The sequence below is a fragment of the Triticum aestivum genome, chromosome 6D (genome assembly GCF_018294505.1).
Source record: "Triticum aestivum cultivar Chinese Spring chromosome 6D, IWGSC CS RefSeq v2.1, whole genome shotgun sequence".
NCBI classification, from domain to species: domain Eukaryota; kingdom Viridiplantae; phylum Streptophyta; class Magnoliopsida; order Poales; family Poaceae; genus Triticum; species Triticum aestivum.
The window spans coordinates 28,246,586-28,318,674 of NC_057811.1; the positions used below are offsets into that span (position 1 = coordinate 28,246,586).

Here is a 72,089-nt window from a genome sequence, read left to right on the forward strand (position 1 = left end):
GATTCAAGCAACTCGATTCTCAAGCGAAGAATATCATATGTGGCCATCAGAGCAAAGGACAGTATGGAAGAGTGAGTGCTTTGGAAACTGCTAAGCTTACCTGGGATAGGTTGTCCAAAGTAAATGAAGGAGTCTCAAATCAACGTGACTCTTGAGTTGATGTTCTTCGCAATCTCTTCAACTGCTTCAAAAGACTCGACAATGAAAATGTTCAACAAACCTTCGCTCGCCTCACTGACATCTCAAATGAGCTTCAAGCGCTTGGTGCCGCTGACATCACCGACCATGAGGTGGTGAAGAAATTGTTGAGATCGCTTGATTCCTCATTTGATACGCTGGCATTGATGATACAAGAACGTGCTGATTACAAGTCACTTGATCCCGCTGATATCCTCGAGAGGTTAAATACTCATGAGTTCCAGCTTGCTGAAAAGAGAGATCTCTATGGTTCGAGCTATGGCAGATCACGTGCACTAAAGGCCAAGGCAGTATCTGAGTCTGAAGAAGAAGACTCTGACAGCAGCCTTGGTGATCCTAAAGAACTGAGCCATGATCTAGCACTGCTCGTGAAGAAATTCCAGAAGTTCTCAAGACGTGGTCGCTTTGGAAGACCCTCAAGGAGCAATGATTCCTCATCCAGTGACTACAAGAAGAGGCTTTGTCACAAATGCAAGAAACCCGGACACTACATTAGAGATTGTCCTCAGTGGGAAAAGGAATCAAAGAAGAAGAAATACAAGGATTACAGTTCTGATGATGTGAAGAAAAAGAAGAAATCCTCAAAATCTTCATCATCAAAATCCTCAAAGTCTTCATCTCACAAGAAGAGCAGCTCCAAGAAGGCTCGGGCATTCATTGGCAAGGAAATGGACTCTGAGGCTGAATCTGAAGAAAATGAGGAAAAGGAGGCATCTGAAGATTCCGAATCTGGTGTGGCGAGCCTAGCCCTCGCTACTGCATTCGTCAGCAAGTCTATCTTCAACACTGAAGAAAATGACCTCACCAACAAGGCTGATGAAGGCAATGATGACTACACTCCCACCTATTGCTTCATGGCAAAGGGTGCCAAGGTACTCAAATATACCTCCTCTGAATCAAGTGAGAATGAATCTGATGAAAACCTCAAGCCCGACTACTCTAAACTTGCTAAGATTGCTGTGAAACAACAAAAGGCTCTTGAAAAGGTTCAAAACATGCTAGACAAAAGTGATGATATGTTGGGTGAAGAAATGGATCGCACTAAAACCTTGACTGAAAATCTTCAGAGACTTCAGACTAGGTTTGACAACCTTCAAGGTCATCATAACACTCTCTTATCTGATCATGAGAAGCTTTCTTATGAATTTCTTCAAAGAAAGCAAGATCTTGAAAAGCTAAGAGTGAGTTATGAAGATCTTCAGAAGGAGCGCGATTCATTACTTGCTCAACAAATCAGCGCTGCTCAGGAAGAATTTGTTCCTCCATGTTTGAAATGCATTGAATGTGAATCTGCTAATTCTTCACCTGAATGTTCAAATGCTTCTAATGCTACAAATTCTTCAACTGTCTCTGCTATCACTAATTCCTCATCTGAGGCCATTGCTAGTATCACTGACGATGCAGGGCTGAAGGAATTGTACATGACAGGCATGTACGAAAGCCTCAGAGGGCATCGGACTCTTTGTGATGTGCTTAAAAAGCAGATCCTCAACAGGAACCCTACGAAAGAGGGTATTGCCTTTGAGAGGAAACTCAATGCTGATGGTACATATTGGAAGCCTGAGCAGTACCCCAAAATCTCATGGGTTGCTGCAAAGGGACCTCCAGTTGATCCATATAATCTATCTGGCTTTACATGTGAATCTTCTCATTCTTCTGATGAGTCATTTGACTCCAACTATAAACTGTTTAAAAATTAGAATGGTGAAGTATTTGCTAGATATGTTGGCACTAACTGTAGGAACGGTTCTCCTATGAAGAAAATCTGGGTTCCCAAAAGGTGCCTTGAAAGTCTTCAGGTGAATGTCCTCATGACACCACCTGTGAAGAATAGGAACCCCAGATCAAATTCTTCATATGGATCCAAGTCCTCATACGGACCAAATTCCTCACATGGATCAAATTCCTCAAAAGGATCAAAGTCCTCATATGAACATCATCGTGCTAACAACTCTGTTTCGTAGGGAAGAGCTAAGGGCTATGAATATGAGCATTATTCTTCTAATCATTATGTTCATAAGTCCTCGAAGAATTTCTCTGCTTATTCAAATGCTTACCCTAACTTCTCTTATGTGAAACGAAATGGATTGGCTTCTATGCCACCTTTTCCGTATCGAGCTCGTAGAGTGATGAACTCTTTGCCACCCCTTCAGATGTGGGTGGTGAAGAAAAAGAACTAATCTTTTATGCAGGGTCAGGTCTCCAGACGTACTTAAATGTCTGAAGAATTTGCTGGAGACCTGAAAAGTGCCTGAAAGGACACAGGCTAATCATGAAGAAATGAACTTTCATTTCTCACGTCCTCATACTGTTTTAACTGTTGCATCGCTTGATGAAATTGGTCTGATGAATTGTGATGTCATATTCTTCACTGATGAATTATATGAAGTTCGTAAGCTGCACTAATTCATCTGCAGGATGATCAACCCAAAGCCACTGAGTGGGTCCTCGATAGTGGATGTACAAATCACATGACTGGTGACAAGAATCTATTGATAGACGCTCCCTTATCACCATCGCATCTGAAGCATATCATCTTTGCTGACAAAGGAAAAAGTCAGGTATTGGATCTAGGTAAGGTTGCGATCACCAAGGATCGACACATGGACAAAGTCATGCTTGTCGAGTCCTTAGGATACAACCTCATGTCTGTCTCAATGCTTTGTGGTCTTGATATGGTAGTTGTCTTTGGCAAGTATCGTTGTGTTGTGGTTATGGAAGCTGACAATTCCAAAGTCTTCGAAGGCTTTAGGAGAGGAGACCTGTATATTGTTGATTTCTCTACAGGACCACAACCAGCCGTGTGCCTACTTGCAAAAGCTTCAGAAGGGTGGCTATGGCATCGACGACTTGGTCATGCAGGCATGAGGAATTTGCACACGCTTGCGAAGAAGAAGCATGTCATTGGCATTGAGAATGTCAAATTCCTCAAGGATCACTTGTGTGGAGCTTGTGAAGCTGGAAAGATGATCAAGGCTAAGCATCCAGCGAAGACTATCATGACCACTACTCGACCATTCGAATTGCTTCACATGGACCTCTTTGGTCCTAATCATTACTCAGCTGTCACAAATGATGCATCTCTCTATGGCCTTTGTTATTGTTGATGATTACTCTCGATACACATGGGTACACATTGTTACTTACAAACATGAAGTGCAGGAAGTCTTCAAACGATTTTCCTCTAGGGCTTCAACCAACTTTGGTGTGAAGATCAAGCACATCAGAAGTGACAATGGAACTGAGTTCAAGAATTCTGGTCTTGATGACTATCTTGATGAACTTGGTATTACTCATGAGTTATCTGCTCCTTATACTCCTTAGCAGAATGGCATCGTGGAGCGCAAGAACAGAACTCTTGTTGAGATGGCTCGCACTATGCTTGATGAGTACAAGACACCTCGTCACTTCTGGATTGAGGCAATTTATACTGCGTGCCACGTCATCAACAGGGTATATCTTCACAAATTCTTCAAGAAGACTGCCTATGAACTCCTCACTGACAAGAAACCCAATGTGAGTTATTTCAAAGTCTTCGGTGCTAAATGTTGGATTAGAGATCCTCATCACAATGCTAAATTTGCACCGAAAGCACATGAAGGCTTTATGCTTGGTTACGGAAAGGACTCGCACACCTAGAGAGTCTACAACAACGTTCTTCACAAGGTTGTTGAAACTGTAGATGTGCGTTTCGATTAAACTAATGGCTCGCAAAGACAGCACCTACCCTCTGTGATAGATGAACCAGCACCCAAGGAAACTATCAAGTTCAAGGCTACTGAGGATGTCATTCCTACCGAAGAATCTGCTGAAGAATTCATTCCAGAACGTGAAGAACGTCGAGCTAATGCACCTGAAGAAAATGCTGATCAAATTCCTCGACGACAACCTACTCATCCTCGCGTTGCAAAAGAAGTGCAAGTTGAAAAGATCATCGATGACATTGAAGCACCAGGTCCTCTCACACGCTCAAAAGCTTCACATTTATCTAACTTTTGTGGGCACTATGCTTTTGTCTCTATCACAGAGCCCACTAAGGTAGATGAAGCATTTCTGGAGCCTGAGTGGATTCAGGCCATGCAAGAAGAATTACATCAATTCGAACTCAACAACGTCTGGGAACTGGTTAAACGTCCAGATCCTCGCAAGCACAATATCATTGGCACAAAGTGGATCTACCGCAACAAGCAAGATGAAAATGGCCTTGTGGTGAGGAATAAGGCACGGCTTGTAGCTCAAGGCCACACACAGGTTGAAGGAATTGATTTCGATGAAAATTTTGCACCTGCTGCTAGACTTGAAGCTATTCGCATATTACTTGCTTATGCTAACCATCATGATATCACTTTATATCAAATGGATGTGAAAAGTGCATTCCTCAATGGTAAGCTTGAGGAAGAAGTATATGTTGCTCAACCCCAAGGTTTTGAAGATCCTAAGCATCCTGACAAAGTCTTCAGACTCAATAAGGCCCTCTATGGCCTCAAGCAGGCCCCTCGGGCGTGGTATGATACTTTGAAGGAATTCCTCATGAAGAAAGGCTTCAAACCCGGTTCACTCGACCCTACTCTTTTCACTAAATCATATGATGATGAATTTTTTGTGTGCCAAATATATGTTGATGATATCATCTTTGGCTGTACTGACCAACGTTATAGTGATGAATTTGCCTATATGATGAGTGAAGAATATCAAACTATGATGGGAGAGTTGAAATTCTTCTTAGGTCTTCAAATTCATCAACATCGCAATGGCATATTCATATCTCAGGAGAAATACCTCAAGGATGTACTGAGGAAATTCGGCATGCAAGATTGCAAAGGCGTCAAAATTCCTATGCCCACAAATGGCCATCTGTGCACTGATGAAAATGGTATTGACTTCGATCAAAAGGTATACCGCTCCATGATTGGTTCTTTATTGTATTTATGTGCCTCTAGGCCAGATATTATGCTTAGTTTTGCATGTGTGCCCGATTTCAAGCTACACCGAAGGAATCACACCATAAGGCAGTGAAACATATTCTTCGATATCTAGCTCACACACCAACACTAGGATTATGGTACCCCAAGGGCTCGGCTTTTGATCTCATTGGATATTCTGACTCTGACTATGCTGGTGATCGTGTGGACCGCAAGTCAACATCTGGTACATGTCATTTCCAAGGACGATCTTTGGTCTGTTGGTCCTCAAAGAAACAGAACTATGTATCACTGTCTACTGCTGAAGCTGAGTACATTGCTGCTGGTTGTTGTGCTCAATTGCTGTGGATGAAGCAAACTCTCAAGGACTACGGTGTCAACGTGAAGAATGTGCCTCTCTTCTGTGACAATGAGAGTGCCATCAAGATTGCTCACAACCCAGTTCAGCACTCGAAGACAAAGCACATTCAGATTCGTCATCATTTTCTTCGCGATCATGTGTTGAAGGGCGACATTTCTATTGAGCATGTGAAGACTGAAGAACAGCTAGCCGATATCTTCACAAAGCCCTTGGATGAGAAGAGATTTAGTAAGTTGCGGTGTGAGCTAAATATCCTAGAATCTTCGAATATTCTTTGAAAAGGACACTCATCCTAACACTTATCCTGGTAGATGTTGATGATGTCTCCCCGGCAACGGCGCCAGAAATTCCTTTTGATGCGGCTTGAACTACGTCGATATTTCCCCAAAGAGGAATGGATGATGTAGCACAGATACGGTAGGTATTTCCCTCAGTGATGAGACCAAGGTTATTGAACCACTAGGAGAAACACGCAACACTACGTGAATGGTACCTGCACACAAAGAACAAATACTTGCAACCCGACGTAAAGAGGGGTTGTCAATCCCTCCCGGGTAAAAGATAGGTAAAATTTGTAGTAGATTGGATAAATAGATCTCGCGGAAACGCGAGATAAAATAAATAAATAAAAATTGCAGCAAGGTATTTTTGTGTTTTTGGATTAGTAGATCTGAAAGTAAAAGCAAATAAAAATACATTGCGAAGGCAAATATGAGAGAAGAGACCTGAGGGCCGTAGATTTCACTGGTGGCTTCTCTTGAGAAAAATAGCATACGGCGCGTAAAGAAATTACTGTTGGGCAATTGATAGAACTTCAAATAATCATTACGATATCCATGCAATGATCATTATATAGGCATCACGTCCAAGATTAGTAGACCGACTCCTACCTGCATCTACTACTATATATTACTCCACACATCGACCGCTATCCAGCATGCATCTAGTGTATTAAGTTCATGGAGAAACGGAGTAATGCAATAAGAACTATGACATGATGTAGACAAGATCTATTTATGTAGAAATAGACCCCCTCTTGTTATCCTTAATAGCAATGTTACATACATGTCGGTTTCCCTCTTACACTGGGATCAAGCATCGTAAGATCGAACCCATCACAAAGCACCTCTTCCCATGGCAAGAAAAATCGATCTAGTTGGCCTAACTAAACCAAAGATTTGAAGAAGAAATACGAGGCTATAAGTAATCATGCATATAAGAGATCGAAAGAAATTCAAATAGCTTTCATGGATAAAAACATAGATCTGATCATAAACTCAAAGTTCATCGGATCCCAACAAACACACCACAAAACGAGTTACATCAAATAGATCTCCAAGATACCATTGTATTGAGAATCATAAGAGAGAGAGGAAGCCATCTAGCTACTAACTACGGACCCGTAGGTCTACAATGAACTACTCACGCATCATCAGAGAGGCACCAATGAGGATGATGAACCCCTCCGTGATGGTGTCTAGATTAGATCTGGTGGTTCTGGAACTTGTGGCGGCTGGAATTGATTTTCTTCGCCTCCCCTAGGGTTTCTGGAATATTTGGGTATTTATAGAGCGAAGAGGCGGTGCGAAAGGCGGCCGAGGTGGGCACAACCCACCTGGGCGCGCCTGGACCCACAGGCGCACCCTGGTGGGTTGTGCTCCCCTCGGAGCCACCTCTGGTACTTCTTTGGCCCAATAGGTGTCTTCTAGTACAGAAAAAATCTCCAAAAAGTTTCACTGCGTTTGGACAGCGTTTGGTATTGATTTTCTGCAAAGTGAAAAACAAGTAAAAAAACAGCAACTGGCACTGAGCACTATGTCAATAGGTTAGTCCCAAAAAATGATACTCCCTCTGTTCACTTTTATAAGACCTTGAAGACATTTCAGACAATGTACAAAATAGCCCATTTTGAGTTGTCTGAAATGACTTACAAAAGTGAACGGAGGGAGTATAAAGTTGCTATAAAATGATTGTAAAACATCCAAGAATAATAATATAACAACATGGAACAATCAAAAATTATAGATACGTTGGAGACGTATCACTTATATACCCCCAACCTTTAGTCCCGGTTGGTGGCTCCAACCAGGACCAAAGGTCCCCCTTTCGTCCCGGTTGGAGCCGCCAACCGGGACTAAAGGTCAATTTCAGCAGCCCAAAGGGCGGGAAGTGGAGACCTTTAGTCCCGGTTGCTGGATCAAACCGGGACGAAAGGGGGGCATTGGTCCTGGTTGGTGGCTCAAACCGGGACCAAAGGCACCCTTTCGTCCCGGTTCGAGCCACCAACCGGGACCAATAGCCTGGCACAGCAGTGTGGTGGGAGTTTAATCCCACCTCGCTAATTGAGAGAGGGCAGCACTGGTTTATAAGGCGCGCTGCGCTGAGCTTTCGAGCTCCTCTCTAATGCAGGCAGTACTTGCCTAACCTTTGTCACTGCCATGTTGGGCATGTTGGGCCCGCGGGCCTACATCCTGGCCCATGTATAGATGGGTTTCTAGTCGTACGCACGCCGTGGTGGCCCAGTAGGCGGCATTTTTTTTATGTCATTTTAGTTTCCTATTAAAGTTTTTAACATAAAATACTTTATGAAAATTCTTTTTGCTATTAAAGTTTTTAACAAAAAATACTTCTATAATTTCAGTTGCATAAATTTTATATAATTTTAAGTTAATATTATTTTGATAATAACTAGAGGTTTATAAAAGCTTTTTAGTTTATTCTTTTTGCTATTGAAGAATATTATAGTTTCGTTTTAGTTGATCATAACAAAATATTTTAGTGGATTCTTTTTAGTTCATTCTTTTGGCGATTAGAGTTTATAGAAGCTTTTTAGTTCATTCTTTTTGCTACTAGAGTTTTATAAAAGCTTTTTAGTTCATTCTTTTGAAAAGCACTACAAATGAACTCTGAAAAGGTTGAAAGTTGGCATGGTATCATCATTTCACCCACATAGCATGTGATAAAAAGTTGAGAGGGTTACGGCAAAAATTGGATGCACTTTGTGTACAAAATGGATAATCTCTTTCAAAGTATCACGGTTTCGGACGAAAAATCATCTGTTACAAAGGGATTTCATTTTTTCGAACTTATTTCAACTCCAGACTTTTTGTGCATTCAACATGCACCATTCAAAGCCGCATCATCAATTTTCAACCCTTTCTGACTTCATTTGGTATTTTCATGTATTTACTGATTTTTTTTAGCTAGAAAAGCACGACAAATGAACTCTGAAAAGGTTGAAAGTTGGCATGGTATCATCATTTCACCCACATAGCATGTGCTAAAAAGTTGAGAGGGTTACGGCAAAAGCTGGATGCACTTCGTGTACAAAATGGACAATCTCTTTCGAAGTATCAAGGTTTCGAACGAAAACTCATCTGTTACAAAAGGCATTTCATTTTTTTTCTTCACGTAATCAGGGCCATCATCAGAGCCATCATCGTATCCTCCTTCACTTTTTCTTCGCGTGTGCCCCTTGCTTATTTCGTCGTAACCATGGATAATCTTCATCGTTTAACAGGGTGCTTGGGTCAGCCTTCACTTTGAAGGGAGGAATTTCATGAAACTTTTCATAATCTTCAGACATGTCTGTCTTGCCCTCCACTCCCATGATGTCTCTTTTCCCTGAAAGAACTATGTGGCGCCTGGCTCATCGTATGATGTATTCACTTCCTTATCTTTTCTTTTTCTCGGTTTGGTAGACATGTCCCTCACACAGAAAATCTGCGCCACATCATTGGCTAGGACGAATGGTCCGTCTGTGTACCCAAGATTGTTCAGATCCATTTTGTCATTCCGTACTATGGGTCTACATGTACCCCGCCTCCTGAAAGATTGACCCATTTGCACCGAAACAAATGGACCTTAAAATCATGTCCATAGTCAAGTTCCCATATGTCCACTATGTAACCATAATGTGTGTCATTTACCCTCTTGGTTGCTGCATCAAAGCGGACAACACTGTTTTGGTTGGTGCTCTTTCGATCTTGGGCGATCGTGTAAAATGTATTCCCATTTATCTCGTACCCTTTGTAAGTCAATACAGTCGTAGATGGTCCCCTGGCCAATGAGTACAGCTCATCTCCAACAATGTTGTCACCCATGAGATGTGTTTGCAACCAACTGCCGAAAGTCCTGATGTGTTCACATGTAATCCAGTCGTCACACTGCTCCGGTTGTTTGGGGCACAGAATATTCTTGTGTTCATTAACATAAGGGGTCACCAAGGTAAAATTTTGTAGAACTTTGTAGTGTGCTTGAGCCCAAGAATGCCCATCCCTACATATTATTGAGTCCGCTCCTAGCGTGCCTTTTCCAGTCAGTCTCCCCTCATACTGCGATTGAGGGAGATCAATCGGCTTAAGGTCAGGAATGAAGCCAATACAAAACCCAAAGACCTCCTCTGTTTGATGGCCCGTGGAGATGCTTCCTTCTGGCCTAGCACGGTTACGGACATATTTCTGTAAGAATCCCATGAACCTCTCAAAGGGGAACATATTGTGTAGAAATACAGGGCCCAGAATGACAATCTCGTCGACTAGATGAATTAGGACGTGCATCATAATATTGAAGAAGGATGGTGGGAACACCAGCTCGAAACTGACAAGACATTGCACCAAATCATTCTTTAACCTTGGTAGGATTTCTGGATCGATTACCTTCTGAGAGATTGCATTGAGGAATGCGCATAGCTTCACAATGGCTAATCGGATGTTTTTCGGTAGAAGCCCCCTCAATGCAACCGGAAGTAGTTGCGTCATAATGATGTGGCAGTCATGAGACTTTAGGTTCTAGATTCTCTAGGATATTTATTATTCCCTTTATATTGGACAAGAAGCCAGACGGGACCTTCATACTGAGCAGGCATTCAAAGAAGATTTCCTTCTTTTCTTTTGTAAGAGCATAGCTGGCAGGACCTTCATACTGCTTTGGATGCATGCCGTCTTTTTCGTGCACACGTTGCTGGTCCTCCCGTGCCTCCGGTGTATCTTTTGTCTTCCCATACACGCCCAAGAATCCTAGCAGGTTCACGCAAATATTCTTCGTCACATGCATCATGTCGATTGCAGAGTGGACCTTTAGACCTTTCCAATAGGGTAGGTCCCAAAATATAGATTTCTTCTTCCACATGGGTGCGCGTCCCTCAGCGTCATTCGGAACAGACAGTCCGCCAGGACCCTTTCCAAAGATTACTTGTAATTCATTGACCATGTCAAGTAGGTCATCACCAGTACGAAGGGTGGGCTTGTTCCGATGATCTGCCTCACCTTTGAAATGCTTGCCTTTCTTTCGACATTGATGGTTGGTCGGAAGAAATCGACGATGTCCCAGGTACACATTATTCCTGCATTTGTCCAAATATATACTTTTGGTGTCATCTAAACAGTGCATGCATGTGTGGTATCCCTTATTTGTCTATCCTAAAAGATTACTGGGAGCAGGCCAATCATTGATGGTTACAAACAACAAATGCATGTAGGTCAAATTCCTCCTGGTTGTGTTCATCCCACACACGTACACCTTTTCCATTCCACAGCTGTAAAAGTTCTTCAACTAATGGCCTTAGGTATACATCAAGTCGTTGCCGGGTTGCTTAGGGCCTTGGATGAGCACTGGCATCATAATGAACTTCCACTTCATGCACAACCAAGGAGGAAGGTTATAGATACATAGAGTCACGGGCCAGGTGCTATGATTGCTGCTCTACTCCCCAAAAGGATTAATGCCATCTGTGTTTAAACCAAAACATACATTCCTTGCGTCACCTGCAAAGCCCCCCACCTTCTCTCGATTTTTCTCCACTACGACCCGTCAGCGGGTGCTCTCAACTTTCCGTCTTTCTTACGGTCCTCTTTGTGCCATCGCATCAACTTGGCATGCTCTGTTTCTGAACAGACGTTTCAACCGTGGTATTATAGGAGCATACCACATCACCTTGGCAGGAACTCTCTTCCTGGGGCGCTCGCCCCCAACATCACCAGGATCATCTCGTCTGATCTTATACCACAATGCACCGCATACCGGGCATGCGTTCAAATCCTCGTACTCACCGCGATAGAGGATGCAGTCATTAGGGCATGCATGTATCTTCTGCACCTCCAATCCTAGAGGGCATAGAACCTTCTTTGCTTTGTACGTATTGTCGGGCAATTCGTTATCCTTTGGAAGCTTCTTCTTCATTATTTTTAGTAGCTTCCCAAATCCGTTGTCGGATACACCATTGTCTGCCTTCCATTGCAGCAATTCCAGTGTGGTACCGAGCTTTGTGTTGTCATCTTCACAATTTGGGTACAACCCTTTTTTGTGATCCTTTAACATGCGATCGAACTTCAACTTCTCCCTTTCACTTTGGCATTGTCTCTTTGCATCAAAAATGACCCGGCGAAGATCATCATCGGGCACATCGCCTGGTTCCTCTTGATCTTCAGCTTCCCCCGTTGCAGTATCACTGTATTCAGGGGGATAGTTGTCATCATCCTCTTCTTCTTCGTTGTCTTCATTCATAACCCCTCTTTCTCCGTCCTTGGTCCAAACATTATAGTGTGGCATGAAACCCTTCTCAAGGGGACGTGGAGGGTTTTCAAGTTAGCGTAATCCTTCATATTCTCATAGATAGGGCATGGACAAGACATAAAACCATTCTGCTTGTTTGCCTCAGCCACTTCGAGAAATTTATGCAGGCCCTCAATGTACTCGGAGGTGCGTCAGTCACCGTACATCCATTGCCGGTTCATTTGCGTGCATTATATAATTAAGTGTATCAAAAACCATTACAGAACATCATGAATAGAGAAGTGACCAAATTAATACAAGTTCATCATCACATTAAAACCAAAGTACAGTAGTGATCAAATGTTATTACTGAAAAAATAAATACATAAAGTTCATACATAGTTCTCATAGAACAACATGTAGCTCTCTAGAGCATCTAATTAAAACGTACATTGAAACTATGAAAAACATTTAAATGCAACAACAAATGCGATCATAATCCCAACTAAGGTAAGAATTGATCCAACGGCATAATGATACCAAGCATCATTATGAATGGCATATTTTCTAATCTTTCTAATCTTCAAGCGCATTTCATCCATCTTGATCTTGTGATCATCGACGACATCCGCAACATGCAACTCCAATTCCATCTTCTCCTCAATTATTTTCATTTTTTCTTCAAGTAATTGTTTTCTTTTTGAACTAAATTTAACCTCTCGACAAGAGGGTCGGTTGGAATTTTCGGTTCACATACCTCCTAGATAAAAACATCTATGTCACGTTGGTCGGCATAATTGTCATAAACACTAAATGAAGCAAATCATAATAAAAGATAATATACCATATCCGGATCATAGACAGGACGAGGGCCGAGGGGGGCGGATACCAAAACCATGGCACTATATAATAACAAACAATAATAAAAGTAACAAAATCATACGACTATCTATCTAAATCATACAAGTAAGAATTTTTTTTCTTTTAAAAAGAAGCTAAGAATAAGAGGCTCACCACGGTGGTGCCGGCGACGAGATCGGCGCGGGCGATCAACAGCGGTGAGGACAGGGACGGGACGGGACGGACCACCAAACCTAGACAAATCTTGGGGAAAATGGAGCTTGCAGGTCGAGCTTGGAAAGGAGAAAGCTTAAGTGTGGCTCGGGCATTTCATCGAACACCTCATGTGCATGCATAGAAGGGAGACAAAGCAGCGCATGCACACACCTCCCACACGGCCAAAAAATAGAGGAGTGAGCAGGGAGGAGCGAGGGTATATATAGGCATCTCTTTAGTCCCGGTTGGTGGCTAGAACCGGGACAGAAGATCGACCTTTAGTCTCGGTTCTAGCCACCAACCGGGACTAACGATGCTGCGCCAGGAGTGAGACCCATTGGTCCCGGTTCTGTCTGGAACCGGGACCAAAGGGGTCAGACGAATCGGGACCAATGGCCCCCGAGGCCCGGCCGGCGCCCTGGCCTCACGAACCAGGACTAATGCACTCATTGGTCCCGGTTCGTAGGAGAACCGGGATTAATGCCATTTTCTGGCCTGGACCAAAGCCCTGCTTTCTACTAGTATACATATGATAATGCAAAGCCAGCACTCGCAGGATCTTTCAAAAAAAAGTTGTTTTAGATTTGTTTAGATGCGGGTGTAGACAACTAATTTGGGACAGAGGGAATAAATGTCAATGCAATCTCTTTTTCTTGTGGGGGAAGCGGTAATGCAATCTTGGTAGTGAATCATATGTATGAGTACAAAGTACTGCTAATATGATTTCAATCCCAATGGCTCCCACGCAAAAAAATAAATTCATGTGAATGCAGGAACGATATAAAAGGATGTCTTCCTCTAATTAGACACGACAGGAGGTAGTGGAACCTGCATAAACAAAGAGAGAAAGTTTGAGACAGTGCCAGGCGACGTAGCCAAATCAAACCTTTTGTTAGCGAACATTTCCGTTCACTATGCTACGAACACCACCCCCCCCCCCCCCCCCCCCCCCGGCATAATGAGCAACGGGGATTAGTTTACGAGGTTTACGGACCTAATTAATCAGCGGCTAATAGGACTGAAGAGATTGGGGGAGGTTGGGCCCCGCCCCGGCTGAAATTCAGGGGGTGGGCATCATTTTTGTTGTACGGATGCAAATCCTGATTTCTATGGATTCATATTCGTAAGATAATGATTTGGAAGCAAAATATATATCTGTGGGAGCAGGGCGTCCTTTCTGTTGTACGAATGCAAATCCTGATTTCCATGCATTCAGATTCCATATTCTTTCTATGGAAGCAAATGCTCATTTCTTTGGAAAAACTCATATTTATTCGGATGCATATACCAATTTATTTGGAAGACAAGTTCAATTTAAATATTTTTCGTAAAGAGTCCATAACAATTGTAAAAAAATGTTTGACCGAAGGATGAAATTGTAATGTTGGAAGACAGGCATCTCCATTGTGCTTGGACGATGCAAAATAAAGTGTCATGTTGGATACAAATCTCACCAAATTGAAAAAAAAAAAAACAGTTGATGTGGAGCAAATTTGCTAGCCGGTAGAAGCAAAATGAATTGATACGCTTTCACTCTTAACAGAACAAGGTCATTTCCCTTACTTGCCCTTCCTATCTCTAGTTCACGGCCTCTATGAGCCGCACGGTCAGACTCAGTATTGTGAGCGTGATCAACAAAACCGGGGCGCCAAGCTGTTGCTGCTGCCAGTAACAATAGCTTGAGAAACAAAACACAACACCACATCTTGCGACTGAATATTTCAACACTGGCCCAAACAAAAATAAATTGTCAACTAATCCCTACAAACAAAACACTACAAAAACTAGACATTGAAAAGGTCTGATGCTTCAGGAAAAAAAACATGGTCCTATAATAAGTTTACATTTTGTTACATTGGGCCACAGCCATAAATGGCTCTGAACAGGGGAGCAGTTAGCTAAAATCAAATGGAAACGGCATTGCACGACTGTGATAATGCCCGCCGTAATGCTTTAGCATGGCATGGGCTGCAAGGCTCCATAACAGTTAACTTAACTGTAGATGGAACTTTATTCTCAATGTATGTTCTGATAGCCGAGAGTGCCCTGGGGGTTTCCATGAGAATACCAACACCCATGGGCATACACCAATCGTACTTGCCGTCATCATAACACCTATGCCCATAAATGGTGTCCAATGTAAGACACTCAAGTGACACCGCGTTCTTGAGAATATAACATGTCAGTTCAATCAAGCACTTCGCAGAGCTGAAACCACTGATCTTCACGCTCTTGAGGCAGCTATGGCGGTGTTCAGGCATGTGCCTCAGTTGAGAATCAGCAAAAATTGACTTGTGCAACATACGCAACTGAGTCACCTGACAATAGATAGAAAGGATAATAATGATTTGAGTTAAACGGACCCAGATGCTTTGCAGGATGAAATGAATAAACAGCGCCAGCGCCTTACATCTAATTTCAAAGTCTCCAAGGAAGGAGAAGCATCCAGGAAAGAAACCAGAGAAAAATAGTCATATGGCCGGTACTCGGTTGTTCCTGTTCTCAAATTAACGTTCAGGTGCTTAAGGTAGAGGAATTTGGTAGGCAGCATTGGTGCATCGACCACCTGCAAACAAAAAACGACATGTATCAGATACACTATACCAGGGATGACTAATGTAACCTGCATATTGCAGAGAATATATACCTCCCACGGTGATTCTATGACAAGAGTTTCAATATTTGGCAGAATGGGTGGCAGCTTGGCACAGGCATCACGGATAAGGTTGTCTTGTTGCAAGTATAATTCCTTCATTTGCAATGTTTCCACAAGTGAGAAGTCTAACCTGCTTCCTCTAAGGTAAAGACTAGAGAGATTTGGTGCTTTGCTCTCTATCACTGTCAATCTCTCGCATTCTAAAACACTAAGCACAATGAGGCGCTGCAGGGCACAAGATAACTTCAGAGACCTAATCTCAGCGCAACTAGTAAGATCTAATAGCTCCAAAGCAGGAGAGTTGGAAAGAAGGCACTCTAACTCATTCCACGTAATGCTCACACAGCAGAGGTACAGCCTTGTCAGGCTTCTCAAGGGGCCAAGTTCAACTGTGGGATGGAGGTCACAAAAACGAAGTGAAAGGTGCTTAAGTGAGTTTCCAACCCTGTCAGATAAAATAGCGCATGGGAAGTTGTATTTTCTCATTGTTTCAGTTTCAGACAACACGAAGGTGAGTTCTTCAAGCCCGGGCTTAAGAGCAATCTGAAGCCAACGGTCAAAATAACTGAAGTCATCGAGCCCATTCTTTTCATTGTACTCAAGCTTGAATGTTTTCAAGCTGCCTTTGTGTTACCTGAGAATGCAGTCAACCTTGTGGTGGAACTTCTCGCCACTCGCACTCTTCAAGCCAATTGTATACTTATTAAATATGAGATTGGAATGACATCTCCAGGAATGTAAAAAGGCTTGAGATAGGCAAGCAGCACGAGCAGCTTCCCGCATTGGCATTAAGGAGTGTATACGAAGCAATATGTCCTGCACACACAAGAATTAGATAAAAGATCAAAATTGGAAGTGTAAGGTCAATGGTACAATTGGAGAAAGAAAAACAGTAGAACCACACGAATAACATTGTACCCAGGTAGCCCTTCACAGGGTGCACTGATTTACATAGGTAGATAGTGCAAAGGAACGCAACTGTGCTAGGTTAAACTCAGCAATGCATAGAGAATTTTTTTTCTAACATTATTACTGGCTGTTTGGAGGTGGAGGACGAGGGGGAGACAGTTGCTAACAGCTCACACCAATTAACTACTTCATGAAATATACTTTTGCTTGCATCAGTTGCCAGCCAACAATGATGTTTCTGTGCAATTTGGAGTATGTTATTGTGCAATAATATGTTTATAAATGGGTTAAAACAGTGACGAAACAGATATGAATATGTAATTTCAGCATAGGGTACAAATAGCATATCAAAACTGAAAAGTTAAACAGATGGAAGTCTATGAAATGACACTGACATTGCATGAAAAACATGAACCTGGGCAACTAAGATGAAGAGATAATTGTTCAAGAAGATCATGAAGATAAAGAAAAAAAGGCAGAAAATGCAGAGTTCAATTCATAATAGCTTTAGGTAGCACAAATTGCACAAAAGCTAAAAATCAACCCTACAGCATCTATAGTGCAATTGTGAAAGTTTTGATGTTTTTTGTAGATTTAGGTAGCGCAATAGCAGAATCAAATATTTTGGGAAAGGTTCTGCAGCAGGTGGGAAGATTAATCATTTTTCAAATTTCTGTGATGAATATCCCAATCAATTATCGCATGAACTTTGTTACAGCGCAACACTAGCTTCATAGTGCTAATCAAAGCTTTCTGTTCACTTTTACAAGACATACTAAATCAAATCATAATGGTTTGTTGATAGTTACAAAATCATAATGATTAGCGAGTGCATTTTATATAAGAACCCAATTGCATCATTTTGACAATTATTATTACACTAGTTGTTGATGAAAGTGTGAATTTGGATTTTGGAGTGCAAAAACTGCACCTTGTAAAAATGAAGGGAGGTAGCAATTACTAAATAACTCAGTTATTAGTACCAAAGCACCTAAATTGCGCACAAAATTCTGGAAAGCTGTGTTGGACACGTCACCATGCTTTGCAGAGAGACCAGCTACAGCTATAACAAATTGTCGAGTTTATCATTGGTTTAGTAAAACAAATCATCTTTTTTGTGTTATAGTAGTAGGATGTGACCAAAAATAACTTCTCTCCGTTACTACATTAATATGTGACCAAAAGGATCTTTTCTCTGTTTCCAAATCGTAATACTGTGCAGCTAGTCTAGCATAGTCCCGAGAATTAGTCCTTTTAGAGTAGTCCCAGTGACATTATGCTTGAAAAAATGAAAATGTTAACGCATCCGTTACCTCAGGGAGCTCTGGGATTGTTCTCTTAATTTTGCCAGATTGAGAATCGTCATCTTGTTGACAGGGCGATCCCTTCCTTTTACCCGTCGTCAATGAGGCCATAAGCCGACCTGAGACGGGGGAAACAAAAGGAGGATGGCCATGAATTTGATGCCGACGCCGCTGCCGGTCGCGCTGCGGAGGCATGAGCCTGTTGAGCGCAAACAGCCCCATGGATGAGGGATCTGGCCGAGAAACCACTTCGGATCTCGACACCTCCTTCAGATCTCGACTTTTCTCCAGCTCTCCTCTCATCTCATTGTAAATCTTTGTTTTTGGTTCGGTTTCCAACTCAAATTCGAGCCGGCGCCGGAGCGGTCGGGCGGGGCTTTCTACTTCCACCGAAACTGAATAGGCAAAACCCTAGGTGCGGCTATCTTGCCTTTTCCTTTTTTTTTTGGTGCGGCTATCTTTCCTATTCTTTTCTCTGTATACTAGTAAATGAGCATTGTGCAATGCACGTCTCGACTAATGCACATAAATTAGTTTGTTTTTGTTTGCGAAAAAATTCCGATCTATTCATCTTCATTTATCCTACTACAACAAACAAAGGAAATAATAAAAATTACATCCAGATCCGTAGACCACCTAGGGACAACTACGAGCACTGAAGCGAGTCGAAGATGCGCCGCCGTAATCGCCCCTCCCTCATTGGTGCCGGGCAAAATTTGTTATAGTGGACACTCGGGAAGTCGCCATGCTAAGCCACCATATGACCAGCGCACCAGAACAGTTACCGCAATCGTTGAAGAGTAGCGCAGATTGAAAAGATCTAACCCGAAGACACATGAATGTAGGCGAACTACGACCGAATCCGAGCAAATCCACCAAGGACAGATCCGCCGAAGACACATCTCCACACGCCTACCAACGATGCTAGACGCGCCGCCGGGACGGAGCCTAGGCAGGGAGAACTTTATTCCATCTTCAGGGAGTTGCCGCCGTCTCGACTTTCTGAGCAGGACACAAACTCTAACAAAACTCAAAGAAACACCTAAAAATGGAGCCCTCCCACTGGCAAGGACCAAGATCCGCCGCGCCGCCAAGGGCCCTAAGGCCACGAGAGATGAGGTGGACCGGCGGCGGCGCCGGCAGGAGATAAAGGAACCCTAGGTTTTGGGAGGAGCCAGTTGCGTGAGGCTTGGTAATAGCTGCACAAATTAGTTTGTTTCTAACAAGAGGTAATATCTAAAGATCATTCTAAGTTAAATAACCATTGATTTGCAAAACATTTTCATCTAAAAGTGGCAAATTTCCAGTGAGTTCTAAGTACTATTTTGTACTTTACAGAAAATCTTTATTCTATTGTTTTTCCCGTCTAATAGTTGACATATCTGCATTTTCATACTTGACCATTACACAAAAATGGTATGTAAAGCAATTATAAAGTTTTAAAAAGATTACAAATGAACCTCGAGTTGAAATGAATTAAACAAAACTATAGTTCAACTTCATATGGTCTAGAAGTAAGATAATCATATTCTACTACACTATCCTTTTCACGAAGTCCAATTACGTCAATTGAAAATCAAGTTCCGGAGATTCATTAACTTCACAGTTTTGTTTTCCAGGAAATTAACCACGCAGTTTGACGTGGAGTGTGCAAGGCGGACTGCCCGTATGAGAATATATACATGCATGTCTAAGTTACATCTCTTCTCTAGAAGAGCGAGGCTATCATCAAAACATGTGAAGGCAGCCAAAATGAATCAGTTTGGAATGTGCACAATTACCCTGTTCACTCTACGACTTGGGACTCTTGCCAAGTAAACCAATCTTCAAGCTTTTGTATGAAACTTAGGTTGTACACATCTTGTTTTTTTTTTAGAAAAGGAGGATGACCCCCGGCCTCTGCATCTGGGCGATGCATACGGCCACTTTATTAATTATTCTCACAAGACCTTACAAAGTAATACAACAGTAAGACTAAAGCCGCCGTCTAATCATCTCTATCCAGCTGATGAAGGGGCGCAGATAGCATGGGCCTAATACCAAACAGACATCGCAGCTAAACCTAACATCTAAGACCTGAGAACCCATCCAGGACGCCTGCCAGGCATGGGTCTCACCGGTCCGGCGTGCACTCAGATGCCGCCGCCGCCAACTGCCACCGCTCCATCTTCAGAAATGTCCTGATGCATCAACCTTGCTCGGTCTAGTTAACGTCGACGCCACCACGGCGCCAAACGACACCTCCTCCCTGCGCGCAAACAGCTGAACACGTCGCGGTCGCTGATACACCTCAGCGCCATGCTGCCAGGTATCACCAGCCGACACAGCTTGAAGTCCTTGGAAGATCTGTCGTGCGTAGCACCTGCCGACCAGGCATGACAAGGCGTAGCACCTGTCGGTCAGGCATGACTTGACATCACCACCGAAGCTCCGTGCAAGACGAAGCCGCTCCACCTCCTGCCTCTGACCTCCAGCGCTGCTCCGCAAACGATGCTCCCAAGAGAGAAACGACACCGCAGTGCCGCCATCGTCCGATCTGGAACACCAGATCCTAGGGTTTCCCCCGGAGCAGCACGAGTGGGTCGACAATAGTTACCCGATGATGCCTTCATCAAGGTAACGGCGAGAACGCCGCCATCGCCTGCCATCGGCTCGGTTTTCACCGGCAACCATGTCTCCCCTACTCGCAGCCGGGACAAGATGATGGATCTCGAGATCCGATCACCAAGCCTCTGGCCGGCCATCTCGGGAAGAAGATGACCACCACGTCCAGCAGTGTCACCACGCCTGGCACGCGTCGCCGCCGGCACCCCCATGGTGCCTAGAGGCCGACATGTAGGAGATATGCCCTAGAGGCAATAATAAATGATATTATTTATCTCCGAGTTCATAATTATGTTTATGTTCCATGCTATAACTGCTATGGTTCTCGAGTCTGCAATAACCACGAGGCTCGGAGGAAGACTCATATGCACGTGTGGAATAATAAACGGTAAAATGTATTCCTAGTCTGGCCTCTAAGACTAGCTCAAGTGTTGCATGATGGTTATGTTTTCCTGATCATGGGCATGTCTATGTCAGCAACCTTGAGGGCATAATGTTAAGAGAACATTTGTGTTGAATCGACCCGGCATGATGTTATGCTATGAGATTCATTCGTCACAAGTTTATTGGTACATAACACAGAGATGGTTAACGTTTGCATGATTCCTTAGACCATGAGAGTATCGAGTTTCTTCATGCTTGCTTCATGAACTTTGGGGTTTGTTAAACGTCATCCGTAAATGGGTGGCTATTACGGCGGCTTACGGGTTCACGGAAAAGTGTGTCAAGTAACTTGATAGCTCAAGATTGGGATTTGCTCCTCCGACGATGGAGAGATATCTCTGGGCCCTCTCGGTGTTACGGTATCCATCATCGTCTGGCCAGACACTTTGTGATTTGATCACGGGGATGCCGGAACACGATAACGAGAAAAGAGAACAATACCGGTAACGAGGTAACTAGCATAGTGGACAAGTTGTTGATCCACGGGAATGCCAACATGTCTCACCTCGGGTATTTGTAACATATCGCGAAGCAACAGGAATAGCACACGGCAACTGGAGGTTCACTCGAATATTTATTCGTGTGGGTATAGGGGTCAATATGGGTGTCCACGGCTCCGATGTTGATCATTGATCGGAAGGGGTTCCGGGTCATGTCTATACTTCACCGAACCTATAGGGTCACACGCTTAAGGGTCATCTATCTGCTGAATACTAGACAGGGAGTCTGAGAGAAAATCACCGAAAAAGTTTCGGACACCGAAAAGTTTCGGACAGCGGAATCGTACCGCAGAGAGAGGTCATCGGATAAGTTTGGATGATACCGAAAAGTTGTTTCGGGATACACCATTAAGTCAAATTGGTTTTGGCACATGCCTGATAATTCTTGGAGGATGCCAGAATCATTCTGGAAGCTTTTTGGAATTTTCTGAGATAAAAACCGGAAATGTTCCGGAGCTGCCGGAGCCACTTCAGATGCGTTTCGCAGATGAAAATCACTAAAACCGGAATTGTTTCGGAACGCGTTGAAAATCATTTTAGTGGGTACTGGAAATGTTCTTAGCCCACATAAATATTTTCAGTTCGATCAGACGTTGAAAAATGTCGTCGTGAATAGTGAAAATCAGCTTTATGGTTACTTTATGGAAAGCCACCTTTTGGGGCTTTGCTCCAAAAGATCTTGGGGATGACATGGATGGATAGGAGCCTTTTTTGGGCCCCTCATGGGGGTGTGGCCGGCCACATGGGGTATCCCCCCTTGGGGACCCTCTTGTTCCTTGGTTTCACTCCTAGGTCCTTGTGGAAGGACTTCATTGATGTGCATTTTGGGTTTTTTGTGAAACTACCCTACCCCCTTGGGATTTCCTATAAATAGAGGTGGAGGGGCAGCCCTCCACACTCATCCCTTGCTCTCATACACATGCCATGCATTATCTGGCTTCTTCTCTCCCTCCCACGAAAAGAGTTTCGTAGAGCCGTAAGGCTGTCCGGGTTCCGGCAGGAACTAGTCTGGACGGCGAAGCCCTGCCGGATAGATGACACCGTATGTGTGCAACTCTGTAGAGAGATCGTAGTTTCGGTCTTAGTTCGTGAGTGCCTCCCGAAGGGCTGTCCATGTGACCGTTCGAGTTTCGAAGGTCCTCCCGAAGGGCTGTCCGCGACACCGTCCGGGGGGTTGTTCGAGCGCCTCCCGGAGGGCTGTCTGAGGAGCAGATGAGGGTATACATCCTCGCGGTTGGGAGGTTGTAAATCCTAGCTGCGGGGATCTGCACCGCCGATCGTCATCGACTCTACTTCCCGCTGCGCTACGAGTCGGTAACGAAAAAGATCAAACCATGTATGCAGTCTCCATAGTGGTCCTGGGCTGGTGCGTAGGTCGGAAATTTTTTGTTTTCTGCTGCGTTACCCTACAGTGGTATCAGAGCCGTGCTATGCGTAGATGCAGGTTTCGATCTAGAATACATGGAGATGTATGGGTATTGCATAATATAATTAGGTAGTAGATGAGATCTATTGCTGAAAATTATTTATGCGGGTGACAGATGAAATCTGTTACCCGAGGTTCTTGTTGCTTCCCTAGAATTTGCGTTTGCTCAATCTCGAGACAGCATGGTGGAATTTGACAAAGTTCTGGCAATCCGTGATCCTGATTGATCATGGAAGTGCTATCAGTTCTTTGGGTTCTGCCGTAGTCAAAAGAAAGATGAAATTCGCAGATGAAAGGGCATTGCAGATATGATCTGCACGGGGGTCATGCGTATGACGAAGTTTAGTATGGGGCTCGAGATTTCATTATCCCGTGTTTCATACACCCCGAGATGTTAATCTAGCAACCTGAATAATCATACTTGATGATGAACGTTGGTCGCTGCGGTTTAAGTCAAAACCTTAGAAGCCACGTAAAATAAATTTTGCATAAACCGATTAGAGGCGTCTAACTTGGTTTTGCAGGATGTGCATGTGATGTGGTATAGCAGTGCTCATACTAATTCGATTATGTATGAGATGACTATATGATGTAATTTGATTAACATGACCTGTGTGTCATGATTCGGCATGATGGCTGGAGCCATATGATTGCACTTTAATGACCTGCGTGTCAACCTTGTTGTAATGCATTATTTTGTTAGCTATAGAGATAGCAATATTATCTGGTGCATCGACATGGTGGTGGCAATCTTTGCGAAGGTGAACACCGACGCGAATGCCGAAGACGAAGAAATGAAATACTTCTCCGTCAGAAAGGGCTATACCATATCATGCTACTATGAATTGCCTGAGATGTTTATCCCTTATGATGCACCCTTCTTGATTGCGCGGTAGTCGCTTTTATTAGGGTGATCTCTCACTTAAAATATCAAGTAGTTAGTGTTCTCCCAAGTGTAGCACCGTCACGGCACCTATCTTTTCGGGGTGCGCCATGGATGCATGGGTACGAACGATTAGAGAAGTGTGAGGCGGGTGAGGTCAGACCTCGCAGCAAGATCACTTGGTTGTCTTGACGTTCATGGCAGGATCGTCCTGCGCTCGGAACACATGCATCGAAAGATGAGCAAGAGTCACATAGAGATGTGATCGGCAAGTTGGCCTACCGATTAAAATTCCCGTTATGAGATGATGATTCTATGGTGATGAATTGAAGTCTGGATCTTGTATCACTCAAAATTAATTGTGAGAGATATTAATTTGAGTGGGAGCGCACTATTGAATTAACATGTTTAATTCTCAGTGCAATTAATTATGAACACTGTCTAAGTGTTTTTTGCATAATAGTTGTAGAATAGTGGCTCGCATTTCCACCTTCCCTATTAAAATTGTATAGTTGTTAAATATCTGGTTAAAACATTACGATTGGTAAAGTAATATGAGGATTGTCCTCAAAAGTGCCGAGAAGGACTTTGTCCTATCGCATGCTTTCCGTATCCTCCCGCTAATGTTATGGATCATGTGACTCTCGTCCTTCGATCCAAAAGCTAGAATTCTGTTACGGTCAAGTGGAATATGGTTGCTTCCATGAAACCCAAACTTCGAAAGTTGGGATAGTTATATGATATTCATGGAACTGAAAATTATTTTCAGATACAAACAAAGCAATGTTTGTTTGCAAGTATTAGTAAAAGTGTTTGCTATGCATTTGACTGTTGGGAAAGGGATCCAGAAGAACGCCTGTCATATAATGAAAGGTGAATAAAACAACAACTTAAAGAGAAAGGAAGTGTCCAAAGGGTGTTAGTATGACTTACACGCCTAGGAAGTCCGGGGCTAATGCCACTCTTAAGTTGGGTGCTTCTTCTGAGAGTAGGAGAAATACTAAAAGTTAAACTGTTAGAAGTATAAAGGCAAAAGGAAAGAAGACTGGAATATCCAGCTCATGTATGAATGTCATACAAGTTTTTGATGTATAGAAGGCTGGTCAAAGATATAGTTCTTGCGAATTATGGTTAAACATGTTAATCACTAATTCTTGGGTATTGTGAGTTCATCACAAAATTGCCCGCTCGATTGCATTCTGTTGCAACTCGATGTAAGAACTACTATGGCCTGAAAGACTAGCTAGAAATGAGGTTAAGGTATACACAGGGAACATAGTAAATGTTATTATACCTTCCATCGGTGTATTGCCGTCTGTATTTATTTTCATAATTCATTTAGAGTTTTACAAACTCTATCCCATTGCATAAGATATCTTGCAAGAAGGTTGTTCATAAGAGAACTTTTTATGTTCGATGTTATGAATAACACAAGGGCCATACTTTCATTATGAATGAGATGTATGTTATGAATATTGATAATAATACAATACCTCTGGGTTTACTTTCATAATTCATTTTAGAGTTTCATACACTCTAGCCCATTGCACAATGTTTGTTGCAAAAGAGTTGTTCATAAAAACAACAATTGTTGTTAAGTATTATGAATAACATGAAGGGCCATGCTTCCATCCAAGATGGCATGTATGTTATGAATATTGATGGTAATATGATACATCCATAACACTGACGCTAAATGTCGCAAGACTAAAAGAATACCACACAAGTGTGGCACTACATTTGGTCACATTGGAGAAACCGCATGGAAAATTCCATTATGATGGATTTTGAAGTCTTCTTGATTTTGAATCATCTGACACTTGCAACTTTCCTCCGAAAAGTGAAGTGACTAAAATACCGTTCACAGGCCATAAGGAACGAACAACAAACTTATTAGTGATCATACATTTGATGTGTGTAGTCCGATAAGTGTTGTTAGTGGTGGATTTATTTATCTTCAGAAATGACTCAAGTAGATATATGGATATTTACTTGATGAGACGTAAGTCTGGATCTTTTGAAATCATTCGAAAGGTTCTCAAAAATGAAGTAGAAGTTATTGTAACAAGAAAATTATGTTTCTGCAATTTGATTGCACAAAGGAATATTTGAGTTACATGTTTAGCGAATGTCTGATGAGTTGTGAAAGGGGTTTCATAACTTGCACCTCCCGGAACACCACTGCAAGTGGAAAGTCTGTGGAGATGTAATCAAACCATTTATGACATGGTAAGGTGAAAGATGACATAAATAAATTTGCCATTATCCCTTTTAAAGTGATGCTTTAGAGACTGCGGCTTTTACACTGAAAAGAGCTACATCGGGTCTGTTGAAATGAAGCCATGGTATGGTACGCCCAACCATGTTATATCTTTTCTTAACATTTGGAATATGGGGCTTGTGTAAAAGGTTACAAACCTATTCCAAATCAGACAAGTGCTACTTTGTAGGTTATACCAAAATGTTGGGTATTCCTCCCTCACTATACCGAGGCAAATAGTTTTGCCGCGAAACGGTGTGCTTTTAAAGAGAATGGTTCTTTCAAAAAGGTGAGTGGGAGAATAGTGCAACTCGACGAGATAAACAGTATCTACGTCATCAGATCAAAGGAAAGAGACCTTGGAAGTAATTCCAGAGTTTCCTACTGCGACTGATACGGAAGTCTCTACAATAAAATGTATGAACTTCGGTCGAACTTGCAGCTGAACCACGTAGGCAAGGCTCGTGCAAACCTCTCAGGTGCGCAAACGAGATATTGTTGTTAGACAACATTATGCCTACGATACACAAGGAAGCGTTGATGGGCCCTGACTCCGGAATTGGCTAAATGCCAATACAACCCGAGTTAGTTTGCATATAAGTGATTCAAGATTAAAACCTTGATACACCTTTCGGAAGACTTAGAGTCTAACGAATATTTATGGAACTTAAAACTGATACGGATAAAATGTTTTATCCATAAAGCTCGACTTGTTGAAATAACAAGTTCAAGAGTTGACTACGATGAGGTTGTTTTCATCGTAGCGATGCTTAAAGTCGGTTCGGGTTGAACTAGCAATTAATACATATTTCAATCATGAGATATGAAACATGGATGATAAAAGGATTTCCATCTGATGGAAATGAAAGCTAGGACTTATATATGATACAGTCCAAAGTAATTTGTCGATCCAGAGGATGCTAGTAGGTATGCAAACTTCAGAGTTCCAGCAATGGACAGAAGAGAGCAAAATGGAGTTGGAATCTTCGGGTTTTGATGAAATGGTCAAAGGGGTTTTGACTTCATCAATGGGTAACGAAGATGCTTGTAATTCAAGAAAGTAAGTGGGAGCGTACTAATATTTTTAAAAACCTTATGTGCTTGGCACATTGGTAATTGGAAATAAATTTCTTGACACAAATTAGGACTTCATTTGAAAATAGTTTTTCGATGAAGTGCTTAGGCTAAATAGCCTCAATATTAGGCATGATGATCTATGGAGATAGATTTACCTAATGGGGCTAAGCAATGAATACATATTGACAAGATGCTAAAACCTTTTAGCATTTAAAACGCCAAGGAGTGATTCTTGCCAAAGTCACATGGAAAGAGTTTTTGCAAGACTCGGTGTCCCAAAACACTGATGAGTAAAATACATGATGCAGATTCCACACACTTTTGTGTTTGGATTAATCATGTATTCCATGGTATGTAAAATAACCAGATATGTCCGATACTCCCAAGGTGTTGCGAGTATGGATACTAAAGTGATCAAAGTACTGATCGTGGGACAACAGTGAAAGATGTCATTGAGTACTAGAGTAAGTACTGATGATATGTTTTCTTGCAAGCGGAGATCATGAAGAGTTCGTTGTAAAATGTTACATCGATAGTCTTCATCTTTTCACCGTGCGATATTCGATTTAAGTTAACGGTTTTGTGTACCACACAATGTGGTGGCACAGTTAGTTGGAATTTGTTCAAACTAGTTACTGTGGCGAATTCTATAACAAGGGCTAAGTATGTTGACGCTTTAGAAGCGACAAAGAAGATGTTGAATCATATAGTTCATTCATGAACTTAGTATAGTTCCAAGATGGCTTTTGACAATGGGACACTACTGCAGGTAGTTGCTCCAAAACTCAGTCTGAGGAATCCAGGTTCGACCTGTGATTCACATACATACAAAGCCAAGTCCACACAAAATATGAATTTTGTGAAAACGTGAAAACGCGAGGACATGCAAAGATACACACGGAACTGAAGTCGTCAGATCCGTTGGACATCAGGCTATACCACAAGCGAAGCATATTTACACCGGCGTGCCACAGGTGTAAAGTGCATTAGCATTAACTAGATTATTGACTCTAGTGCAAGTGGGAGTCTGTAGGAGATATGCCCTAGAGGCAATAATAAATGATATTATTTATCTCCGAGTTCATAATTATGTTTATGTTCCATGCTATAACTGCTATGGTTCTCGAGTCTGCAATAACCACGAGGCTCGGAGGAAGACTCATATGCACGTGTGGAATAATAAACGGTAAAATGTATTCCTAGTCTGGCCTCTAAGACTAGCTCAAGTGTTGCATGATGGTTATGTTTTCCTGATCATGGGCATGTCTATGTCAGCAACCTTGAGGGCATAATGTTAAGAGAACATTTGTGTTGAATCGACCCGGCATGATGTTATGCTATGAGATTCATTCGTCACAAGTTTATTGGTACATAACACAGAGATGGTTAACGTTTGCATGATTCCTTAGACCATGAGAGTATCGAGTTTCTTCATGCTTGCTTCATGAACTTTGGGGTTTGTTAAACGTCATCCGTAAATGGGTGGCTATTACGGCGGCTTACGGGTTCATGGAAAAGTGTGTCAAGTAACTTGATAGCTCAAGATTGGGATTTGCTCCTCCGACGATGGAGAGATATCTCTGGGCCCTCTCGGTGTTACGGTATCCATCATCGTCTGGCCAGACACTTTGTGATTTGATCACGGGGATGCCGGAACACGATAACGAGAAAAGAGAACAATACCGGTAACGAGGTAACTAGCATAGTGGACAAGTTGTTGATCCACGGGAATGCCAACATGTCTCACCTCGGGTATTTGTAACATATCGCGAAGCAACAGGAATAGCACACGGCAACTGGAGGTTCACTCGAATATTTATTCGTGTGGGTATAGGGGTCAATATGGGTGTCCACGGCTCCGATGTTGATCATTGATCGGAAGGGGTTCCGGGTCATGTCTATACTTCACCGAACCTATAGGGTCACACGCTTAAGGGTCATCTATCTGCTGAATAATAGACAGGGAGTCTGAGAGAAAATCACCGAAAAAGTTTCGGACACCGAAAAGTTTCGGACAGCGGAATCGTACCGCAGAGAGAGGTCATCGGATAAGTTTGGATGATACCGAAAAGTTGTTTCGGGATACACCATTAAGTCAAATTGGTTTTGGCATATGCCTGATAATTCTTGGAGGATGCCAGAATCATTCTGGAAGCTTTTTGGAATTTTCTAAGATAAAAACCGGAAATGTTCCGGAGCTGCCGGAGCCACTTCAGATGCGTTTCGCAGATGAAAATCACTAAAACCGGAATTGTTTCGGAACGCGTTGAAAATCATTTTAGTGGGTACTGGAAATGTTCTTAGCCCACCTAAATATTTTCAGTTCGATCAGACGCTGAAAAATGTCGTCGTGAATAGTGAAAATCAGCTTTATGGTTACTTTATGGAAAGCCACCTTTTGGGGCTTTGCTCCAAAAGATCTTGGGGATGACATGGATGGATAGGAGCCATTTTTTGGGCCCCTCATGGGGGTGTGGCCGGCCACATGGGGTATCCCCCCTTGGGGACCCTCTTGTTCCTTGGTTTCACTCCTAGGTCCTTGTGGAAGGACTTCATTGATGTGCATTTTGGGTTTTTTGTGAAACTACCCTACCCCCTTGGGATTTCCTATAAATAGAGGTGGAGGGGCAGCCCTCCACACTCATCCCTTGCTCTCATACACATGCCATGCATTATCTGGCTTCTTCTCTCCCTCCCACGAAAAGAGTTTCGGGCTGTCCGGGTTCCGGCAGGAACTAGTTCTGGACGGCGAAGCCCTGCCGGATAGATGACACCGTATGTGTGCAACTCTGTAGAGAGATCGTAGTTTCGGTCTTAGTTTGTGAGTGCCTCCCGAAGGGCTGTCCATGTGACCGTTCGAGTTTCGAAGGTCCTCCCGAAGGGCTGTCCGCGACACCGTCCGGGGGTTGTTCGAGCGCCTCCCGGAGGGCTGTCTGAGGAGCAGATGAGGGTATAAATCCTCGCGGTTGGGAGGTTGTAAATCCTAGCTGCGGGGATCTGCACCGCCGATCGTCATCGACTCTACTTCCCGCTGCGCTACGAGTCGGTAACGAAAAAGATCAAACCATGTATGCAGTCTCCATGGTGGTCCTGGGCTGGTGCGTAGGTCGGAAATTTTTTGTTTTCTGCTGCGTTACCCTACACGACAAGCCCCGACGATTCCCCTCCAGTCGCCATGGCCCAGACCCCGGCACCACCAGATCCAGATCGGATCGGGGTCCAGGGCCCCAAGCCGTAACCGCCGCGGAGGCAGCACCACTGGACGATGCCAAGCCCTCCAGCCCGCCGCCGAGTCATCGCCGGAGCTTCGCCGCACCACGCCGCCAAGCCGCCGCCGGGATAACTCGTGCCGCCACTAGAGAAGCCGCAGCCGCAGCGCGTTGGAGAGGGCTCAAGCCGCCGTAGCCCCGCCGCCAGGCAGGGACGCCGCCACCCAGCACGCCCTCCGCCGCGCCGCTGGGCCCCGCCCAGCCCAGCGCCGTCCCGCGCCGGACGCCAACCGCGAGGAGGGGCAAGATCCCCGCCGCCACCAACGCCGGTCGGTCTTTGCCCGGCGGCGCTGTGCGGTGGCGGCGGGGGGAGAAGTCGACGAGGGAGGACGAGGGGCGGCGGCTAGGGTTTCCCCGAGGACGCTCGCGGGAGCGGCTCGGGGGTCTGGAGTAAGTAAAACAGTTGATGATTTCCGACCAGTTGATCTCCATCGCCTAGATCGCACGCTGCCAGAATGCTGGCAGCCACCTCATGGCCAAGTTTGGTCGCACGGAAGGTTGTACTGCAGTTTGGATAGGCTCGTGTCCAGATGAACTTTCTGAATCTATTCATAGGAATTGTAATGCTGCAACCTCTCAAATAATACAATCATTTTACCCGCAAATGAAAAATATACATCAGCAGAACTTTCTTTAAAGCCAACCAAACGTAAATTACAATCAGGGTACCTTGTAAAGCTGGTACTTAAAGTACAATCCATGCATAATTATTAAAAAAAATACTCCAATAAGCAGGGACGATTCTAAGGGGGGACGAGGGGGGGCGAGACCCCCCCTAACGATCTCGTTACCCCTAATAGCGATAGGTACCACGTATAATTTTTCTTCCTACGCACAGAATTCTGGCTTGTCTCGCCACCCCTGTGAAATCCCATAGCCATAGGCCAAGCCCATATACGTACACATTTTGTTTTTTTGAGGGAACCATGTACGTGCAGCAGGCCAACGGCCCTAATATGAGGAAAAAGAAAAAGAAAAACAGCCCACGTAGAAGATAAAGAGTCTGGAACTGGAAGCAATACGCACGACAACAAGCGAGCCCACGACGTACGCACGGTAGTTTCGTTTCCAATCTGCTCGTTCGTCGTTCCTTAGTTCCTGCGATTGGAAAAATCCGCTGCGTCTAATCTCTCCACCCGCCTAGTAGATCCTCCATCCTCTCCACCAAATCTCTCCGTCCGCCGAGGAGGGAAGGCCTCCGTCCGATGTCCCCGACGGCCTGACTCCCTGCCGTGCCGATCAGAAGACCGCAGACACATTCCGGCCGACCGCACACACACACACGGATGAGCGACCAGACGATCAAGAAAGGTCAGTTTATTTTCAGCATTAGATTAGTCTGTGTTTTAGAATGTAATTGTATAAATATAGACATTTAAAACTGTAATTAGAAATTCTTGTACTGTCCAATTATGTGTGTGTAGACACGAAGAGGAAGAGAGCTCAGTCAATTGATGCCAATTGGTTCAAGCTCTCAGTCATGTGAACATGATGCTAAGTTAAATGACGTGAACATGATTTCTAACCCTCTTTCTGTCTACACTTTATTTTGATGTGTGCCTTAGAAACCATAGAACTAGAAACCTAGAACAATAAAAAAAAGTTCAGAAAAAATTGTCTGTCAAATTATGGGTTTGCAGGCATGAAGAGAAAGAGTTTCGTGAGAACATTTTCTACCAATTGATACTAGTAACCAATTCTGAAGAAATTATACCGTCAGATAAATAAATATGCAAATTTTATTCATATTGCAGAGCCGCAGACCTCACGATATTTGCTATACTATATGCCTATATGATTGTCTCTTCTATGATTGTGATAGACTCTTCTAGTTCAAGCCCCTGCCCGGCTGCCCCCCCTATCTCCATTTTCTGGCTCCGTCCCTGCCAATAAGGAACAACTCAATGTCAGTAAAACAATATTGGTATCCATTCATCAGCCCATGTGCAGCAGAAGAAACATGAGGGCGGGGGATGTAGTCCAGTGACAGTATGATCAATAGGCAACAAACAAGCAACAACAACAATGAGGAAATAATTGTGATTATTAAAACGACTTTTTCCGCAAACTTTATTGTCAAAGCGCATTTGGTTGGACCATAATTAGCTACAGAACCAAATAAAAAAACAAGGAAATCAACACAGATTTAACATTGATAGATATGTGGCAAAGACAAATGGAGTGTCTTATTACCAGTACCATATATGAAAAGAAGACATGTGCAGGTGCGTGTGGATGGTGCATCAGAATATACAAAAAGTTAACAAGAATAACGCAAAGATCAAGAAGGACCAATGTCATGTAAATAGACCAAATATCCTACTCAAAGACCTCCCATTTGACTGAACGAAACCTATTCATTGGCATCCATTAGTATTGATCAAGAAGTCCATTAGTAATAGAAAGTAGATATTATATGTACATCAAAATAATTCACATGCTCATGGCTTCAAATGGCAGACCAACAACTAACATAAGATGTACACATAAGTTACTTTTTAAAGCACTGTTTTCTTTTCTCATGCACAAATAGTTTTGTACTCCCTCCGTCCCAAAATAAGTGACTCAACTTTGTACTAACTTCAGTACAAAGTTAGTACAAACTCGAGTTACTTATTTTGGAACGGAGGGAGTATACGACAGCCTTACCCCGTAATCATGCATATGCAACTTCTGAAGTAATATAAATATAGAGCATTGCATCTTAGTTGCTATATTGACACGACTCGGCAAAAACACACACAAAAAACACATATAGTAGAGCTATAAACAAAATATTACTGACACATATATAGAGATAAACTATAAACCCTGCCCTTAGGTGTAAGCTCTACCTGAGAAACACATTGTACCATCGTACTCTTGACTCCGTTAATGATGTCATATGTAATCTCTACTTGAGAAACACGTTGTAACATAGTAAACATAATGAATCACATATTTAGACAAACATGATCCCGCAAAATCTTTAATCATCATATTAGCATAAAAGTGATCAAGCAAACAGACACCTCTTTGTTACAAAGAAGAATGCAGACAAACACATCAACCTTTGCCAGTCCCAAGAGCTTCCATATGTAGCTTGATGTCGGAGCAAACTGATCCCTGACGCCTAGAAGACATGTCATTACGATTGCCTCACGCACGTAGCAAAAATCAAACATGTAGTTAGTTCGGTAATACATCAAGAATTTTGTAAGGCTTCCATACAGTAAAAAAAACATTTACTGAGAAATAGATTACTACTATGCATAACTGGAGTCTCCAAATTAACAGAAAATGAACATTAGGATGCGAGAAACTAATCTTCAAAACAAATGACATGGAAAGTAGACGATCACCTCAATTATATTTTGTCCAAACTGGTTCCCATAATATATCCAAGGAGGCAGCACTACTACTCAAGAACAGTAACCACTACGCCATCGAACAACTAGTGCTTTCTAATTTTTTTTTCTTATTGTTCTCTTCAGTCGCGGGAATCCTCCAGTTTTTGGAATTGGTTAGCTGGTTATTTCCGGGGCAGTTTTAGTCGGGTTTTCTCTCTTCTTTAAATGTTGGGATTTTCTTTTTGGAATTTGTTTTTTTAATCGATGATTTTTCACATTTTTCGTTTTTAGGAAAATAGATGATATTTATTCAAAATCAATGAACTTTTTTTAAATTCGTGAAATTTTAAATATTTGATGAAATTTATTCAAAATAAATAAACTTTTTTCAAATTTTATGAACTTTTTATAATTTGGTGAAATTTTTAACAAATTCGATGATTTTTTTAATTGGTGAACTTTTATCATATTTGATGAACTTTTTTTCATACTTGTGAACTTTTTTAAAATTTCATTCACATTTTTTAAGTCACATTTTTTTCTTTTTTGTTGTTTTCCTTTTTTTTCTCCCTTTTTGTAACACAATGGTTGACCGGTCAACCACGACCAGTCGGCAACAGGCGAACGGTCAACACACCGAAACAATGTGACCAGCCGGCGAACGCGCCCCCGTTTTTGGGTCGGGCCCAGAGTGCGGGTGCGTGGGCGCCGAAACCCCTAGTTTGCACCAAAGACATGACTCACCATGTAGGACCTTATAGGTAGCCTTTTTTTATGTCTCAAAAAAAGGTAGCTTTTTTTTTAGTCTAGACACAGGGTGTTTTCTATTTGGCGCTCGTTAGTATACACTTTCCAAACAGGCGCACGCACCAACTCCACGCTGGCCCGGCACATCTCCACCATTTTATGTTTTTCTGAAACGCAAAAATGCCCTCCCGCTGTGAATCGAACCAGGCATCGAGGTACGAGGAGGCAGTAACCACCACACCGCCTTGCCCGATCTGATAATTAACCTCTTTATCCATATATTTTCTATTTTTTTTCTTTTTTCTTTTTTCATTTTCTGTTTTTTCTTCTTCCTGGTTCGGTGATTTATCTTTTCAGATTAATAAACTTTTTCTTCAAATTGATGATTTGTTATTTCAAAATGGATGGTTTTTTATTCGATTCGACTATTTTTATTCGATTCATTTCACAGGTCCTGTGTGTCAGGCCAGCACGCTTAGACAGACGTGCTCCGTCCTGTCACGACGCCAAACGCAGAGGATCTGGTCGGCCAACCCGCTCACGACGGCGTTGCCGGGCACCGCCAGGCACATCACCGCCATCTCGTGGCCCTTGAGCACGTGAGGACGTGAACCATATCCCGACTCGCCGTCGACCCAGTACTAGGTGAGAAGAATGGAGATTTTTCTGCTCCTTGTCGCGTAGCGCGTGCAGCCCGCCTTTTAGCCCCTGAGAAAAAGAAAAGTCAGGATAAACGGATAAGATAGACCCACGGCCACGGGGGGCCGCTCGCCGGAGGCTGTTGCTCCTCCACGACGCCAGCGGCTAGCCTACCTACTTACCTCCATGGCCGCCGGCGCCGCGGCCGCCGTACACCACCACCACCCTATCGTGGCTTCGCTCCGCCCTGCTTCGAGGCGGCTCAGCAGCAGCACCGGCGCCAGCAGCTCGCCGCCCCATCCTGCGGCCTTCCTCTGCTGCTCCGGTCCCAAGACGCCGAGCGTCCAGCTCCAGGCTCTCCGCGTCGCGTTCAACCCCTCCGGCAACTTCGACCTCTCCCTCTCCGACCAAGACGGTGAGCTCTACCAACATTAGCATTAGCAGCCACTTCACTGAAACCCAATTAAAATACCATTCCAAACTCTCCCTGGGACGATTAGTTTCACAGCGCAACATCAACAGACGGCATTATCTTCTTTTTTTTGAGCGAAACATATGACGAGATCTCAATATATGACACTATCGGAACCATGATTTTGGTTCCTGTCCTCAATTTATTTGTGCAAAGTCGTTGTAGCAATTGATTTTGGTATTCAGGTGGTGTTTGGTTCTCTAGTCCTAGGACTTTTTCTAGTCCCTAGGACTTTTTGAAAAAGACTCTCAAGGAGGTGCTTCTAAGGACTTTTAGCAAAAAGTTCCAAAAAAGTCCCACCTTGTTTGGTTTACTAGGGACTTTTTCTAGTCTCAACATAAAAAAGTCCCTGGAACCAAACACCCTCTCAGTAGTTCTGGAGAGGTACAGCACACACCAATTCTGCATTTGGTCAAGGTTTCCAAGTTTGCCATTCACACACAATTGGTTTTATTTACAACCAATATGATGTTTTTTTTTTTGCGAAGCAATATGATGTTAAATGACAGGGAATGTGCCTCGGAAATGCTCAAGTACCTACAAACTGCCTCTCATGTATGGCACCCTGTTATGCCCATTGCCCTGTTCAGCTGCTCTAATAGGTTCTTCAAGGGTGAAGGATTCAATTGTTGTATGTCAGTCAGATTATAAAGTCCTCACATAATAGTGTGTGCGTGGCGTGGAATTCATATCGTTGTTTTCCTTGAGTGAGCTCATATATTTTGCTTTCAATTGATATCCTTTATGGCTTTCTTAGATGCACCACAAGTTGAGCCTCCTCCACCACCTACCGAAGGGCGCATCGAGATTGTTATCAACAAGGATATCATCCGAGCACTTGACCTATCGCCCGTCCAAGACGCCCTTGGCAACCTGAATTCCCTAACTACAGGTAGTCCTTGGCCATCCCTCGAACATCATGCAACTGCATTTTGCACCAGGAGGCTATAACTGAACAGAATCTTATGCACATTATTCAGCTCAATCAAGAAATCTGTTGGACCGAACCGTCGGCTTCACAATAAACTACGAGAGAGAGGATCCATACGATACGAGGGAACTGTCGGAGTTCCCAGATGTAAGGCTATGGTTTGTGAGGCTTGATGCTTCCTACCCCTGGTTTCCGGTGGTGCTTGACTGGAGAGCCGGTGAGCTCGCCAGGTATGCTGCAATGCTGGTCCCTCACCAGGTAACCGTACAAACCATTTATCTGAAATCAGCACATGTGGTCTCATCCGTGTCATGTTCAGAGGTGATGAAATTTACGATCTACTACTGCAGATGAGTATGCGTCACGGCGTAGTCTTCAACCCTGAGGCGTTGGAGCTGTTTGGGATGAAGAAAGTGTTCCTCGTCTACTCGTGGCTGAAGCAGCAGAACCATGCCAAGCCAAGGTTGAAGACGGGCGACATGGCCAAGATGCTCGGTTTCGGCATCGGAGATGAGTTGTTTGATTTGATCGAGAAGTACCCTGTTGATGAGCTCTAGATCTTTATACTGAAACAGTTGGTGAAGAATAGATATCATATAATCCACAGTTACTTACTGGTGCCATACTTACTGGTGCTATACATAGTGTATACCAGTGGTTCTTGTATACAGGACATCAATGAATCAGGATGTATAAGAAGGTAGTCACGCAAGGGATAGTATTTTGAGCGTAAAGCCTAGAGGATTTTCCCGGGCATGCAGCATCAGATGCTAATCACATGCGTGTATAGCCCTTTTTTGTCTTTTATGAAATGCGCGCTTTTAAAAGGACGCGGAATTAATCATTAAGAAAAAGCAGAAACAACTAAAGCATCATTTGGTTTTTCAGCTATAAAGATTTGTTCTGTGCATGGAGTGAATGTGATGAAACACTAGCTGCAGGGCTGGATGCAAATGCCTAGCTTGTAAGGCCGACTAAGAATAAGGCTGAATGCACATATGTTCTGCCTGGAAATGCATGGACTTAATTTCCCTTTTTTGAGGATTGAAATGCATGAACTTCACATGAAGCAGCCAGCACAAAATCCTCACCTGATTCTAAAAAAAAATAAAAAAAATCCTCACCTCACCTTTGTAATCTTGCTCAGTAAATACAGGTGCTCGATTAATCATGGCTCCGCCGCGCCATGTTTAGCTCGTGACACGCGTTTGATTGATTTCAGTTTCTAATGCCAGCTGAACTAACAAGCCGAGGTAGACTTGGATCATCTGACAGTTATTTTGTTTGCCTGCAGGCATGCTAGTCTGCATCATCTCACCCTGCATAACATAAAGATCATCGGAATCGGATCTAATACCTTTCTTAGATCATCGGAATCGGATCTAATACCTTTCTTTGGCCGGTCACACACTCTAGCTAGGGTTCTTCGAGCAGGTTGCTTGCATACTTTCCCTTTTTTCGAGAATCAACATTGACCGTACACTCACAAAGGCGCGCACACACACACGCGCGCGCGCACGCACGCACACACACACACTCAAACAAATGCCTACTGAAGGCCCGATCAAAGTTATGGAGTTTAAAATTGATGGAATCGCCACATGTGTCTCGCTATTTGATACTCCAGTGACGTAAGCGGGCTTATATTTCTTTACAGAGGGAGTATTTATGTATGAGTTATGATTAAATCATAGGGGTTTTTCAAACTACATTTAGCAGGAGAAGTTCCATTCGGTTCAAGCATTTTCAAATATATCTTTTTGGAACATTTAACATATTGATTTGTTTGTTTTATCTTTCTGGCGCAATCTAGACTCGGGTCAACTTAACTAATTCTATGACAGTTGAATATTCGGTGGGCCCCGACTGTCATCGTGCAAGGTTAACACCGTCTCCGTCTCCCTTCTTTCTCCTCCGTCGTCCACCTCCGCTATAAATACCACTCACTTAAAATAAAATAAAGAGCTCGACCGACAGAGGCAGCTCGCGGTCTGCTCTCAGTCCACTCCTCGTCGTCGTCGAGCGGCGCCGGCGCCGCGGCAGCAGCGGCCAGCGTCCGACGGGAGGCCGACATTTCCTCTTGGCGGGGGCCGAAGGAAGCCAACCCGTAAGTCGAAATCTCTCTCTGTGCTTGCTCTCGAATCGCCACCCGCCCCCTAGAGTCCTACAGTACTTCCCTGCCGCGGTGCTGCCAGTGCCCGCCACGCCGCCATTCCCGCCGTTTCTTGGGGTCTCGGTGAGGAATCCGAGGAAGAGCCGCGTGCCGGTTGTGGATTGATCCCCCGGTAATGGCGGCTGTGTGCTGATGTTGCCGCTGGGCCTACTCTTGCGTGCCCGCCCTCGAGGTGTTCGATGGATTGTGCAGGGTGTACGTCTGTGGTCTGTCCGGCTGGTCTCGTTCCAGTTCTTTCAGGTTTCAGTCCGTTCACCGTCAGTTGTTTAAAATGTGCACGAAATGCATAATACACTCATTTCCTGTTGATGCATACTTCTCCGGCTGCTTCTCTAGTTGGCAACTTGGCATTCATGCTTCCTTTCATAGACTTTCTGGCCGTATCTTGGTTGTAATAATTCTGTCAGCGGCTACTCTCTGGCTGTGACTGAGCGCTGTTTAACGATGTAGATGTGGCCGGCTTTGGCCTCTGCTTAATAAAAGTGGGGGCTGGGGGGAACCCCTTTATTTCAAAATAAATAAATAAATAATCTGCTGAGGCTGTTTGGTTGATTGCCGTTCCTCTTGCAGGAAGCACCCAATCTTAAGCATAGTATATATATATAGTTCTATGTTCTGATATGTTCGTTCATTTTTTTGCTGTCTGTCCGGCTGGTCTCGTTCCGGCTCTTCGAGGTTTCAGTCCGTTCACCCTCAGTTGCTGAAATGTCCACGAAGCACATAGTAATCCTGGTTTCCTGCCAGCTGATCATCTCTGTTCATGCATCTTCTCCAGCTGCTTCTCTACTACTATTTGGCATCATGCTTCCTTTCATAGACTTTCTAGCTGTAGCTTGGTTGTAATAATCCTGTCGCAGCTACTCTCTCGTTAATTTTTTGTTTGTGCTGAGGCCGTTTGGTTGATTGCCGTCCCAGGCATTGTTTCCTCTTGCAGGAAGCACCCCATCTTAAGCATAATATATATAGTTCATATCTTCTGTTATGTTCGCTCATTTTTTTGCTGTCTGATTGGCACAAAGGGCATAACCCAAAGTTTGTCACCTACGGGCTTTTGTTCTCTCTCTGCATAGCAAAAGTGTGCGCAAACTGGAATCTGTTGAGAGTAGTATGGCCACGCCAAGTGCCTTGGCTTTCACTTCAGGACCACATTGCATCTTTACTTTCTTGGATGCTTGTCGGCCCAACCTTGGATCTATATCTTCCTAACAGTAATATAAATGATTCAGGCACATACTAAAACTAACATTTCCTTCATTGCTTCAATTGGATCTATGTCGCAAAGTTGCTTTTCTTTGCGATATTCAATCCATTTTTTTAATAACTGCAATTGCTTCATTCAAATTGGCATTTGCTTTTTTGCTGTCCTTTTCCTTCAAACGTTTTGACCGAGCCTTTCAAATGTTGGTACTCTTTTACATGGACTATTTTACTTTAGGGAATACAAGAATTATGCATTGGTGTGATGGTAACATCTGTTATGTGGTCCTTTTTTTACAGGGGGTTTTCAGCACATAAATAAGTTGCTAACATGCAGACAAGTGTCCAGTAGCCTTTGAACCATTTGAGGCACAATGGAGATAGCTTTTCTCACGTTGTTGGTTCTCTCTCTGCTCCTATCCCCTAGTGGCATCTGCAAGAGTTTAGCTGCAGGGCCTCCTGTTGTGAATATTGGCTCCATTCTTCAATTTAACTCCACCACTGGAGGTGTTGCGGAGGTTGCCATCCGTTCAGCCTTGGAAGATATCAACTCTGATCCAACAGTTCTAAATGGAACTACACTAAAGGTTAAAATAAAGGATACAAATTGCTTTGATGGTTTCCTTGGCATGGTTCAAGGTAGGCTAGCTTTAATGTCACTCATTCATTTCGCATCGTTAAAATAATTTTTGGTTCATGGAAGTATGACAATGATACCGTATTCCTTGTATCAGGTTTGCAGTTCATGGAGACTGATGTTATTGCAATCGTTGGCCCCCAGTGCTCCACAATTTCTCATATCATCTCATATGTAGTAAATGAGCTCCGAGTCCCTCTGATGTCCTTTGCTTCTGATGCAACTCTTTCAACGATACAGTTCCCATTCTTTGTCAGAACTGGTTCCAGTGATCTCTATCAAATGGCGGCCGTGGCAGCACTTGTTGACTACAACCACTGGAAGATAGTGACTGCCATATACATTGATAATGATTATGGTAGAAATGGAATTATTGCTTTGGATGATGCACTCACTGCAAAGCGTTGCAAAATCTCCTACAAGGTGAGTTTTCCTTCTAATGCTAAAAGGAGTGAGCTCATAAGTTTGTTGGTTAGTGTCAGTTATATGGAGTCTCGTGTTATCATTCTCCATACTGGAGCTGAACATGGACTCAAGTTTTTCTCTATGGCAAACCAACTGAACATGATGGGCAACAGCTATGTGTGGATTGCAACTGACTGGCTGTCTGCCTATCTTGATGCTAATTCATCAGTTCCTGCTGACATTATATCTGGCATGCAAGGTGTTCTTACTTTACGGCCACATATCCCCAACTCAAAGATGAAGAGTAATTTGATCTCCAAGTGGAGCAGCCAAAGTCATAAGTACAACCATAGTGATCTTCGTGTAAATACTTATGGTTTTTATGTTTATGATAGTGTCTGGGCATTAGCTTGGGCTCTGGATGCCTTCTTCAGTGATGGTGGTAGGATTTCCTTTTCAAATGACTCAAAGTTACACGATGAAGCTGGGGAGACTCTTCACCTTGAAGCAATGAGCATTTTTGATATGGGAAATAAATTATTGGAGAATATTAGAAAGGTAAACTTCACTGGGGCATCTGGGCAAGTGCAATTCGATGCTTCAGGTGACCTCATTCATCCTGCATATGACATCATAAACATCATCGGAAATGGCATGCGGACTGTTGGTTTTTGGTCAAATTATTCTGGCTTGTTGTCGACCATCTCTCCAGAGGCTCTATATTCAAAGCCTCCTAATACTTCTCTAGCCAATCAGCATCTCTATGATGTTATTTGGCCTGGGGAGACTGCACAGAGGCCTCGAGGATGGGTTTTTCCTTCTAATGCCAAGGAGTTGAAAATTGGCGTTCCCAACAGATTTAGCTTCAAAGAGTTCGTCACGGAAGACAATGGTACTGGGTCAATTAAAGGTTATTGCATCGATGTCTTTACTCAGGCATTGTCTTTGCTTCCTTATCCTGTTAGTTACAAGTTCATACCCTTTGGGAGTGGTACTGAAAATCCTAATTATGACAAACTCATACATATGGTTGAATCAAATGTAAGTATGACTTTTGCTTTTCTTCTCCTAACCATTTTGTCATACCGTACTGACCTAGGGCATCTTATCCTGCAGGAGTTTGATGCAGCCATAGGGGATATCGCAATTACAATGAGCCGGACAGTAACTATTGATTTCACCCAGCCATTCATTGAAACAGGCTTGGTTATCTTGGCTCCGGTTAAAAAGCATATAAAAACATCCTGGGCATTCTTGCAGCCATTTACTTTGGAGATGTGGTGTGTTACAGGGTTGTTCTTTCTTATTGTGGGTGTGGTTGTTTGGGTTCTTGAACATCGAATCAATGAGGATTTCCGGGGTCCACCAAGTCAACAAATAATAACTATTTTCTGGTAAGAAGCTGACGTGCACCTTTTGCATCGTCTTCCTGTATGTCAGTTCTGTTTTCTTTAGAAATGTCAAGGTCCACCAAGTCTTGTGCATACAGAGAAACCTTATAACAGTTGCCTGTTAACATACCACGTGAACTATTTATCTTGTGGTGGGACGTATGTATGCACAGTATGAACCAAGAACTCTACCTATAGACCTGTTTTGCTAAGTGGGTCCTACTTAGCTGTATATTCGCTTAATAATATTATGATGATTTTCTTCTGTCTTTGCACTTCTCCACATGTATCGCCAAATGCTCTTGTAGGCGTGATTTCTTGCTCTCAAATGTGTGATTATAATCTCAATTTTGATTGCCTGTAGGTTCAGCTTTTCGACTTTGTTCTTCTCCCACAGTGAGTAAACCAACCTTCTCTATTATGTGTTTCTTGTTTTTGGTATAAGTAACATTTTGTTCTGGCGCACGACTCATGATTTCATATGTATTTGTGCCCAGGAGAAAATACTATGAGCACCTTAGGGCGCGGTGTGTTACTCATATGGCTATTTGTTGTTTTGATCATTGTATCCAGCTATACCGCGAGTCTTACTTCCATCCTGACCGTGCAACAACTTGATACTTCTATAAAAGGAATCGATGACCTGAAAAATAGTGATGATCCTGTTGGTTTCCAAGTTGGTTCGTTTGCACAAGACTACATGGTTAATGAACTGAATATCTCACGGTCAAGGCTACGAGCTCTTGGTTCCCCACAAGAATACGCTGATGCCCTGCAGCTAGGCCCTAAGAAAGGAGGTGTTATGGCTATTGTTGACGAGCGCCCCTATGTTGAGCTGTTTTTGTCAACTTACTGCAAGATTGCTGTAGCTGGCTCAGATTTCACCAGCAGAGGATGGGGCTTTGTAAGTACATTTAAACCATATTCTTTAATATAGGTAGAGAATATAAGAGCACAATATTTTGGTGTTAAAATCCTGGAATAACAGCTAGTATTATGCAACTTTCCTTGCACTTGTTTGCTGCTGCAAGTCTAAAATCTACATGTACTCTGTTTCACAAATCAAAATGTAGCACCTTACAAAGTTCATTCTACCAGGCATTTCCAAGGGACTCCCCTTTGCAAGTAGACCTGTCCACCGCAATCCTCTCATTGTCAGAGAATGGGGAGCTGCAGCGGATCCGTGACAAGTGGGTCAAGACAGGCGATTGCACAACTGACAACAGTGAGTTTGTTGACTCGGACCAGCTCCGCCTCGAGAGCTTCTTTGGCCTGTTCCTAATCTGTGGTGTGGCATGTGTCCTCGCGCTGCTCATCTACTTTGGTATCATGCTACGCAAATACCTGAAACATCATCCGAGGAGGAGCCTCAGAAGATTCATCTCGTTCGTCCATAGCAAGGAGACGCCAAAGAACATGGAGAGGCGATCCATGAGCCTGCTTAGAAGCTCGACACCAACAACGCCGATGAGCAGCCTTACTGCCCTTGACATAGAAAGGCCGGCCAGGCCAGTTAGAAATGACACTGCTATTGACATGGAAAGCTAGTTCATCTGTACAAAAGCTAGTGCATGGTTTTCTTAGGTCAGGTGGTTAACTGTTCTGTGTGAAACAACACTGGGGTCAACTAACCTAGGTTGGAAAGCCAGGCACCAGGGGTGTATAGAGGGGGTTGAAAATACTTCGTAAGTACTAAAATTTAAGAAATAAGAGAAGGAATGATCACTTTTTTCTTTGTGTGACTGTATTTTGGGGGATATTGTGCCCGCTTCAGACTCGGCGTTTGGTTGTGTGGTCTGTTCATGTGTTAGATTGGGCATAATGTGGTTATTCCAAGTCAGTTAGATTGTGTGGGTACTTCAGTTCAACATTATGCAGTGGACCGAGTCTGCAGGCTGCCTGTATATTGTAGCACTAAACTTTGATGTTCATTCACAAACTAGTTGAGATGGAGCTGCACAAAAAATGTGTTACTGTAGCTTTTTTGCTCTGTTTTGTCTTGAGTTTTGTTCAGGGCAGCTTTGAAGCTTATGTTAGGGTGGTCGCTAGATAAATGTGTTAGCATTCCACAGCTCTAAAGAAGATAATGAAAGAGAACATAGGAAGAAATAGTTATGATCTTATCAGGAAAGTGAAGAAAAAGGCGGACACTGTATTTTTATTTCTATAACTCTCTGCCTACACAAAATTATTTATGGATTAGCTCCAATTGATGCAACTGCATCGATCCCAAGCTAGCTACTTGTTTCTCTCAAGTCATAAGGAACACCAAGGCACTGGTCTCAAAAGAGGAATTTCCTGCAGGTTTGTAATCCATCAGTTTCGGTTCTTGCATGCATCTCTGAGAAATAAACTGCAGCTATCATAAACAGATAATAATTCTCAGTTAATAATTCTTGCAGGGATGCCGCAACTTCCTGGGAGCAAGGGATTAGTGGTACTGGGTTTGCTTTTCTGATTTCTTCCAAATTGACAGTTATGGTAGCTACATTGGGAGTGCCAACTCTGCTGTAACTTTTCAGCAGGCATAACAACTGGATGCTTGTTGATATAGGGGAAAACAGAAACTAGTGCCAATGCTTTTTTATTTAATTTAGTCATAATGATTGGCTTAATATATTGTGCTATTAGAGGTGGATAGGAGATTCTTTATTTTCTTGAAAACAGAAGAGCAACAATAGAAAGAGTTTTTTTATGCGATGGATCAATTTTTTCCCAGGGAAAATACATAATATATATATATATATATATTTATCATTCTGTTCAATACCTGTTTTTTTAGGAAAAACAGTAGGCAAATTTCCTACTGTAAATCTGTTAAACAGGAATGGTTTTTGTATGCAATGGAGCAATTTTTTTCTTAAGAAAAATAAATAATGTGTGTATATATATACACACACACAATATTTCTCGTCCTGCTCAATACTTGTCTTTTTTGAGGAAAAACAGTAGGCGAATTGCCTACTGTAAATAATTTGCCTTCTGTAAATATTTTAAATTATAGAAGTATGTGCATAAGCAAGGCTAGCAGAAAGAAAAGAGAAGCAAGTGCTAAAGAGTTGGTCACCCAGGTTCTGAAGCTGGCATAAGAAGCCCTATTAGCTCTGTGAAGGATCAGCTCAAGCTCATCCTTAGAAATCTTTCTGCATCTATATAGGCTTGGCAATCTGTCCTTAAAAACGAAGCCATTTCTGCTAATCCGAATGCTCCAGGCTGCCAAGATAATCAACCTATGTGAAATGTATACTGTATATGTTTCTAATCATGATTGCAGGCACATATATTCATCGCGCTCGCATCAGAGCCTTTACTTCAACAGCGCGTTTCTTGGATACGCCACGGGCCCATGGCTCACTGGTCTGATAGTAAGGGAAAAGTATATTTTTCATCCCTCAATTCTTTCGAAAGTCTAGATTTGATCCCTCAACTCTTCAAACCGGATAACTTTAGTCCCTCGTCTCAACTGACCCAGTATCGTATCGTTGCTGACTCAGTGGGGTTTTGGCCAGTCTTGGCTGAGGTGGCAAAATTCATCTCTCCTACTCATCCTATCTCTTCTTCCTCTTATCTCCAGCATGTTAGTGCAGCCCTTGTTCATCTCCAGCATCGAGAGACGTATCCTCACCTTGCCCATCCTCTTGATGGTGTTGCCGGCAGCGGTGTTGGCTTTGCCGAGGTGGCAGTTGTGGAACATGGCCAGCTTGACCACCGTGCAGGGCTGTAAGAACTCCCACTTGGACTGCTCGTTCCGCCGTGGGCTACACGAGTCGACGACGGTGCACGTGCGCACCCACTTCTGCCCGTATTTGACCATGCAGTACGCGGCGGTGGTGCTCCCCGGACACGGTCGGCATGGCGACGCGAAGGTCGCAGAACCGACAATTCAGCTTGTCGCGGAGCTGCCGCTCGGCCTCCACATCCAAGCAGAGGAGAAGGACCCCGCCAGGTACACCGTACCTGTGTTTTGATTTTCGGCCGAAAAAAGTGGATTTCGGCCGAATTTCGGCCATCTCGGCCTGGGACGAAAAGTGTATTTAGGCCGAAATTGTTCAAATTTAGCAAATTTTGGTCAAATTTAAGTCAAATTGCAGTCAAAATTTGGTCAAATTTCAGCTGAAAATTTTGAAAATGGCCGAAATTCAGCCATCTCGGCCTAGGGCGAAAAAAAGCTCAAACCGAAAATCAAAACACAGCACCGTACACCACGCCTTGTTGCGGATGGCCGGGCCGTCCTTGGCGGGGCGAACGCAGCGTGTCATAGCCGGTGTCTAGCAGTGTGCGGCTGTATCCATGCAGTCACATCGTGAGGTGAGGTGGCTGCAGTCCCACCTCCCGGCGCCGGCGCCGTCGCAGGTCATCTCATCGGGTCAAGATGTAAGTCTCTAGCTTCAGTTTAGACACAGTGGAGTTTGCTGGGTTGGTTAGCTGTACAAAAAAATCTGAACGATCCAACTGTACGCTCATGTATCAAGATTCGGTCAAAACCATGTCCATGTCACACAAAATCCACCGATTTGAAAAGTTGAGGGACTAGGTTTTGCTGGTTTTGAAATTAAGGGACTGTTTCTACACTTTCAAAAGAATTAAGGGACGAAAAATATACTTATCCCTGATAGTAAAGATATGTAGTAGTGGTGATGAACTGGTTTCAAGCCGTGCAGGTCAGTTCTGTCGTCACTAATCTTTTGTGTTTTGATGCGCAGCCTGCTCTATTGTGCATTGTTCCTGGCGTGACTCGTTTCGTCGCCATTCACTCTTTGTGAAATATGGAGAAGTAAAGCCGGTAAGTATGCTTGTTTACCTCTTCCCTTTTGTGTAGTCCTGGGATTTTTTTTTCGAAAAGGGGGGTATGCCCTAGTCTCTGCTGCATCTGAATGATGCATACGGCCAGTGTAGTCCTGGGATGATAAGAAAAATAAGTAAATAACAGCCTGCCTTTGAAATGAGGAACTTGTTTCTCACTGACTGTTTTGCATTGGCAGCTGTTGGAGAGGAGGAAGAAGATGAAGGTCTCAATCATCAGTGGTATATATATATATCTTTCCCTAATCTATCCCTAATAATAAAGCACGGATTGACTTTGTCGGGTTCACCGTCATAATACGCTTTCTTCTCATGTCATAATACGCTTTTACGATTTGTATAGACAAAATCGTAATATAAACGAGGTGGTACTAATTTTATGGAATTTTTATCCATCGTCTAAGAAAATTTAGTCCGAAGGCCGCTACGCGCCCAACAGGCTGGGCCTCAACCTGATGTTCCGCACGCTGCCTCGGCCACATCGTCAAGATGGAAAAACGATTCCTGATGGCCGGCTCCTGCCACCGTCAGGGCGGAAAAAGAATGAAAACTAATCCAATCCACTTGTGAATCAAACTCCCAACCTCGGCTTCCATCTATGGGGAAGTAGCCAGCCACACAGTACTATGATAGCATGAGATTCGATTTCTATTAGTCCCATATCGCTTCTTTAAATAAAATCTGCCAAGAGAGACCCGATAAATCCCACTCAAAAAGAAAGAAAAGATAACATAGAGGCAAGGAGGGGACAATCCAGACGCGGCGGATGGCGGGATTCGACGGTCGGCAGCCGGCAGGGTGCTCGTGCTGCCGGCGATGAACACACCACATAGAGGCAGGCAGGGAGGGGCCGGGGCGGTGATCGAGGTAGACTATGTCGGCGGCGGCTGCACATCGGGACTAGCGATCAGGAGGGTGCCGTGGCTTGTGTTGATGGGGACGACAGATCCAGAGTGGAGGCCAGCTCCGGACGCGGCGGATGGCGGGGTTCGTCGGTCGGCGGGGTGCTGGACGCTGGTGCTGTTGGCGACGAACACAACACAGAGCAGAGGAACTCAGGTACCAGCAGCACAGTCCGCCACCAGCTTCTCTCTTTCCATGTCGCGGACAGCCGCAGACTTTGCGGTTGGGCACGTACTGAGGACTGGAAGAGCGCACGCACGCTGCAGTCGTTTAGGACCCCACACCGGCACGTTGCCGGGACACTTGAGGAGCTGGCCTGCAAAGGCGCAGTACTGTGCGAGCACAGCCGCGCGGCCCTTCTCGATGGCGGCGGAGCCGGCGTCGGCGAAGGCGTACATGGTGGCCATCTGAATCTGGTAGTGGTATGTGATCCTGTTGAGGATGGGCAGGGGATGTACTGACGCCTGACAAGACATCGACGGCCAGCGTTGTATACGGTTTAACTCCATGCAATCAAGTTGAATCGTTGAATCGGTGACGAAGAGTTTGCTTGATAGCCGCTTGTGGATTCTCCCGATCAGAGAGAGTAGGCTGGTAGTACGAGTTGCTCTGTATTTTCATTGGACGGAGCATACGCGGAATGTTGCGACGCCTGCCGGACAATGCGGCGTGTCCGCTTGAACCCGTTTGTGATGATGCAGTCAGCCCTGTGGCAGCTTTGCGGGTTTTTGTTTGACGGCAGAGCGGCGGGATGACCCGTCCATCTTGCAACCTGACGCAAGGGCGCGGCAGGCGCTGCTAGCCGGCGGTGCGGGACGCGGGAGCTGTGGCATGCGGTCGCTGCGCTGTTGAGACGTGGAGGTGGATTGGATTGGGTCTTCCCTGACGAAGACAATCTTCATGGTACCTGATGAAGACTGCCTCTATAGCTGCATGAGCGCGACCCCAAAAAAATGTAGATGTACATTTTTTTTTGCGGGAAGAAAAAATGTAGATGTACACGTACGCACAAGACGCTCTTGCTCTTAATGAAAAAACTAACTATACACATGAGTCTTTGTTTTGCCACAAAGATAATCCTATTTCGGGTACAATGACCAACCAAGATCATGTAAAAAATAGACTTTGTGTCAGAAAATTAAATAAACTCACAATGACAAAATAAATTTTCAATATCTCTAAGAAAAAGAATGAATTTGAGGTAACCTAAATTAATTATTAGCCTCCTTAGATTTCCTCAATTTAAAATTGTACCAGCAAAAATAAGGTTTGAAAATGCAGAAATTTTGTTGGAAATGTCATCAATGAGATTTTGTATAGTAAAAAACTCTCTTATTTTGTGCACAAAGACTACAATTAACATGCTAAAAATCGACACTAGCAGTAGATACACTATAGCTATAAATCTATGTATGAAATAATGCATGTCTTAGTAACTATTTTTGGCACTATTAAAGTTGAATTGTAAATTAAGCTTTCACTGCTTATGCTATTAGTGCTTCACCATATTGAAGTGATGGGCATGTACCCATGGAGTGTCTTAAACAATTATTATTACGCCAATGATTTTATTTCTCCCATTGCAACGCACGGGCATGTTGCAGTACAGCTCAAGGCAGATCGTAGATTACATGGCTAAGCAGCCCACCTGTTTTTTGTAATTGTTTGTTGTGTTATTTAAATTAAATTGGTTTATGTATTCTGCGGGAGCAGTCACATGTCATACTAATTTCAGAAGAACAATTTCTAATTTAATGGTTAATGTATTGTTGGTCTAAAATGAAAATCCCAAACAAAAACAGAGTCACAATTTGTATTTATGCGACGAATAATGGAAGTTTCAAATGCTAAATTTAAACTAAGATTTTTGGAATAAACTGTTGTCTCTAAAGCTTGTCTCATGTAAGCCATCAACTAAATGTATTATATTAGCATGAATAATTGTTAAGTGCAACCAGTGGTCAGTTTTATTTGATTTTGAATAAACAAGGTGGGCTATACATTATATGATCTCAGTAGCTTGATTTGAACCCCGTTGCAACGCACGGGCCCTTTTGCTAGTCTTTCCCTAATAATAAAGCACGGATTGACTTTGTCGGGTTCACCGTCACAATGCGCTTCTTCCCGTAAATTTACGCTTTCAGTTTGAATTTAGACATATAGGCGATGTTAGGTTGAAAGAATTGTTAGCCTCAAGCTGTAAAACATGACTATAAGAGGATTATACGAACTATAAGATGGACATACGTGTACAAATGATATTGTGGAATTTATTTGAGAGCACAATGGGCACATGTTTGCGCAGATTACTGGTGTAAGCAACTTTGGAGAGCTTGATTTTGACTTGGTTCGATAATTAAGAGATGTAGAAAGTTAAATTTAATCTCTAGAAATTCTGATCGTAACTTTATTTATCATTTTGGGGGCACATTTTGTACTCTGCTCCATGTACAACAAATCACTGGATTCTCGAGACACAAAGAAAAAGAAATATCATATTGGTTTAAATTATTTTGTAACATTTTGGTTGAATTTATATGACTTTGCTCCTTAATTATTTACATTGATTTATGTACAACAATATGAGTGCTGCCTTCTAGAGGAGCATCAAGCTCTAACACTATACACTTGCTCAAGAAGATCGAAAGCATCAACACCGAGGGAGAGATGGAGGGAGAGAGATAAGTATTATCCCCGTTGCAACGCACGGGCTCTTGTGCTAGTAATAATAATAATAATAATAATAATAATAATAATAATAATAATAATAATAATAATAATAATAATCTATCCCTAATAATAAAGTACGGATTGACTTTGTCGGGTTCACCGTTACAATACGCTTCTTCCCGTGAATTTACGCTTTCAGTTTTTTCACCTATATTATTTTCTACATCCGAGGTGGTACTATTCATATGATCACGTGGCCCGCCACGCGCCACCCATGAGTTTTTGGTACGCGCCACCCATGAGTTTTTGGTACGTGCGTTTACTAATCCGGTTTTCTGTTTTTAGTTAATTAAGCTGCCATCTATTATATATATATACCTGCAAAAAATAATTCTGTTAATTAACCCGTCATCTATTCTATAATACCAAAAAGTAATTTTGTCCTGAGATTCGAACTTACAACCTTCCGTTCTTACACTACAACAACAACCAGTTGAGCTGGCACCCAAGTTGCAATATAAAACTGGGTTAGCCCTTAATAATCTTGGTTCGCAAGCTGGCCAAATATTCTGGCCCACCCAGCCAAACGTAGCCTGATGGAGTGAGAGTACGGAGATAGGCCCAATTACCCTGGCCCTCGTGCCGAACGAAGCAAGGTTAATTCCAATCGATACATGCATGCTTTTAATAATTAGATAAAGTTAGCTTGGGTGTTGAATAATCCCACCTCGTTCTGTTAGGTTGAGTTGTCTCAGTTTATATACTTTCCCAACTTAGTTGAAATATCAACAAAGCCAACTGGGAATCAACAAGCAGCCCCGAGACGATGCAGTACCATTGAACAGGCTTGGCGAGGCAAAGAGGAGTAAAGCTTGTTGAGGGGCGAGGGACGCGGGCGACGAGAGGAGAACAAGCGGAGGCCGGGAGGTGCAAGAGCGCTAGGGGGCCACGCGATGGTAGCGCCCGATGCACAGCGGGAGGAGGCGCTATATGAGTTGGGCCAAAAAAACACAGGGAAGAGAGAGCGGTGTTTAAGAATTATAATCTTGCCTAAGAAAAGAATTTGAAAATCAATTGGGTTTGAAGAAAAAACTATTTTTTTGGCCTTTTGGGTTTGTGCCAACTCCACATGAATTATCCGAAGTGGAACTTATATTTACATTGCTACAAATATAATTCTAAATATTTAATTAAGAAGTTTAAATTAAGAGTGGGTTATGCTTAATTTGAAATGAATGGGATTGTTATTTTTAGCTCCCTAATATTTGTGGGGGCTATGTTCATGAGTAATAAAAAGAACCACCATGTGAATTCCCTCAATTTAGATAGATCGAAGATCCATAAAATTACTTATTTGAATTTCATTTGGTTGGCTAACTTAATAAAATTCAAGTGAGGGATTTTTAAAAAACCTCAATTCAAATCAAAGCAAATAACATGAAACAAACATTATAGTTTAGTAGATGTAGTACTGATGCAACAGAAGCCTAAGATGCCCAAACATGTTGCACTTGAAAAAAAGTAAAGTATCAGGGATAAGAAAACTTAAGGGAAAGGCCTGGTTGACTCGGTCCTTATACACGTTTTCCGAAAAGCGCACGAAGCCAAGCCGCAGCTGCCCTCATTGAGAAGCAGTGCACCGACGGGCCGTCACACAAAGTTATGTATGTTTTTTTATGTATTGCACTTTTTACTAATTGTGTGAATTTCCTAAATTTTCAACAGCGGTAATGGTGTCTTAGTAAATAAAATAGGCATGTTTAACAGAATGCAAGGACGTTAGTGGTGATATGATAAACCGATCAGCTTTATGCACATGGTCATAATAGAAATACCTTTAAGTTGATGCTTTAGGATTTTCTTTAACTCCGTTGCAACGCACGGGCCCTTTTGCTAGTCTTTCCCTAATCTTTCCCTAATAATAAAGCACGGATTGACTTTGTCGGGTTCACCGTCACAATACGCTTCTTCTCGTGAATTTACGCTTTCAGTTTGAAGTTATTTTCTTCCGCTCCTTTTCGAGGTGGTACTAAAATTCCCGTCCACTTTTTCCTATCCCCGTATTGGGCTGCCGCAGCAGTACATGTGTTCCGGCCTCGGCCCGCTCTGTTGCAAAAGGATTCATGTTTTATTTTTACCTGGAGTGGGCTACCCAACGACAGTGCGTGCGATTGACTCACCTATACAAAAGCCACATGTTCTCCTTTCAGTTAATAATCCCACATTGCTCTGTTACATCTAATCTCATCGGTTTATATATGCATGCCGTGGTGATCGAAACAAGCGGCCATGAAAATTGATAAGTAGAGATGAAGAGGATGATGCAAAAGAATTATCTCCACAAGAAAAGGGAAAGTAGGAAGGGCGAAGGAAGGAAGAACACAGCGGAGGACCGTCGTCGGCAATATGCCCAGGCTGATGCGAACAGATGGGGCGCCGGTTACGAGGGCGAGCTTGAGCGCGGAGGCAAGCCGGTCGGCCGCGAGCTGATACGGCAGAGGACCGAGGCGCAGCGTTGGAGGTCTCGATGGGGCCGTCGCCGGCAGAGGACCCCGAGGCGCAGCGGGAACACGCTCGATGGCAACGGAAGGGGGCGGGGCTAGAGATTCACCAGCAAGTCGGACAGCAAGACCGGCGTCGCCTTTCTGAAGCAAGATTTGACATCAGAATGCCCCAAGCGAGGCGTACATGTGATGGGGCTGTGTACATGGCGGCCGCTCGACCTCCGATTTAATAATTAATGAATGATGGGTACAGGCCGGCGGAGAAGTTTACTCACGGGAAAGATAGAAAAGTTTTCTTATTGAGAATTGGCACGGGAAGATGTGTGCTGTGTGCATGCAGTTTTTGTACTATCTGTTTTAGACAAAGAGCATATATGTTGTCTACATGAAAAGTTTGTGTTCAGATGAATGGTTGGATGGTTAGATGGACAATGGTATTTCCAGCTCATTAGGGTTCAAATCCTGATACTCGCATTATTTTTAGATTTATTTTAGGATTTCCGGCGATGCGCTTTTAGTGGGAGAGACGTTCCCATTGAAAACGAGACACCTACGGTGACTTCGTAAATCTCAAGATGCTCATAGGGGTAGGTGTGCATATGTATGTTCATAGGGGTGAGTGTATACGCGCATATATGAGCGCTCCGTCTGTATTGTGTTCAAAAATAGTGCAACAAGAAGCAATATGATCTTGTAAACCAAACAACTAACATTCTCCTAACAAAATTAAGATAGTAAAAACACACTCGCTTTCGAATATAAAAAAATTTATAGAAATAATCCCACTTGGATCCATCACAACTCTTTCAGCTAATATAAAAAAATTGAGGACACTGAGAATCATACCATCATGAACGGAGGTGGTGAACATGAAAATCGTCGGTGGCGGCGAACATGAAAAGTGGCAACATGTGAGTAGACGGATTTTATTTCCAGTGCAACGCACGAGCACATTAAGTTAATCCATGCAAAGGTGTGAGTGGAACTTTTTTTAAAAAAAAAAGACACATCATAGACGCCGACGCTCACAAACACGTACATACACTCGGCCGTATAAAAGTACACACGCATATCATACCTCTATAAGCACCAAGAGATTAAACCGGTAGGTTTTGAAACTGATGAAGTCACAACAAGCACCTCACTATATACGAGAATGTCGGTTCCAACTGAACCAGTTGGATTGCATGAGGGAAGGGTCTCGCTTCAATTGCTTCAGGGTAGTAGTACATTTTTTTTTGCATCGAAGCGTAGTACATGGAGTTAAACATGTCTAGAACTGAACTTTAGTAGCAGGGACAACAACATTATCTGAAAATACTGTCTAGATGGTCATAGAATGCCAAACAGTAAGAAAAACTGTAAAGAAAAGTGAACCAAAAGGAAGGGGCAAATTGTTCTGTAATGTGAGAGGTCCGATTGAACTCTGTAGTGGTTATCTTATTTCTATTGGTTCTGTGCTAACTTTGCTTATGTATGCGAGTTACTCTGAAGCAACACGATAAATAAGGTACATTCATTTTGGTCATGAAAATAAGGTCTACCTATAGCATAATCTAATTTGTGTATCTTATTCCCTACATTCATATTTAGTTTGGTCCATAAGTTTTCTGAGATCTTCTATTTGAAACAACCAACCCGTTCTTCTTTCAAGAATGTAGAATTTGTACAAGTATACTTATTTTCAATATATGTTGAAGAATTTGGTACCAACAGAATTTTTCGCAACTAACAGGTGCACATTTGTCATGGTTGAATGTCTTCTATTATTGAAAACCTAGTATTAGAAGTGTATACCGAGAGTCGTGGTTAGAAGTTGAACGCTAAGGGATGAAATAATTGATTTTGGGTCATAATAAATCAAATCAAATGTGATGATTTTTTTCTCCCGTTGCAACGCACGGGCTCTTTTGCTAGTCTCTCCCTTAATAATAATAATAATAATAATAATAATAATAATAATAATAATATATATATATATATATATAATATTTTTCTCTCCCTAATAATAAAGCACGGATTGACTTTGTCGGATTCACCGTCACAATACGCTTCTTCCCGTGATTTTACGCTTTCAATTTGACTTTAAAACATATTCGAGGTGGTACTAAATTTCTAATGGTCCAAAAATCTATTTACGAACTTACACTTGGTCGCTGCATTGGGCCTCGGCGCGCCTGGGCCTTAGCCCATCAGACCCGTCCGATTTGAGGAGGCAAAAAATAGGAGCTGGCGTGGTGGATCAAACTCCCGACATGACGTACTAACACAAAGCCCAAGTCCGTCTGAGTTACATCATTGGTGTTAATAGAAAAGACTATTTGTTAACTTATTAAATAGTCCCACCTCGCTTGTTTATACTGCATCAGAACAACTTATATACGTTTATAATTTGATGTCAGGACAGAAAGAAAAGTCATAAAAGAGGGAATCAATTTCGTCGATATGGTCCAGGAAGGAAAGAAATAAAGAGGGCATAAATTCTCTCCTACGAGGAGAAAGGAAGGAAGGATATGGAAATATAATATAATATGGGCCAATGGAAGAGACATGGAAACAAAAATCTTACTACGGTTTTTGCTCCCAGTCAATAAGTCATTCGCGTAGTTAGAGGAATAACTCGCGTAGAATGTGTCACACAAGGAAGGAGATGGAAATTAAAATCTCAAGGACCAATGAGGCGAGAAACGGACAGTGGGCTATACATGAATTGCGTTCCGGGTCGGGCCAGTCGCGTGGCCGTGGCCATGGCGCCGCTGTAGCTCCGGCGACGCAAGGCAGGCAACGGGGGGCGGCGGCGGCTGCTGATGAGCTACGCGAGATCATATTGCGTGCGTCTAGGGACTGTCAAACATGCACAATAGCCGTGCATAGTTGGTACACCTGCATGCAAATTAAAGAAAATTGATCCAATACTATGGACTCATGTAAAACTACAACGGTCGTGCATTAATTGGTAGACCTACCTAGAAAAGCAAAGGTAAGTAAAATTCTCATCACGTAAAAAAAGGAAGCTATTTTGATTTATATGTTTCTTGTTATTATTTGCTCCCAGTCAACAATATGTTTCTTGTGCCGGGGTGACCGGCGGATCGGTGGTGCCCCAGTTGCATCAATGACATGTTTTACTATATACGCCAAATCAAGGAGGAGGGCCTCACGGTTTTATGGTGCTCGACAAAGCATGTGCAGAAGTCGGCCACGCTAGACTCGCCGGCACGGTGGCACCCTTCACCATTGCACGAGGAAGAGGACCCATTGTTCAGTGTTTACTCTATAGCGACGCACGAGCGTTATGCCATAGTATGATCACAAGCACATCACTTTAGATTGATCATGTTAGTCGTGAATAGATGGACAATATAAGCATCATTGGCGATGGTGACACGGAGGAGAAATCGTAACATAATAGAATAAGTTGCTAAGCGCATATGAGGATTTGTTTCTCCCGTCAATATATTCTTCCACTCTATATGTTACCAGTGTCGTTGGTGTGAGATACAGAGGAGGGAGGGAGGGATGGAGAGTTGAAAGAGTACGACGACGGTGCATCTTGCTTGAACTGGGTGAAGGAGGGGCCACGTCTTGTTCGCTCCACACGTCGGCTATGGAGAAAGAGGAAGAGAGAAGCATGTGATCATGCCTAGGATGACCATGTCCTTAGTCCTTCCATACCCGACCTTCATGTGGCTACTCCCCTCTGTCGTACCATCTCTCCCCCGGCTTTGCATGCCCCAATACTGGTCCTCCTTGAGGCTGTGATGTTGGTGTCAAGGGAAGCATGGCTGCGTTGATGCAGTCGGTTTGCTCCTACTGTCGACGACAATGTTAACAAAAGAGCATCAATCATTGTAAACTCTTTATGTGTTCTAACCGGCCATCTTATTTTTGAAGTGGGCAAGTATAAAATATGAATTCATATTAAGACAATGAATAATTTAACGGACTGAGAGATATAGCTCAGTATTTCACCACGACAGATAAACTCCTCAATATCACGTGAACTTTGAAATTTACTTTATACCCGTTGCAACGCACGGGCTCTTTTGCTAGTAATAATAAAGCACGGATCGACTTTGTCGGGTTCACCGTCACAATACGCTTTCTTCTTATGAATTTACGCTTTCAATTTCAATTTAAAACATATATACGAGGTGGTACTAATTCAGAGAACACGTCGCAAAATTCGTTCGTCAATTTTTGGAACGCACAGGCGCGCTTCTGGGCTCGTGCGCCACCCTTTTCCCCCTTGGGCCTGAGCCCGCTGCAGTGTGGCCCAAGAAAATCAGGAGAGAAAAAGAAAGGCTGTACTTGGGGATCGAACCCTGAACCTGCTTGCCTTCACAACTCGTACGGTCCACCAAGATAGGACAGAGTTGTATGTACAAGAGTGGATTCTTTCTTCTGTTAAATAATCCCAGCTTGCCCCAAGTAAAAAACGTTTCGTTCCTGATTTATTTATTTCCTACACTATTAGCTGGTTTGATGGGCCAACGCTCTGTCGCTTCCGCTCGCGCCACCCAGATTGGGCCTCAGCCCATGCTAGAGAAAATCCCCATCGTTGACTGCCCCCCCCCCCCCCCCCCCCCCCCGAAGCGCTTTCCTACTCGAACTGTCGCTCAGAGTCAATCTCTGAATCCCTCGATGCCTACCCTAATTTCTCTCATAAATAGGACACCTGAGAGATCTGCACTTACCGCTTTGCCTCGGCCGGCGCCGGACACGGATGCCCTTCACCGACGTGATCTCCGATATCTCGAGAAACCAACACCGGATAGCTCGCGTGTGCGACTGCCCCCGTTCGTTCTCTCGTTCTCCCCGTACTAACCTCGGGCGGCGAGGGAAAGCGCATTGGTGGAGGGTTCACCGGCAGCTGGAAGCATGGAACCACGACAACGATGTGGCCATGTGGGCGTCCGAAGGCTGGGAAGGTGGCAAAGTGCGGTGGAGGTAGGGAGGTTGGGGAACCGTGGCGATGACGAGGGCTAGGTGTCCGGGCGAGGTTTGGGGTGTGGGAGCTTTGAGATGGATCAAAGCGATTGGCCGAAGTTTGCTCTCATCTGCTACTCATCATCAGCACCTGCCCCGTCTTCACAATCACCAGCATATCCGTCGTGTTCGTGGAAACGCTCGCATCTGTCTCCGCTAGCTCCTCGGCCGGCCGCCGCCGATCAGATACGCGAGAGGCTCTCACCGCGAGCTGTTCATAAGGGAGCAGGAGCAGGTGGTGTTGTACATACAGATACAGGGTGGAGAGGAGCGTTGGGAGCATCCAGGTCGAGAGCATGACTATGTTTTGAGCCACCATGGGCAAGCAGACAAGCAGCTGGATGGATATGTGTCTTCCGGCCGGAAGGAATCAATTTATGCAGAGCTAGCTTGTGATCCAGCGGAATCAATCAGAAAGTGTGCACCTCTCCTCTACAATAATGTGGTAGGTAGAAAATTAGTTCACCGATGTAGAAACTCTCCGTGATATGTTTCATCTGAAGCCACGATAGGAGCGCAGGACCATCTAACGCAGAGCTAACAAATTGTCCACTGACGCGGAAACTTCAACAATGTAGTACAGTGTGTGTGCATTCACATTTCATAGTGCGTACTTGTGCTCATATATCAGCATGTGTAGACAAATACACAGCTGTGTAAAAAAAATTATGAGTTTGCCATGGAAGAGTGATTTCATGTTGTTGAGGTAAACTCAAATAAGTCTTAGATGGAAACTATGTATATGGAATAGAGAAAATGATGCAAGTTTATCTAGAGCTTGGGTGTCTGATCCACTAAACTCAATTGTAAAACTGGGATTGAACTTACTATTTCCGCACTCCTTATGTTACATAATGGAGAATAAGATATTTGTTTATATGTTGGATACGATTGTTCGTACAATCTTCGTGTGGTCCTTTTCTTTTGTCAGATTATATTATGCAGACTTCCATGATACACAAATTGTCGTCGCTTCAAATGAACTACTCACTACTTACTACTACTTAGATACTGAGCTCACCATCAAAATCACAACTTGATGAGGTTCTGAATTAATTTAAGCTATAGTGGGCATGCCTTCTATGGTACATGCATCAAAATACTAATTAATGCTTATAGCTGAAAAGTAGAAGGTAAAAGGTAATAAATTTATCTCCTTTAAATGGATTGTGTTGTTTGTACTTAATGAACATAGTTCTAGATGTTCCCTAATAGTGAAATCATAGGTGCATATTCTTCTTAAATCTGAAACATATGTGATCTTAAATTGCTTTGCATAATCTAGAATTTAGTTCTTGTCCTCAGTTTTTACTTTGCCATTTTTGTGAGAATAAGAGGTATTTTTTAACTATATACTCACATATATTTGAGATAAGCATGGGACTGTCAAAGTTGTCATGGAAAATGGTGGGTTACTCATTTGAGTAGTTCTTTTAAACCGGTATTAAGGATGGTGCATGCATCAAGTGTAGATGACACAAGGATGGTGCCCACCATCATTACAAGTTCGTCAATACATGTGGCTGTAGGAAAGGGCTCACAAAAGTGGTGTGCTAAGTGTTATTAGCAAGCTCATCACCTTAGGTTTCATCACATTCGCCGTGAATAGGCGGAGAACTTGACCACCATCGACGATAGTGACGAGGAAAAGCAGCAATGCTGATGGTGCATTAGGGACATGCGATGATTTATTTTCCCGTCGCAACGCACGGGCTCTTTTGCTAGTCTTTCCCTAATCTATCCCTAATAATAAAGCACGGATTGACTTTGTCGGGTTCACCGTCACAATACGCTTCTTCCTGTGAATTTACGCTTTCAGTTTTTTCACCTATATTATTTTCTACATCCGAGGTGGTACTATTTTACCTGCATATCTTTATCCGAGGTGGTATGGATTATCTAGGGATTGGGCCTGAGGGGTGGATCCGGTGGAGGCGGAAGAACAACACACGTAGCCGCCGGACAAGGAGGCTATTGTTGTTAAACACGACCTGGAAGTTCCATATGTGTACGTGTGCAACAAGTGCATATATGTGCCTGTGTAGGTTTAGAGTTAGACACCAAGTAAAATTAGTATTGGCTAGCTAGCTAATATATACATGTGTACCCCGGACCAGCTTGTAACTTGCACCGTGGATTTGTGAAGGAAATACATTACGCCGGTGTCTGTGCGTACGCGCGTAGTAGTATGTTACAGCTGCAACTATCGATCAAAGCAAGAATCGATCTGGTGCTGTTGTACGTGAGTGCTGCTTTTGCTACAATCAATCAAGTTGAGGCTAGCTTTGTGCTGCGTATTGCTTCGGCTGCTTGGGGTAGAAACCAGGACAGTCAGCGAGCTTCGCTTCGTCGTCGATCGTCTCCTGTCGTCGGAAAGTACTCGGCGTCAGGTCTGGGCCAACAGAGGCCGATCCCACGGGCACTTCGTCTAGGTACTTGTGGTGTGGTGTGGCCTGACTTCCTGGTGCCCGACACGCAGCCTGATTATGTGCGCGACCTTCTCACCGCCGGCAGCCTGAAAGTCTTCAAGCTCGCCTGCAACCTTCCCAGCGTCTGCAGCACTAGCAAGTCAGACAAGGAGGGCTTCTTCGGCGCCGCGTGCTCTGGCTGGATGATAGCCACCCGGAGCGCTCGCCAACAACGTTGCCGCCCATGATTTACCTAGCCGTCCTACTCCTTTAACTAGGAGCCTTGGAGATTGGTGCGTATAACAGGTTTCTTTTTTTTGGGAAATCGACAGGTAGTGTATGCAATCATCCAGCGGCAAATCACTCAAGCCAACAACTAGCATCACAAACACTAATCCATCGAGTAGCAGAGAATCGGTGCAACTAATAACAAGTGACTTTGGTGTGCGAATAAAGAGGCAATGCAATGTATGTGAGTTGATGATGAGGCTTTCTTGCATCTTTTGAGTGCTGCAGCTTAGGCCGGAACGCCATGGAAGGCCGGATAATATTTTGGTAGCCGGAAAGCCAAGCGTGATGGAGACTGATTAGTGCAAAAAGTTACAGATGCTAGCGATCCCTATTCCCCTCCCTAGGGAGGTGAGCGACGCGGACGACAACTCATCCCTTCACTCCTCAACATGGTGCCTCCACAGGATGGAGGTGATAGACGGATGAATCATATAGGGATAAACGGGACATGCCTGAAAATTTCAGAGAAACTTCAAGGTACATGTGGATGTGTTGCCTACGTACAATCTTTAGCTTAAGTTATGATAATTGTGCACAGTGCAAAATATCTTTCAGATAGCCTGTGCGTGGACATACATGCACATGCTCTAGATCTGTTTATTTTTTTATGCCATGGTTTATCTAATTGTTTCTGCTGCTGAATTTTTTCGTCCCTGAATCATGGGACTCAAGCTTTATTTGAGGTCGACTTTCTTCTGATGTTAGATATGTATACTAAACTCTGAACTCTGAAGTTAGATCTGACAAGTAGATTTCTGACGCTTATTTGAGTTGTTGTTCATGTAAAGTGTGGAGTCTTATGTTGCTTGTTCACTGTTCTGTAATGGATAGTCCTCCGTATCAGTTTTGCTTCTTTGAGTTTTGTGCCTGTCTATGCCTGACATAATGCATGCTGTTGTAGTGTGTTATTTATCTAGAGGAGACATTTAATGCTTGCTTTCTTATTTTATGAAAAGGTGACACATTACAGTTATATACAGGATAGACTACTAGGCATATTTAGAAAACGAGATACCAAGATTAGTACCAAGATTCTCAAGGGCGCTTCAGCAATGGTATAGTTGATGCAAGCTATGATTTTTGAGAGTGATGCAAGCCATCTCTTGACGCCTTCAGTTTCATGTGTAGACTCTGCAACTTTTGATTTAGAACTAACTCTTTCCTTGCTTGCGAGCTCTTGTTTTTCACCTGGTGTATGGAAATCCTGTCGCTTTTGTTTCATGCGCTTGCCCCTGCGTATCACTCCTTGCAGCCTGCCTCCTAGGAAGATTGGTGGAACTCAATGCACAAATGGATTATAAGGTAGAGATGCTTCCGGTTAATTTCCTTTGTGTTTTTAGATTACAAAAAAGACAAAAAAGATTGTGTTAGACATGCTTCTGGTTAAATTTGTTTGTGCTATCATATTAGAAAGACAACAGTATTATGGGTTAAAGATTTTTTTTGTGTTTCTAGATTAGTTTCATTGACCATAAATATGTTTTTTCTAGATATAGTTTACCACATCCCAAACTATGTCTAGGGGACCTACCAACCCTGGTTCATGACAACTGCACTTGCTTCATAGCCAAGCACATACATGGATTCACTAATTATCGTTCAATAAAAACCAAACCCTTATCTTCTCCCTCTTCTTTTTGTGTGTGTGTTGTTTAGAGTCTTAGTTTGTTAATGTTAGTTAAAACTAAACCTATAGTCAAAATAAATGTACCATTTTACTAAATTTCATCAAACTTTGTTTCTTTTTACTTTTTCAATCTGTTCTGATTTTCTCCCATAATTATCCTAGCTTATACATGCCAGTGAATCAACTCACGGAAGTTCTTTTATCTTATCACATTTGTGTATCTTGGTATTCTTGTTTCACCTTGCAGGTTATGTTCTTTTAGTGGGAGGGTGAGGGATAGTTTCTTCTCCGTTGCAACGCACGGGCAATTTTCCTATTTTTAATAATAAAGCACGGATTGACTTTGTCGGGTTCACCGTCACAATACACTTCCTCCCGTAAGTTTACGCTTTCAGTTTAAATTTAAAACATATAACGAGGTGGTACTAAAACAGTTTTGTTCGCTGACAATTGTTTTGGAGCGTAGTCGATGTTGGGCTGGAGCCAGGCGAGTCTGCTCGGTCAGATGGGCCAACTCTGGCCCATAGCTCGTCCGCCCCACACAAGCCATTTGGGCACGAGTAAAAAAGACGTTTCGCTAGGTCCCCTCTGCGCCGCCATGCACGTGAGATGCTCGTCACCTGTTTCCGCGCGCCCCACTGCACATCTCCAGCGCCATCTGCTACAGCCCTGCGGTCAACCGCCTGGACGCCATGGGCAGCGGCCATGGACCAGTTCGACAAGACCATGGTGCTTGCGGGCGGAATGCCCCTCGCCGCCGGCACTATGACAATACCCTCTGAAGATGTGGGAGTCCATGGACACTCTCGTGTGGCACCTCTGCACTACGTTTGAGGAGCACGATGACTACCTGGAGGCCAAGCCGTTCGGTGTGACCGTCAGGCCCGTACTTTCCTGCCTCCTCCCTGTCCTCCCCTCTTACTCTCAAACTCGAGCACCAACTCGACGGCAAGCACCAAGCAGCAGCTCAGCCAAAGCCCGGTACTCTTTCTGAATTTCCTTTGTACCTGCAACACATATCCGTTATGTCTGATGCTGAATTTTGGACACAGAAATACATTGAACGGACAACAAGTGCTGAACCGGTTCACGGACTAGCCTGATTGATTCAATCCCCATGTGCTTGTATCAATGCCTGCAAGGGAGCAAGCGTACTGGAGGGATGGTTGGACGGAGAGTAATTTGCTACAAAGCTTTATTATTTATGGTTATTTCCTGAATCCCTGATATAATATACAATGCATTATGTAGAAACCAAAATGATGTTCATAGAGATCCGTTCTTACCGCGTTTATGACATTCATTTCTGATTTGAGAAAATTGCTCAGAATTAGGTGAATATCATTTATGCTTGTGTCATCTCTTTCATTTTATGGTTTAGCACCACTCGCCAACTATGGTTACCGTGTGCGGCTTGAATCAAATGGCATGTGATTGAGCAAATGAACGAAATATAGGTGAAACATTTATTTTTTAGAAGAGATGGGTGCTACGTACTTCCATTCAAGTGTTCCCTTTAATTTTTCATAGTTTACATTGAGACACAGGAATTGCTTAAAGCATGGATTTGACTGCAGTGTTGCTGGCCGGCATCTCCACCATTCATCTTGTCATTGACAGAAACCCCATCTTGTCACAGATAGAACCCCAGGCTCTTCCACCTACAGCAAACAAATAAAAGGACTTGATTTATGGTCTTGTAAATTGGTTGTATCCACGAGTCAGGGTTGATATATGTCCTTGCATGAGCAAGTTGCCGTAACTACATGGAAGGTTACTACAGCACTACACTTATCTTGCAGACGTTTTTCTTTTACTGAAAATAGTAGGTGAGTGTTAATCTTTTGCAGGTTCTGTATTTGACACTATTTTGTATGTTTAAAGGATAAACTTTTATGGCTCTTTTCACTTCAGCAAGTGAACAACTTGGATCACTTATGATATTCGTTGTGCTATACTTCTAACAGAAATATGTAGTGCAGCGCATGTTACACTATCTGCTTGTCCAGAAACTGGAACAGCCAGCCGATGTTCGGTAGTGGAGTATCCTTATATTTATGTTGATAGTTGTCGAGGATTTTCATTGCTTCTTGCGAAATTGTTTGAATGATAAATTATTTTTCAGGTTACTCAACATATTATTTTTTTCATTGTAATGCATAGATATGTTTGCTTTTTCTAATAATAAATGGAGCCGAGTTTCTCTTTTTTTTCATCTGTCATGGTATTTACCCGACACAAATGAATTAATGTCCAGTGAAGTGAGAGAGGGGCTAAAACACATTATTTAACCCAACCCTTTTAGCTAGATTTTTTCAGACTCGGTGCACCATCCGGAAAAAAATTGCTGCTCGGTGCGAATTTCGAATTTTTTTTCACAACGTAGTGCAAACACCAAAGAGTACTCCAACTTTCCAAAATAGTACCTTATATGGAAGATTTGAATCCTTTAATATCAGAACCGTCATACAAAATTCATACCAAAAGTATTGTATGTGTAGCGTGGTTTTTTATGCATGACTCATATGATTTTTGCTAGCTTTCGCCATGCGCCTCCGTGTAGCCACCAGATGACACTGTTTAGTTATTGTTGCGTTGTGCTTATTCTATGGACACGTCAAGTATCTCTCCCGTTGCAAAGCACGGGCATTTGTGCTATCTCTCCCTAATAATAAAGCACGGATTGACTTTGTCGGGTTCACCGTCACAATACGCTTTCTTCCTATGAATATACGCTTTCAGTTTTGCACACCTATATTATTTTCGCTATCCGAGGTGGTACTATTTATAAGCCTTTTCGTATGTGTAGTTAACAGTTCTTTTGTTGCCCACCCGGATCCTGTGTGTGCGTGTGTTTGAATATAAAAAAACTAATAAAACAATTGGCCAACGCGGGGATTCGATCCTTGGTCTGCTGGGTGTGTGCGAACGCATCATACCGAACAGGCTAGACTCGTGAGTGTGCTAACGTTGGCGTCTGGTGGCATCATGGCCTTTCAAGAATAGAAGACCACGCGTACTCGGGCCGAAACAATGGGCCCGGGCGTGCTAGGCCGGCTGACTGCTGCGGCCGACGGTACAGACATTGGGAAGCAGGCTACTGCTTCGGAAATTAAGCAAAGAATATGGCATGAATAAGAATTGTCCTTAACGAAACAAATGAAGGGGAGAGCAATAGCTATTATGCATAATTATGCCAGCAAGAAAGGAAATAGACATTAGTTGCTAATTACATGAGAAATAAAGAAGGAAGAAGAAAGAAAAGAGAGAGAGGAAGGAAATAGACGGTAATTATGTAGAGTCGGCAAGAAAGGAAATAGATATTTTTGCATGAGAAATAAAAAAGGAAGGAGAAAGGAAATAGAGTGTAATTATTGTGAGCGCCATATTAATCGCATGAGTAATTAATAGGCCGGCAATTTGGATTCCTCACATGCATGATATAAGGAAACAAAGATAAATAAAATAGACACTAATTGCATGATAAATAAAGAAGAAAAGAGAAAGGAAGTAAATAAATGGCAATTACAGATTTTTTTTTGAAGGAGGTGCGGATATCAATGGTAGGCGTGTAGTGCCCCATTCATATCTTATGAATAAAACGATGTGGCGTCTTTTTCGTGCTTGATACTCACTAAATTCATGCCATTTTTTCTTTCGTTGCAACAGAGTGTGACATGTTTTCCTTACACTTATAATCCTTACTAAATTTGCGGCAAATTTATAACACATTGAACGTTATATTTGCGCATACAATCCCCGCTAAATTTATGTCAATTGTTTCAACTGTTGTAACCCACGGGCATCTGTACTATTTTTTATATTTATATAAATGGAGGTATAATCTTATTGGTCCTCCCATTTCGTATGTCCATGGCATTTTTCATATTGAGCTAGGCTATTCTACCGATCATCTGTCCTGGGCCACTTGGCCTCTGCCCCGTTGGTCCGTGTAGCATTCCACCAATAGAAAATATAGTGCCCTGCCAACCTATCCGTGCAACCCGGCCCAACAAATCAAACCCGCCATCCCGTCTAGGATATGAGGCAAAAATCGTTGACCTCTAACTTGCAACCTGCACAGTTTTTTGTGTTGATCGTGTTAGCCCGCAAAAAAAAGGTGTTGATCGTTTTAAACTAAAGTTAAATTTGGTGGTTGTTTGTGTCCTTCGCGGACTGGTACTTAACTATTACCATGTAAATCCGGATAACACAAACACAAGGCGCAAGCATTAGATTATGCAGATGTGGCCGGGATCTCAAACGCGACCGTTCGCTGGTCTTTCCATGCAGGCGATGAAATTTTGTATTGGTTCCAAGCTCAGGTGGAACGTTCGCTGTGTAGTGAACATCGTGACTGACATGATAATAAAGAAAAGAAGTGGCAACAAGGAGGGAAGCACTAGGGGTGATAATTTCTTTCTCCCGTTGCAACGCACGGGCACTTTTGCTAGTCTCTCCCTAATTAATATATATATATATATATATATAATAATAATAATAATAATAATAATAATAATAATAATAATAAAGCACGGATCGACTTTGTCGGGTTCACCGTCACAATACGCTTCTTCCGGTGAATTTACGCTTTCAGTTTCGAAAAAACCCATATTCAAGGTGGTACTAATTTTTTGCTTAGGTAAGGTAATTTTCGGTTTCATCGGCTCCTAAGTCACGTTTTCCCGTCGTACATAGCGGCAGATTCACTCGGTCACGCCTCCCTCTCAGCCCACACGTCACCTACATGGGCCTCAGCCCACCGAATCGAATCCAGCAGCCAGGCAAGCCGATAGGAGAGACAGAAAAAAAAAATACATGTGTCCACACACGGAGCACGGGCTCTCGCCTCCTCTCCCTCTCGCCCACGAACCCGCCGCCGCCGCCGCCGCCACCCACGTCGGCCGCTTCTCCGGCGACCTCCGGCGCCGTGCAGCACGCCCCCTAGCTCCCCACGGTCCACGCCTCCCTGCCCTCCGGCCAGAGTCTCCGCTCCCGTCCTCTACCGCCCGCTCGCAAGCCCATCCCCCATGGCTAGGGTTTCGGGTAGGGCTTCGCCGTCACGTCTCCGGCTGCCCCAAGTTCGTTCCTCGTTCCTTCTTGGTCTCCCTTTATCTAACTAATCATGTTTAGGTTTTTAGGGGAGAAACGAGGGGAGGTATAGCAGGGCGTTGTGCTGCTGGTTGCTCGGGTGAAAGATGGGGTGCGGACATTTGCGGGAGTGGGGGAGATCGATGAGGACGAGGACGGTCTGGTGCGCTGCTGGTGCGGAGAGGGCAGGGGAGAGGGATGGCTGCTGCGCTGCTGTTAGCTGCATATAATACTGCTCCTTTCCTGTTGTTTGTTGATTGATGCTGCTGCTACTGCTGCTACTTTGATGCAGTTGCTGCTAATCTGATGTGGAGGACGTGCAGGGACGGACGACGAGCGAGCAGAGGATTTATCCGGGACCTAAATTTGGCAGGTAAAAATTGGTCTGTTTGCCGCTAGCTGGCTTCATGTGATGCTATAGTGTGCTATGGAGAGGTACAGAGGTTATTGTACAGGACCATGAAGGTTCATGATTGGCAATTGATCTTGGGCTATGGAACTGCAATGTCTACTCGGTAAGTTCCCTTACCACTGTATCTTTTTATGCCAGCAAGAATTTATTTTACAAGCAAAGCCAGCATTTGAGTGTGTGCAGAGATGTCTCAAAAGGATAATAGCTCTGCCGGAGCTATACATTTGATGGAGCCATCTAAATATTTTGGACTTACAAAATTACAGTGTAGAATTGGCTTTCATCTTGCTAAATCAAATTTACTTATTTTATTAAAAACTCTATAATAACTCTAAACAACATAATAAAGTATGGATTGACTTTGTCGGGTTCACTGTCACAATACGTGTCTTCCCGTGAATTTACGCTTTTCAGTTTGAATTTAAAACATATACGTGAGGCGGTACTAATTCGGGGAACCGTCTGTAGTTTCGCCCGTCATTACGATAATTTCATCCGCCGTCAACGATGTCGTCCGTCGTCGCTGTGGCTATGTCTAACTCAGACAGCCCATCAAAATTTTTGTCAAACGTCTATCTGGCCCAAGTCAGCCGGCCCAACTTCTGTATAAAAGAAGGCAGAAAAAAACTGTTCTTCGGTGCGATCGAACTCAAAACCTCCAGACCTAACATGCCAAGCCGTCGCCAGTTGAGCTAGGATGTTTTCATGTTTGAACAAAAGGTTTCAAACCTGTCAAATAATCCCAGGCGGCCGATGCAAAAAAAAAATCTGGACTAAGCTGGATGGCAACATATGAGAATACAATGTTGATTAACCTATTAAATAGTCCCACCTCGCTCCCTTAGATCTAATTTTCCTAATTTATATACGTCTTGATTTTCTTTTGGATATCGAGGAGCCATCTCAGGAATCATTACGGACGAAATCAGACGTCTCATAATAAGAAAGGAAAGAAGTATTGAGAGAATATAAGGAAAGAAAGAGGGATTGAGATAATAAGGAAAGAACGAGAGATTTCATATGTGATTAAAACCCAAACAAGGAATGAGAATAAGGAAGGAAAGAGGCATTGAGAGAATATAAGGAAAGAGCGAGGGATTTCAGATGTGATTAAAAACCAAACAAGGAATGAGGAAACCATCTCGGAAAGAAAAGGTCGATGTCGGGCTGGGGAGCTCGTATAGGGAGAAACCATATTTGGAACAAAAATCATGTACGCCACACTCCATTATGAGTCAGAAATATATAAAAAACATGCGTGCAATTTTTTTATGGAACATGCAAGTTGAGACTTGAGCACATACAAAAAAAAATGAGCATATACAAAATTAGATGTCTTTGCACCGGAGAAAAACTTAGATCGTGGCCAATCATGATTTTGAGTTATTCAAAAAAATATTTTTGCGGGGGGAGTTATTCAAAAAATTAATGTGATGTGCAAACGCACGGCTTACACAACATCACCCACGGCGGACATGATAGGACCATGCAATTGGATCATCATCACATGTGCGACCGGTCTACCAGATCAGACGGTCTGGTGCAAAAATATCATAATTTACCTACATGGTCGAGGCTGATGAATTTCTTCTTTTGTGTCTAAATTTCTTGAACCGCTTCGTTTGTAACTGAATTGGTAGGTGTTTTGTTTAGGTGCATATGCCACAGTTGAACCACTTCTTTATATCAGAACTGTTGACGTCAAGAACTAAGATATGACGTTGTAATACTAATATTTGACGTACCGAAATTTTTTAACTCAAGAGAAAAATATTACGTATAACACATGCAAAAAAAAAGTCTAAATCACAATAAAAAGGTGTTCATTTTTTGTTGGTCATGTGCTATACTTTTCTGAGAACAGAAAACATCTTCACTCTTATTTTTCTGATCAACTCACTAGCACCCGTCACCAAAGTACAAGGAATCAGACTCAAGAGTCCTACTGTGTGCGACTCAAACTCCACACTTTTCTTTGTTATATCATAGTAAAGATGTGTGATCTTTGTAAAACGCTCCTCATATGATGTTGTTTCTCATGTGACAATGTGGAGGATTTCAAGGAGTTTGTAGATATCATCATGTCTCATGATGTGGGCCATTGCATTAGTACAGTGGGTTTTTTGTCTCCCGTTGCAACGCACGGGCATTTGTGCTATTTTTTTTTAATAATAAAGCACGGATTGACTCTGTGGGTTCACTATCACAATACGCTTCTTTCCGTGATTTTACGCTTTCAGTTTAAATTTAAAACATATTCGAGGTGGTACTAAAATTATAGAAAACGTTCGGCTGAAGAAACAAAAACGTTCGGCTGAAGAAACGCTTCCAGACTCCCGCTTGGGCCACGTTCACAGCGCCCACCTAGCCTGCTCCCCCGGTGCGCCGGAAAACTGGCTGGGCCTCCGCCTGATCTGTTTGGTTCGCAGGCAATAAAAGAAAAATCCCTTCCTCCGCGGCCGCGCCACCGTCCCTCTGCTCGCCGGTGCGCCCCCATCCCTCAACCGCCGTGCCCCCGTCCCTCCACTTTGTGGTGCCCATCCTCACACCCCGACAACCGCCGCAAGCCGGAACGACGACCCGCCGCCGCCCGCCGTCGATGAGGACGAGGACGCAGTGGACGACCCCAGTGTGGTGCCTCGACGACGAGCCCACCACCATGGCGCCCGCCACCTCGCTGTGCCCCTGCTGCGGCTGCTGCAGGAGCTTCTTCACCCGCCGCTCGCCGGCACCGCTCACGGACGCCCACGGCTCGCCAGCTCCAGTTGCGGAGCCGGAGGGCAGCTCCTCCTCGGCAGGCGGGCGGTGCAGCGTGACTAACCATGGGCTGGCGTCACGGAGCTTGTAGATGGAGGCGGAGCAGCCGACTTGCTTCTGCTTCTTGGACTTCACCTCCTGGCCGTGTCATCTGCCAGCGCCGGCGCCGGCTGCGGCGGGGCGGCGCGCTGGTTGTGCTGGTGCTGCGCCGCGTGGCTGTTCCGGCAGGAGAAGAGGCTCCTTGGAGCCAGCCTGTAGGAAGGGCTCTCCACAGCTGCAGCAGCGGCCCCTGCGGCGACATGGCTGCTCTGCTGATTCTCGCCGCCTTGATCTGCCGGCTTCTCCTTGTCCTGCTTGGGGGTGGCTGGTGATGTTGTCGTCAGCTTCTTCTTCCTCACGGCAGTGGTGGTGGTGGAGCTGTTCGCACCGGCCGATCTGCTCGGTTCCACCATTGCCGTCCTAATCAAGTGAGCTCTTGGATTTGTTGTGTAGGCAGATCAGATTCAGGTGTGAGGGCGAGCATAGTGAGATGAGTGTTATGATGGTGTTGGGATGGGATGGATGGTGGCTGCTAGCTGAATTTTGCTATTGTTGCTGCTAGCTCATAGACATGGCAAGCTGTTTGATACATGCACAGATGTTGCTGCTATTTTTGTTGTTGCTACCGTAACTCATAAGTACTCAAATGATGCTTCGATTTTATAGAGAGGGAGAGAGGTGATTACATTGTGACATTATACAGAGAGAGATATACCTCCTTCCATTTTATACTGAGAGAGATTTATTGCTCTCTGATTTCATACAGAGAGGGGTAGTGTTGTACCACTGTTGATTGCTTTGTGATGGCAAGAAATTGCTTCTTCTGTACCTCGATGTCATATCTTCTCAGTCAACCAGGGTATGTGGTTCATGTATTTGTGATGGAAGAAACTTCTTCTACACCTACCTGCTTTCTCTGTCCTCCGATGCCAGGCAAGGACCAGTCCAGAAGGAAGTAGAAGAGAAGAAATTGTACAAGGACAAGAGAAGAAGCAGCAGAAGGAGGACAGGATGGCTGTAGCCGCCGCAGAGAAAGACAAGGTAAATGTAGGCCTACACGTAGCCATGATTATGCAGTGCGATGTATTTTAGAGCTGAGGATTCAGAGTATTTTTAACAACAAATAATTGTCACTCGACTCACTTTGAATTGGAAGCTGCTGTGATGCAGTGTAAATTAAACTTCAATACTATTTGAATTTTGAGCAGTAATCTGAACCATGGCTTGCATTGAGCTATATTACTAAAACATTGTACAAAGTGCTATTTTTTGGATGCCAAGTTTCTTCTTTCCATAGGAAATTGTGGCCCTAT

The 72,089-nt window shown here is 43.5% G+C and overlaps 2 protein-coding genes and 1 pseudogene across 2 annotated transcripts; 2 read left to right on the forward strand and 1 right to left on the reverse strand.

Moving 5' to 3' along the window:
• Window positions 1–14,843: 14,843 nt before the first annotated feature.
• Window positions 14,844–18,261, reverse strand: LOC123140895 (FBD-associated F-box protein At5g56370-like; annotated as a pseudogene).
• A 16,879-nt stretch (window positions 18,262–35,140) lies between these two features.
• On the forward strand, window positions 35,141–37,348 carry LOC123143236 (protein CHLORORESPIRATORY REDUCTION 6, chloroplastic). The gene is made up of 4 exons (XM_044562088.1): window positions 35,141–35,491; window positions 36,306–36,440; window positions 36,529–36,737; window positions 36,830–37,348. The coding sequence occupies exons 1-4, from the start codon at window positions 35,263–35,265 to the stop codon at window positions 37,034–37,036; spliced, it is 780 nt and encodes a 259-aa protein (XP_044418023.1). The 5' UTR covers window positions 35,141–35,262; the 3' UTR covers window positions 37,037–37,348.
• A 1,094-nt stretch (window positions 37,349–38,442) lies between these two features.
• LOC123143237 (glutamate receptor 3.1) lies at window positions 38,443–44,217 on the forward strand. Its single transcript, XM_044562089.1, has 7 exons — window positions 38,443–38,586; window positions 40,150–40,488; window positions 40,584–41,932; window positions 42,008–42,285; window positions 42,647–42,678; window positions 42,780–43,186; window positions 43,381–44,217. The coding sequence occupies exons 2-7, from the start codon at window positions 40,224–40,226 to the stop codon at window positions 43,828–43,830; spliced, it is 2,781 nt and encodes a 926-aa protein (XP_044418024.1). The 5' UTR covers window positions 38,443–38,586; window positions 40,150–40,223; the 3' UTR covers window positions 43,831–44,217.
• Window positions 44,218–72,089: the final 27,872 nt, after the last annotated feature.

Coding starts and splice junctions, on each gene's coding strand:
- LOC123143236 (XM_044562088.1), top strand. CDS start 35,263: ATGGCCGCCGGCGCCGCGGCCGCCGTACACCACCACCACCCTATCGTG. Junction 35,492..36,305: donor CTCCCTCTCCGACCAAGACG/GTGAGCTCTACC, acceptor TGGCTTTCTTAG/ATGCACCACAAGTTGAGCCT. Junction 36,441..36,528: donor CCTGAATTCCCTAACTACAG/GTAGTCCTTGGC, acceptor CACATTATTCAG/CTCAATCAAGAAATCTGTTG.
- LOC123143237 (XM_044562089.1), top strand. CDS start 40,224: ATGGAGATAGCTTTTCTCACGTTGTTGGTTCTCTCTCTGCTCCTATCC. Junction 41,933..42,007: donor TACATATGGTTGAATCAAAT/GTAAGTATGACT, acceptor CTTATCCTGCAG/GAGTTTGATGCAGCCATAGG. Junction 43,187..43,380: donor CCAGCAGAGGATGGGGCTTT/GTAAGTACATTT, acceptor TCATTCTACCAG/GCATTTCCAAGGGACTCCCC.